Here is a 72,089-nt window from a genome sequence, read left to right on the forward strand (position 1 = left end):
AAGCCCATGTCCAATCAACTTAATAAAAGAAAGCTCTTCCCATATAATTTGGGCAGCTTCTTACTTCTCTGAGCCAGTGAATGTGCCGCCCAACTTGACTTTAACGCATCACCCTCTGACTTCGCGCTCAATCCTCTGACATCGTGTTAGGAGGCATCATTCCTTTAGGCGCTTGGCAGAGGGATTTTATTTTTACTTTGTCTAAACTTGAGGGTTGAACCACTCTGCCAATGTGGAGACCAATGAATTAAAGGAGAACAAAAATTATCTCAGCCTAATTTAACTTGTAGATGCTTTTGGATGAAAAGATTTATGCGACCCTGCTACTTTACTAATAATAGTCTGACCAGCAATCAATATAGGTGGAGAAACTCTAGTACCCACTTTAAAAAGCTATTAAACCAAGACCCCCATCGAAGCAAGATTTGAAAAGATGCGTCCACATTTGGGAAAGAGGAAGAGGGGTGAAAATATTCACTGTTTTTCAATCTTAACAGAGAGAATATTCGTTAGCAGATTTGAGTAGTTTTCCAGAATTGTAGAGCAGTGGTGGTGGTAGAAAATGTCATCAACTCTCAGCAACAATACTATCCATACACCTTCAGATCATAGTATACAAGACCCAGCTTGAAACACAGTTAATTAATTTGCAGATTTAATCAATACAGCAGTTGATTGGAGTCGGTGAATCATAGCAAGTGCAGTCTCAAAAGCAAACTGGGCAGATTTGTACAGCTACAGCCAGATGTATATGAAGAAGAACAGCTAGAACAGGAGAAGGACGACAACGAAGAAGAACAATCTGAAAATGGACAAATGCTCTCGGGAGAGCATGTTAGTTCATTGCAGTTGACACACAAGGATGTATTCCTAAACGTAAGAAATCAAAAATAGACATCATGTATGCCAAGCAGTATAAACGAGAACCCATTTTCGCCTATACCCATCCCACTGCAATTAAATATACATGTAGATATATAACACGTTTCAACTATTACACATTGTGTAACCAAAGACAACTCAAACACAAAGCAAAATGAAAAACACAGAATTGAATGGCAAACGCAAAGCATGCTTACCTGAGAAGGAAGAAGCACTGTGTAATCTTTCCTCTCTGGTTTTCATGACCCCAGAATCTACTCATCTCTCTATTTGTAACTCACGCACACTGACATCCACAGAGACCAATAAAAAAAATCAACCGTGGATTCAGGGATATTGAAGATTCATAAATTTAATGATGTCACTGTTTACTCAGGAGAATGAGCGAGGGTGCAAGGACAATAAAAGATTTAAAAATAATGATGATAGAGAATTCTAGGCAAATATTCAACACTGTCAGTTCTCAGTGTAAGACCAAATGCATCGTGTCCTCATTTTATCCTAAAATGTGCTATCATATGCCAACACAACAGTTCATGATTTGTACTCAGGCCACAAAGGAAGAGATTTTGGTTAGATTTTCTGCACCCTCCCTAACACAGCCATTAAAATTGACAAGACAAAACAAAATCATGAAATTAAAGACTGCAAAATACCCATCAACGAGATGAAATTCTGCACCCTCCCTGACACAGCCATTAAAACTGACAAGACAAAACAAAATCATGAAATTAAAGACTGCAAAATACCCATCAACGAGATGAAATGTCAGCATTTCATCACAAGATGGTGGAAACCCTACTGTTTGCAGTACTCACCAATTAGAATGTGACAACAAAGCAGTTCTGAAAAATAATTTAACTTTGAAAAAAAGCAAAACATAGCAAAATAGGTCGTGGGGAAAAAATAAAGTTCTTCCATTGGTCAACATTAGTGGAAAAATAACAGCAACCCGGTTGCTTTAGTATCCTGCCGAACTAAAAAAAATAATTATATGACAATTGCTGCTAGTATTAAAATCTAATTTTAAAAAATCTTTCATTCAGTCAATCTCTTTCCCATGTCAGATTTACCGATTCTTTAGAACAAAGTTTTAATTATGATAAAGCATTTCTATTATATTACCGACAAAGAATAAAGCAGTAAACAGCCCACAAACGTTCTGTCTGATATGACCTAAGAGCACCCTACGCTTGATGATCTGCTCCCTGATTTGATTATATAGCCAATCAACTCCTGTAGATTCCAAATTTTAGTGCCACTAAAATTTATCCTAAAGTCTGCAGATTAAATCATCTGATACGAGCTTCAATGGCGACGGAATCCACGGCCCAGTTGCTCAAGAAAATCAGATCTCATTTGCTGGAGCTTGCTGGATCGAAACCCGCCACACCCTCGACAACTTCTTTCCCCACATTAGACGAAATCGTAGCGAATTCTGGAACAGGGCCTTTTCGATGCCAAAAATGCCGGGCGTCCCTGCTACGCGGCCCAAACTCTCAAATCTGTGTTGCTTGTGGAACAGAGAGAGAAGGTGTCGCTTCATCTTTCCAGATTTCATTTGCTTCTACTTTGGCGTACGAGCTGCTTATGAATTCCTTTCAGCCCCAGGATTCGGTGAGTCTTTTTGGTTTTTGTTTCCCACATAAAGTCAAGCCTTTTCGATTTTAAAATTCACCGGGAGTACTGTGAAAGACAAATTTATTTTCGATTAGGTTTTTTTATTTCCTTTTGATTTGGCAGATTCTTTCTTTTTCTTCTTGTCCAAGCGGTCGAGATCTAAGTGATAAACGTGCTGATTCTCATTGAAGATATTTTAAATTCAAATCTCTAAATTGGATTTCTAAGTAATGCTTATCGGTTTTCTGCTATTTAGTTTCAGCAAATTTTTTTGAGTTATCTAAATCTAGTGTTCTTCCGGAGCTGTGTATCATATAAAGGAACTAAATAAAAGAGGAATTTTATATTGGTTTTAAATGTAAGGAGCTAAGTATCATATAAAATAACTAACTATAATAGGAATTTCTACGTTGCTATTTTAATGTAATGTTTGTAATATAGTTCAGCTCATATGCTTCATTAAACTATATTTGTAGACTATGAGAAAATAAATTAAAAAACGATCTCCTTTCCAGGGTATCGTTGGTTGTCTTGACTGACACCGGGTCTCGTGCAGTTGCTCGTTTTTTTTAGATGTATACTGCTTATTTCTTTTTGACCTTTGGTCAGTATTAAATTCTTGTTTTCATTTTACTAATTTTTTCAGTTAAGATTTCAAAATAGAAATGAAAAGGAAGAAAAAACGAAATTTTGCCATTAAGCGGCTAATTTGGGGTTGGTTGAACTTTTAAGTCTTAAACGACAGCTGTTGCACTATTTAATGAGAAGATCTAGAGTTTTGTATTGTCCCTATTAAAAAATAAGCAGGAAACGGGTGCATGCATCCTTGGTGTTAGGGGTATGTCTTCCGCAGTTAGCCTCGTATCCTTGTCCATTGAGGTACACCAAACCAATTTTGGTGGGTGTGTTTTTATATGTAGTCTACCTATTGTCAATAGGTTGTCAAGTCTCTTGGAGTTTGGAAGTCATATTTACTCAAATTATAACACTTGTGATATTTCCTGAGGTCAAATACCTCACAAAACCCATTTTAACTCTTTATGATGTTAGATGGAGTTATAACTTGGGCCTCTACTTTGGAAATTCATAGTATCTATTATAATGGACACTTTACTTAGGTTGTTGAGCAGTATTTTACCCAGTTTCGACAGACGTTCCCAGGTGCTTAGATGCAGTATAGTACCCAAATTCGACACTTATCACCTTTCCTTGAGCTTGAATCCAGTATATTACCCATCTGTAATTCTTTATCATCTCTCTTGGGATTTGAACTTGGGCCCTATACTTTGGAAGTGCATTAGTATCAGCATTTATTATGTGTCTTGAGTTTGAACTTGGGCCTATGCTTTGAAAGCTCAACAGTGAATCACTTTCCTCAGTGTTTAGATGCAGCATTATACTTAAATTTAACGCTTGTCATGATTTCTGGAGTGTCAATTTGGTATTTAACTCTTTTCTAATACTTTGTCATCTCTCATTGGATTTGAACTTGGGCCTAGCCTATGCTTTGGAAGCATTAATATCGATATTTATCAAGTCTTTTGTTGAACTTGGTCCTCTGCTTTGATAGCTCATTTACTTCAACCACTTGGACTCATCTCATTGAACCTTTTTTGTTTGGATAATGTCATTTATTATTAGCTATACTGTCTAAGGTTTGAATCCCATGTCTGATACATATCTCATGTGTTGATTGCAAGGTTGCATGGGTACTGGTACCCACACCCCTGGTACTCGTACCCACGTACCCAAGTACCGGGTACACGTATCCCACGTACCGGGTACTCGGTGGAGAGCATCATAGCTAAGGACCTTGATTAAGATTCTGATTTTTTTTTTTGGTTTTTTGTTTTTGTATTAGCTTGTTGTTTATCAAACTTAATTCAATACCAAATCAGTTTGAAACTTTGATACTCATTAACAATAAACTTTATCACTGTTCAAGTCAAAAGTTTATCATTTGCAATATGTCATTGTCATACGGTTTAGGATCTTCTTGTTCATGTTTAAAGTCTGCCTTCTTTGTTATGCATCTAAGCATTTATCATGTGTTATTATTTCAAACATATAGCAAATCTGAAACTGAAAACAGTACATTACATTTGCAAACTTTATCACTGTTCTTGTTTTGAAAAACCATTGTCATGACTCATAAAATCAGATTTTTTATAAATATAAAAGTGTAATTTTTAAATAAGTTTGACATACCCAAGTACCTCCGTCCCCTATTATGAAAAATACTTTAAACATTCAGCAATAGTATATATATATATATATATATTTGACTTATGGCTTATATTTTCAAATTTCTTGTTTTGAATGCTCAATATCATGACTCATGACAGATATTTTGATTTTTATAATTTCTATAAAATATAAATTAATATGGAAAAAATTAGGCTTACACACGTACCCCTGTCCCCTATTTTGAAAAATATGCGTACCTGTACCTGCTCCCGTACCCGTTCCCGTTCCCGTACCCACGTACCCATGCAACCTTGGTTGATTGGCTTTTATGAAAACAAGTTTCATATAGAATGCCAACTTTTGGATTTAAATCAGGAAAACATGTCCTAGCACTAGCAACTCCTATATGTGCTTCAAAATGCCAATAGGAACTAGTTTTGATTCACTTTATTGATTTTCGTAAGCTGCATGCTAGCACCTTCTTTTTATTTCTCATTTATCAAACTGGAGGGGACATTGATCAAGCATAAATTTATGAACTATTTGCTCCAACTATATTATGGTAAAAATTCCTATAAAAAAGCTGTAAAGTATACTGTGCACAAAAAACCCAAGATTTGAAGTAAAGAAGCTTGAGGATATGGGCTGCACCAAATACCATTATCAATTTTTATCTTTGATTGAATAATGTGGGTTTTGCAGGGGCCTATGACCAAGAATAAGCAGAAAATAACATAGGTTTTGTGATAATAAAATCCTTCTCTACAAAGAGCATATCATATCCCAAAAAAGGTAGGATTACTCAGTTGGACACAGCCGACATGAAAATGAAAATTACCAATTAAAAAATTTGCAAACTAATAGTCCAGCATTCGCCAATCTCCTTCTTCATCCTCCATTGTCACTTGGATTTCAGGCACCAGAAATACCTGCTGGGAAGTCCTTCTGACACCAGATGGGAACAACAATGGCATGAGTAAATGGCTGGAGATTTCAAGCACCACTCTTTAGGATATTATGGAGATTTTATCTATAAAGTGCTAAATCTGGCAAATTGAACCATATCAGCCTGCTGTTTGGCAGCAGTAAAGGAAAAATCTAAACATTAAAGCTTCTCCACTGGCTTTTTTCACATAGGCATTGGCCCACTTGCTTCTGATTCTCCCTCACCTGATCTGTACTCTCCACTATGAGAAATTTTTCCTTGGATGAATACCATTGGCAGTTCTCCTTAAATTGTACTTTTTGTACTCTTATCTGCTACTTCAATGAAATTCTCCAAAATGAAGGTTCCAATTCTTTGATTTCCATTATAGAGGCATTCTGGCCTAAAATGTCTGTAACCAAATTCATTGTCTTTGAATCCTGTGTACAAAATGAGTATTTCATCCTTCTGCCTGAGATGGCCCTACTGCAGGGGAAATCCACAGTAAAAGATATAAAAGAGATCCAAGAATAAAGTTAGCACTTGTGCAAACATCTGTGCCAGCCAAATAAATCTAAATGGAAGGGCTATAATCAGATAGAATGCTATAATCTTCTACAGGAGTCCTAGATAGGGCTGTGTGCCACTACCCACTCACTGGTACTTTGAAATGGAAAGAAAGGTGGCAATCTCTTCTGTTACTAACTATAAGTAACTGGCATGTGTAAAATAAAAAATCTTCGGGTGGTGAGCAGAAGACAGTACATGAAGCACCTCCAAATTCAAAGAAGTCTCTATGTCTCTGATGTTGATGTTTAACACTGTAATATTGGTGAAAGAGGTTCATTAGTCTAAACATGTAAACTAAGAATCAAACCGATTCACATCAACATACCAGAATAACTCCATTAGCCCAACTTCAGACCTATTGGAAAGACCTTGCTCAATGTGTTGAATTGAATTATTCTTTGTTTGTGTTTTGAATCCTTGATACAATTGGATAAGATAGAATGAGGAAACACAAGAACTAGGTATACAGATGTAAATTTGACAATAATCAACATAAATAGTAAGTTAAAGGATAGATATGCAAATTATGAGAACAAATCTTGAAATAGAAATCAGAAAAGAACCTGCCATTGAGATCTGGGCCTGAAGGTGTGGGACTATATGGCTGGATGACCTAGTGCTGAAGTCATCTAATGTAGATATCATAAACGGATAAGGATGTCGCACATATCTCCCTAACACTTTGTTGGAAAATTGTCAAACTACGTGGCTCAGCCACAACATATAGTGTTTTCTGTTCCATCAAAGTCTTGAACTCGTTGACTTTACACTTTTTGAATCTACGCTCTACTAGATCTGAATTCCTGCACACAAGGAGAGAGTAAATGGTGTGTATAGGAGCTTGCCTAAGTCAAGCCCTGAGTAGGAATTAACCTCCTCTACAATGATGATGTATAAAAGAGAGCTTACCCCTAGAGGGTGGAGGCTAAATCTGAAGCAAAATGCTGATTTGACAATGCTATACCTTTGCTAGGAATTCTCCTTGCCCTGAATTCTTCATAAAAGGTTGATGTTGCTAGGAGGGAGCTCACACATGTCTTCCCTTAAAACACATAAACTTGATCATGGATGCCATGTTGAATGCTTGACCTCTTGTTGCCTTGAAAATGGCTAAATGCTTGCCTAATTGCTTGAAATCGTAAGGTGTGATTGTTCAAATGAGGCATTGAGGCTTGTTTTTATACATAGTCTCAGGAAACATGCTGAAATTTTTGAAGAAGGCTGACATTTTGAGCATTTTCCTGCTCAACACTTTCCAATTGCTTGAAATCGTAAGGTGTGATTGTTCAAATGAGGCAGTGAGGCTTGCTTTTATACATAGTCTCAGGAAACATGCTGAAATTTTTGAAGAAGGCTGACATTTTGAGCATTTTCCTGCTCAACACTTTCCAATTGTTCAAGGGTTCAAACTTGGGTCCCTTTTGGTTGGACTATGGTGCTAGGCATAGGGCTGGAACAAGGTCAGAAAGCAAGGTGCTGAACTTCCAAGATAAGGCACTATTTTGAGCAGAGTCAATTAGTTTTAGGAACGTTTTAGAATCAGCATAGTGAGCCCCAAATGAGTTTGAAATTATATGGAGATACAATTTACAACACTACAATTACCATTTGAAACAACAAATTTCGTATCATTATTCTCTAGATTTGAGAAAAAATGCATATATGCAAAACTCAGATTTAATGACTCAGATCATAATTAACTCGGGAAAAATCTTTGATGTCCCCTAATTTGCCCTGAAATCACAATTGCAATAAATCAGGGTCAGCATTACATCTCACCAATTAGTTATCTTTATAATAATGTGCCCCAGGAGGGAACCTTGCAATCTTTAAGCAGCATACACAAATTTACACCTATATATATGTGTGTGTTCCATTAGGGCTAGATAAACCACATCATTTTCATAGATTATAATAACAGCACACAAACATATTAGGGTTTGGAGTAAGAGAAATGATGGTTCTGCTCGAAACCATTTCCACATCAAGTCCTAGAGGGATGTTTACTACATTCCTCTTACTTGACGGCTTGCACTTGCTTTCCCCATCTTGTGGAGTTGGGCTGAGGTTGTAAGTGGATTTCTTGGCCCTTCTATTAAGTGTCCTCTGGTCCTACGAGTCATTATGGTCAACTTTAGGATGGTCTACTTACTTAGCCCTTTCAAACCCCTTTTGTACTAAAACCATTAACATGATTAATTACTTCTACAGAGCAATATTTGTGGGTATCATCCCCACTGTGGATTTTCCTTTTACTGGATTTCCACGCAGAAATCATGGTGTTATGAGTTATTGGATGTTTACTTTGCGGCTTTGTAGTTTATTTCTTATTGCTATTATCTCTTGGTTGTGCAATCAGCGTAATGTGTTTGAAAAGTTCAGAACACTGATTCACTCCCCTTCTCAGTGTTCCTCAATCCTAACAATTGGTATCAGAGCTTTGTGCCTCAGAGAAAGTCTGATTGCTTTAGGAAGGTCCTAATGGGTGAACTAGGCAGAAGTGTTCAGAAACAACTCTTGATTGCTCTTGAGGATATTGAAAAGTCAAATACAGAGAACATGGAGTTGAAGGAAAAGCTTAAGGAAGCCAATGGATTTATTCAAACTCTCAAAGATCAGCTGAACAAATCCAGATCCAAGAGAAAGGAACTTCTTGATCAAATACAAATGAAAGGAAGTACTGATGATTTACCTAATGAAAAATTTGATTAGTATGAGCAACTGGTGAAGGAAAGAGACAATTCAAAGCATGAAATGAAGATCATGGTCCTAAGAATGTCCAAGGAAATTGAAGATAGAAAAAAGATTTAAGAAAATCATGAAAGATCGATGAAGGAGAAATCTGATGAATGCTAGAAGTTGAACTTTCAGATTAGTCAGATGCAACTTGATCTTGATGAGACCAAGCATAATGAGCTGGAACTTGAAAGAGTAAATGAGATGATAAGGAGCGAGCTTATTGCAGCTAATGAATTCAAAGAAAGATTTAAAACCAGTTCAGTAAAGCTTGATGAGCAATTGGAAAGACAAAGACTAGTTAGAGATACACATGGATTAGGCTATGAAAAGGGTGTTCTAAATCTGCTGAGGGGAACGGAAATCAGACTGAGAAACTCAAGGAGACCCCTATAATGCATTCCACAGGACAATGATTTAGTGGAAGATGTTTCACTTGCAGCAAAGTTGGTCACGGGGAAAACCAATGCGGAAACAATACCAGAACACCACCGTTTACTGGCTATTGTTTTACATTTTATCAATATAGGCATAAATCAAATGAAAAAAAAAAAAATCTATGAACAAGGAGAAGACTCTTTGTTTCAAATGCAACAATTTTGGTCACATAGCAAAGTAATGCAAATTGAAGATTAATTTAGTCAATCAGAAGTAGGGCAATCCAAATTTTATAGGTTACAAATGAAATAAATTTGGTCATATAGCTAGAAACTGTACTTTTAACAATTCTAGAACAAGAAAGAATGGATCAATCGAGAAGAATGACGCAAGAAATGACGGTAAAGGAAAAATAATTAATGTTAATGTAGTTAGGAAGGAAATGAATAAGACACGGGTAAGGAAAGATCAAATTGATGCTACAGATCAAATCACACCAGCCATGGTACTACTGGCAAAGTTTTCTGTCCTGACGAGTTTTTACGACTTTTACTGGTACCAATTCTCTGAATTTTTGTAAAAACTGGTCAAGCACTTATTGAATTTTTGTTAAAAACTCTGTCGTATTTTTATAACAGCACTTTAAGGCAAAAAACAACCCAAATTAATTTCATTTCTCATTTCTTCACTTTTATTTTGCTCTGAGGGGAAAATAATCTTCTAAACACTTCTATACTATACACTTGCAAACTGATTTCTATCGATTTGAAGCATGTAAGTCAGATTTGTGGTGGTTTTTGAAGAGGATTACGTCTATGATTTGGATAGGCAGGCTATGGAGGAGGGTGGTGGACTTAGTTTCACAGTGGATAACATTGAGTTGAATTGTAGTCATTGCTAGTGCTAGGAGAAGTCTGAGAAAGAGCTAAATCCAGGATGGAGGACGAGCCATTGACTAAGTCAGACATACTGAGCAAGGACACAAAGTCATGCCCATTACAGACTTCTAGGACTAAATTCTCTACTTCTACCTCTGGGCTCTTGCATGTGTAGGAATAGCAATAGAATTGTTTTGGAAATGAGAAGTTTGAGAGTGAATGTTTCACAATTGTATTATGGTTTGAATTTGTTCTCAATATGAGGTAACATAAGTATTTTTGGAAGTATTGATAATCTTTATAAGTCTATTTTGGGCTTAGGTTTCTGTTATTAGGCTGAGCAGCTCATCTTAGTTGGTTAAGAACAGCTTAAAGCATAGTCTGGGTTCTTCCCAGGTTTGCTTCAGGTACTGCAGTATGGATTTTGATTCATTTGGGCCCGTTGTAGAGCGAACCAGATGAAATTGGGTGTATTGCATAGGTCCCTGCTTGGATGCACAAGGGACCTGGACTGGAAATGAACTGGATCTGGATGTGGGGGGTTTTCCAGATTGAACCAGTAACTTCTTAAAAAAAAAGCCACATCTTGAAGTTCATATTGACAAAATAAGAGATCGAGGATTTTTTGTTGTTTAATTTGCCATTTTTTCTAATTTCAAATTTTTAACTTAAATAGTGTGGAGATTAAGATGATGAATCATGCCAACATGTCAATCACATGGTTGCAAAAATATGGTTTGAGCCGTAATCCTGAGTCATGCGAGCCTTTTTGTTTGCATTCCATTCAAACCCTTTAAAAGGGCATGCAAGCTAGAATATATTTTTAAGAAAACTATCCTTCAACTGGAAGCTTTCCCTACATTCATGACCATGGTTTGTAATGCAAGTTTTAAATTCTGCAAGCTTCGCCATTTGTACTTATCCTGGGTTATTAAACCTCTCTGTCATCATCAGTGTCATCTCGGAGCATCAACTTGTCAGTTTTCTGATTGTTGATGTCTCATTAAAGATCTGCAAAAGATTTCTGCTACAATATGTATCATAACTGCATTCATAAAAGCACAATTATATTTAAAGTTGTAAGATAAATTGGACTGCTTACACCCTCTAAAAATGAAAAGTAAATGGTAGTAATGGAGGAAAAACTTCTTGTATTGAGAATTTATTGATATTGAGAGGTGCTTTGTTGACTTCATTTATCAAAATAGACAAAGACATAGTAACAACCATATATTTTTTAGGAAAAACTTATAAAGTGTATATTTGCTTAAAAATGTTCAACAAGTGCAGTGTTGTTGTATTAACTAGTTTAGTCCTCAAAAGTTTGTGGAGTAGCTATTTTACAGTTTTGGCCCAATGATAATGGCTTAATTTATTTCATTGCATTCAAATTCATTCTGATGAGGTTCTAGTGATGCAATTGATCTTAAGATTTTGCTTCTGATGAGATTTTACTGGAGATTTTGATTAATATGACCAGTGTTCAAATCAGTCATGTCGATGTCAATTAGATATTATTGATCGTTGAAACTATGGAGTTCAGAAGTCATTTGTCAATGGTTTACTCTTAACTAGAAGAAGGTTGCTAGCACTATCTTTTTGAACACTATCAATGTGATTTGGTTTAGGTCAACAGAGAAGAAGTCTCCTGCATATTAAGGTTGAATGCTAAACAATATCTAAATTTTGATGAATGGTTCGCGAAGTTGCTTATGCTACCATTTTATACAACCAAGATAATTGTGGTTGGAGAGGTCATTTCATAACATAAAATATCTCTGGAATTTACAGTTCTGTCTAATTAAATGCTTGTTTGGATGCTTTAAAAGTAGAACAGATGGAATTCGTTTAAACTGAAGAGGAGAGAACATAAGCAACATATTATGATTGTTGGTCATAGTGAGATTGAAGCAGACTAGTTAGAGATTTTCATGCATATCCAGTCCTGATAGATTCAATAAAATTATTCTTAGGCAAGTGGTAGAAATTTGATAAAGCAGGAATTTCTATGATATTTTGACTAAAATATTTTCTAGTTAACGAGCTTGTTCTTTGCATTTTTTATTATTTTTTTTGATGGATAATAATAAATTTTCATTGATTCAAAAAAGTTCATTACAATTTGAAAGCCATCCTGTGGCACACCCGAACTCCCAGAAACAAAAGACCTCACAAAGGCAGATTGACAATCAGACATTAACCCATCACCCAACCTGACTGTATGCAAGAACAAAGACAACGCAAAACATAGCCCATACTAGGGAAAAATGGGCACGCATGGAACCAGGGGCTGTCCCCTACCTGAACCAACGAGTGGCTTCATCCCTTGAAAAGTTCAGGATAGCAGGCTCGATTCATACTGCCATACAATGGCAATGAACAACAGCAACAGGAGTGCCCACAAAATCACCCTTACCCTGTCCAACACTAGGGCCAGAGCTTGAACCAGGCTACTCACTAGCAGGAATCACAACAGTGCCTTGCACTCCATACTGCTTCTTCCTCCCTTGTAGCTGGCAATGTGGGAGAGGGCGTCCAGTCTCATCCCTGGGAGTTGTGGATTTGACCGGAGTCAACTTCCTGCAGCCCTTCTCAGCCACCTTCACTACTCCGTGTGAGTCCCTGATGTCCAAGAATGTTACCAAATTCTTCCACCCACTGCAAAGCTGTGCCATGTGGGTCTCCGACTTGCAAGTAGAAGTCCAGACCACGAGTGGCTGCATAACACCATCCCCTCCACCAATCCATCTCCACATGCCTTGGTTCATGCGGAGGCCAACACCCACTTTAGCCTGCGACATGATGTCCTCCATCCTGCCTACCTATTTGGGTTTGAGGCAAGCGTGGGCCACGCGCCAAACATTTTCCTGAGAAGCACTCGCCATGAGAGCCAAACCCAGAAAAAGGGAAGATATGTCCAGGTTTGTTTCTGGTCTGAGCTCTTTGTTGAGGAACTTGTCCCTGAAAATCTCTACTATTACCTCCCAGAATTTGATATCATCAAACTTGAAAATGTGTCTCATGCGGATGATTGAAACCGGGCCCTTGAAAGATGGGGCTTGGCCTGTCGTCTGGAGCGATAAATTGGCCTCCATCTTTCGGCTTCAGACAACATGCATGTTGCAACCTTTGCCTCAGTGCACAACCTGAGATAATGAACTTGAAATGCAAAGAATGAAGAGGAGGCTTGGCTTCATCCGCTTCTTAAAGGAAAGGTTATCCTTCTTGACTGAGCCGAGCGTGGGAGATGACCTCGCTAGCTCATCCATCTCTCAAAAATCTGCTCGTATTTACAAGTGTTTGAGTCATGATGATACTGCCTTTTTTGGAATTGGGACCGACCTTGCCATGCCCTGCTATTCCACTAAAAGCTCACCTCACCCCATCTTTCAGGTGATGGGAGTTGTCAATCATATGACGTTGGAATAGTTGGAAAGATCCAGGTGCAATAAGTACCTGAGATCTTCAAAAAGCTCAAATTTGTTCTCCGATGACTCGTTTGCTCCTATGTTCGATAGCTTATTTGCCAGTGAATTCGCTTCTTGAAAGGCATGAGAAACCTTGAAGTGTTCAAATTCCTCTAGATGTACTCTGATCCATCTTATTCAGATACTGTGTGTCCATGTTTCCTTCTACAATTCCATTCACCATGAGTTGGGAATCCCCTACTAGGTGAAGTTTCTGAACCCCCAGCTTTTTGGCAAGGAGAACCGACCTCACTATAGCTAGGTATACAACTTCATTGCTTGACCATGTTGGAAGGCTCTCAACCCCAATTGCCAATATTGTTCCATCTTCTTTACTACTTGCAAATCTTGCACCTGATTGCCTTGGGTTGTCATTGGAGGCATCATTGAATTTGACCTTGGTCCTACCCTTTTTAGGTGGTTGCCAAGTTGCCTTTGCCCTACCACCACGGAGAGGATCAACCCTTTTAGGCCCATTAACAGGCCTGAATTTCACAAGAGGCCAATGCTTTTGGATAGAGGAATCAAATTGGTTAAAAGGGACTTTCTGTGTGTTCAACTGAGATGCTTTGTTTGATACCAATTCTGAAACTGCTTTCTCTAATCTTTAGGCCTAATCTAGCGAAGGGCTTTCCTTTGTCCTGGAAGATCCTGTTGTTGTGCTCCTTTGATATTTTCCACACAGTTGCGGATGGCAGGATGTGCCATATGTCTAAAAATGATGCTGCTGCTTGTGAAATATACCAGGAGTACAACCAACTTTTCAGAGATTTTGGGAATGGGCCGCTCCAACCAAATATGCTCAAACCAAATCTCCATGCTTCTTGAGCAACTTCACAAGAGAGGAAAAGATGATCTAGGGTTTCCCCAGCCTTCTGGCATAGCACACATTTGAAAGGCACCGCAAAGCCCAACCTCTTGAGTCTGTCCCCAGTCAAGACTCTACCATTCTCTTCCAACCAAGTAAAGGCTCCAACCTTCAACAAGTAGGTTTTGTGCCAATAGACTTGTTGTTCCCACTCCATCGTGCTGAACTTGTCTTCCAACAGTTTGTAGCCAATCTTGACCGAATATTGATCACTCTTAGCCCCGCACCATTTGATCTCATCGGGTTCCGTTGATCCAATAACTGGTCTGTTCTTTAGGATGTCATTGAGGGTACTTCTATCTTGTTATCAGAGATTCAACGTTGACTTTGCCTTCCATCTCATGTTTTCTCCTTTGAAATAGTTCCTATATAAAAAGTCCCCAATCTTGTTACCCCACTGCGGGGTTGTGACCAACACGATGTTCCCAGGCACTCCTTCCCGGGCCAAAGATGGCTTGCTGTCCCAGGAATCTTGCCAAAAGTTTGCCATCGAACCATTTCCAACTTGCCAAGTCAGGTGATTTGTGATTAGGCTATGGCAACTAACTAGAAAGTTTCAAAATGCTGAACCTTTAGGGGAGTTTTCAATGGTTAAAATTCTTTCTCTTGAGACATCATCCAAGTACTTAGCTTGCATATTTCTGGCCCAACATTACTCTGGCGCTTGGTACATTTGTCAGACCAATTTTGCACCCATAGCTTCGTTTATTAGTTTCCAGTCGCGCAGACTGGCCTCGCCTTTGCATTTCGGCCTGCACACTTTGTCCCAGGCCAACAAAGGGACTTTGTCCTGATTTTGTGATCCGTACCACAAGAGTTTATGCATCTTCTACTGACTGCTCTTGAACACTTTGGTAGGTATCTTGAAACAAGACATGGAGTAAAGTGGTAGAGCCGATATCACCGTTTTTAGCACGAGAATCCTACATGCCAATGTGAGCCACTTGCTTTTCCATCCTGCCATCTTAGAATCATATTTGTCTATGAGGTCGTTCCAAAGATCTGCCTTATCAGCACCCGCAAAGAGTGGGACACCAAGGAATTTAGTAGGAAGACGCCCAATCTAGACACCAAACACTGACAATTTCCTTTTGAGAGTCATTTTTGGTATTGAAGAAGAATATCTCAGATTTTTGCAAGTTAACGCATTGGCTTGTGGCAATGCTATATGAGTCTAGAACCCGCTTCATGAATCTTGCTTCACACATTCTTGCGACCCCGAACAAAAAAGTGTCGTCCGCAAATTGGGAGTGTGAGGTGGGTTCTACACCCTTGGCTATCTCAATTCCCTACCACCTCCCCAACATTCGCAACTTGGAAATCATCCTATCTGAATTTCCACAAGCATAATAAGAAGGGGGAAAGGGGGTTGCCCTGGCGCAAGCCTCTCAAGGCTTTAAAAAAACCTTGTGGGTTACCGTTGACTAAAATGGATGCCTTGTAGGAAAACATGCTCCCAATTAACGTGGTCCATTGTTCTGCAAGTCCGAACTTTGCTACGACTTTGAGCAAGAAACCTTTGTCGACCCTATAATTCAGCAGCATTCTTCTGTGCTTCCCAACCTTGGTTGAGTCGATGGCTTTGCGAGCCACAATGATCCCGTTCACTATGTTGCGATTGGGTGGAAATCAGTTTGTCCAAAACTTTCCTGAGTCTATTAGCTGCCACCTTCATAATGATTTTGTACACTGTATTGCATAGTGAGATTGGCCTAACTGCTCAAAGGACACCGATTTCTTCTATTTTGGGATCAAGGCTACCAAGGTGTTGTTGAAATCCTGTAAAACGAAAGCTTTTGATCTTGACTCTTCCACAACTTTTAGGTCTTCTTTCAACACATCCCAGAACTGTTGATAGAAGAAAGCCTGGAACTCATCTAGTCCTGGAGCATTATCTCCACTCATGCCAAAGACGACAACTTTTAGTTCACTTAGAGAGACTGATTTGTTGAGCATCAGGTTATCTTCTCTCCTAACCAATTTTGGGATTACTCCTAAGAAGTCTTCTTGCGCACGAATCCATCTTGTATCATTCTTGTGCCCACAGCTCAGAGAAGAAGGCAACACCTTGGTTTATCGGATTCCCATCCTCTGACAATGTTTGGTCCCCAAGTTGAATTGACAAAATCCCATTGATGGTATGCCTAACCTTGACTGCACTGTGGAAATACTTAGTGTTTCTATCTCCTTCCCTTAACCAATTCTCCCTTAATTATTGTTTCCAATATATTTCTTCCCTCTGTAGGATTTCCCCATATCTCCCAGGAAGGTCCTTTTCTATGAGGTAGTCAACTTCATCCATGCCATCAACTAGAACCTTGTTGTTCAAAGCCTCCAAATGACTTTCCAATGTGGCCTTCTTCAGAGATGTTCCCGAAATGGAGTCTATTCTAGGCTTCAAGATTTCTCTTAATTAAGGTCAGCTTCTTAACGAATTGGTAGGAGAGGTTAACATATACCTTTGGGACAGAATTCAACCACTGGGAGACCACTTCGTAGAAGCCCTGCTGCTCCCGCAGCCACATTTTCTCCATCTTGAAATGGCACCGTAAAGGGACCCCGTCTTTTTGGATCACCAAAGATACTGGAAAATGATCTGAGCCTGAAATGCCCAGCCCTTCTGCCTCAAACACAATGGGAGAGTGTCTTAATTACCTGCTTGGAAGAATGTGTCCAATTTCTCTGCAATGTTTGAAAATCCCAACCTCCTGTTTGTCCAGGTGAAGGGGCTACCTTTGGCTTTGACTTCCCACAATCCATTTGCATTCACAAACTCCAGGAAATCTAGCTGAGTTCTGTTTGGGATTCCTGGGCCACCCCTCTTTTCTGAATGGGAGAGGGTTGCATTGAAATCTTCTGCTAAGATTACTTACTGAGGATCCAATCCCACCAAGGTCCAGGAAATATCATCCCAGACCCCCTTTTTATCCTCCGTCACACATTCACCAGAAAGCTTATAAAGCTGATAACTAAAGGATTTATTTTCGCCAATTGCCAGTAGCGTATGCATGAAATTGCCTCCACTTTGACCAATCTGGGGTTCCATGGAATTCCCAGTTCACTAGAGGGCCCCATACACATCAGAAAAGAAGCCAGACCACTTTTGTCTAACTTTAAACACTCTTGCCATGCGTTCCGAAGCCATCTTAGTTTCTTGAATGCAAATAACATCAGGGTTCGCTTGTTCAAAATCTCTTTTGATCTTTTGTCAGGGGCATTGCAGCCCCTGACATTCCAGGTTAGGAGTCATGGCTGCCCAGGAGAGACCAAGCCCTCTTGGATTGAAGCTTGGATTGCCCCCTTATGTTGCCAGCGTCCTCCAACAGCTGTTGGATTGATTTCCTGCCCCTGGATTGCTGACCCCCCAGGGGTTTGCTTTTGAAGATTTGGTTTTGGATTGTGTGATGGTTCTGACCTCTGTTATATCGACTTCTTCCTCCAATTCAAAGGGGTCGTCAAAGGATGCAAGGGCTTCCTCGGATTCACTTATAAGTTCTGCTCCGCTAATGAGATTCCTCGGTGACGTTTCATTTCTTGTGAGCCCATTTGGGTCCTCCTTGATGAGATTAGTTGGAGTCGGATCTTCCTTCCTGAAACAACTCTCTTCGCACTCTTTGTTTTTGGAGTTTTCCTAAAAATTCAATGTCCTGCTAGTTGGATCCTGCACTGGTTCCTCATCTGAAAAGGTGGATGATGCAACAATGATGCTGTTCAGGTTCGGCCTTGATCTTGGAGGGGATTTTAATGGATCCAGCATTTCTACCCTAAGGATGCTGAACATTCATCCCTAGCAGTGAAGTGCGAGTTGTCCTCATTGGAAATGGGAAGGTCGACTTGAATCCTTGGACTTGAAAGTGGATTTGGTGGATCTGACTGCTGAACCAGGGGTAGATCCCATGCTTCAGGCATCTTCCCTGTCTGGCATTCTTCTGAAACTCTAACCAGCTGATCTTCCAAAGCCTGATCCGCTATGCCTTTGCCTTTCAAGGTGACCATACAGCCAGTTTCTTGATGACCCCATTCCTTTCAGGAATCACACTTCTCCAAGATTTCTTCTACTTTCAGTTCCTGCCATGCCTTACGCTGTTCTGATTTTGATCTCTTTCAAGAGCAAGGGGTGAGGTTTCCATAAGATGCAGATCCGTGCATACATGCTGAAGTCCTCTTTTGCCATAGCTTCATCCGATTTGATGAAGGATCCGAGCTTATCACTAATCTCCTTGAAGATGTCTTCTCTGTAGTATTCATGGTGCAACTTATACAGACTGATCCATATTGGAACCTCCTCCTCAAGTGAGGCTTGCTTGGGATTGAAATTTGGTTCCTAGTCCTTGATATAGAAGCCCACTCCGTTCATCAAATAAGGTCCGTTATACAAGATCCTCGCTTTTTCCTGTTCGAAGCCTGCCGTTACTAAGAAGAAATCGTTTGGTAGGGTTTTGATACTGAAATGAGATCCCCATTCCTCATCAATCCACTTCGTCAACTTTGAGAATGCCGTCCAACCCTTGCCCACTTCATGAAGAAAACCCTCGCATGTAGCAGGCTGACTGAACCCATCCATGCCTCAGGGTCGATGTGAATGTCGATCACCTTGTTATCTGTGGTAGCTGGCATGTCTTTTGTGGTGGGAGATCTGGGTCGCCGCCTCTTTTTTTTCACTTTCTTGAATCTGCCCGAGATTCTGTTGAAGATCCTGGAAAAACCGTAGTTGTTAGGTCTTGCCACATGCTGCTTGTCCTGCGCTCTTCCTTGGCTGCCCACTTGGAATCTGCGAACCTCCGACCTCTGACTCGAGGTGGCAGCCAAGGGGTCCTGTTGTTCCTGATCTCACCTTTCCCGTGACCCGCTCTGCCTTCCCACCGACTATGCTCTGCCGTTCACTCCTGCTCCCGCGTTTTTGCTTTAATTTAATTTTTCAGTTGCTCTTAATTTTAAATAATAATTATCAATTTTTGTTGTTAGCAGAAGAAGCTAATGTTTACTGGAATTTAATCTTGCAAGACTAAGGTGAATAAAAACATTTTTCAGAACTTGTTTTGATGTATGACAGAATATTTTTTGTAGTCTGCTTGTGATTATGAGAACACACTAAATGCAGAGATAAAAGTATTTTAAGCTATACAATTGGCATCTTAACTGATATGGGTACTTAAGAAATATTGGAACTCCTGATTGTTGGGCAGGAGATACATTTTGGAGAGATTGATGCATTTCAAAATGCATATGCAACTTGGATGAGCCATAGATAAACTCCTCACTCCATACCTAAAAGTCTCTTAAGACATATTTCGACTACACCAGGATACACTGTAGTCTTTGAAACACAGTGAACTGTTTCATTACTCTCTAATAATATTTCTGTGATACATAATTGTAAATTGCTCTTTTATTTGAAATTCACTATCATTTGAATTTAAAAATTGTACATTTTAGCTGTCAATCCCAAAGATGGTTAAGGAAAGCTCAGTTCGAGGTCTTGTTAATTTTTTTGTATTTATGTGCATAAACAAAGATATTGGATTCTGAAGCAGTTGCACTTTAGGGCAATGCTTGTGCAACATTTAATTAATTTAGGATCTGATTCTTCTTGCAAGTGAGATGTATGAATGGGAGATAAGGGTCGATGTAGTGAATTTAGTGAGAAATATGTAATGGTTAGCAATATACCTCAGGTATAACTGTATTTTTTCAACAGGATAAATGTTAGCTGAGCATATTTTCGGATCAAAGTAATTTCGTAAAGTTGGCAGGAGGTGGCTACTGCAAAGGGTAATCAACATACTGAAGCAGAAAACTTGCAAACTCAGCAGACAGAAACATTGGATGGACTTATTGCATGTGATATATTGAATTTGGTATTGAAATGGCCCGGGGATGAGACAAAACCCAAGGAGCAGGCAAGTGTGTTACAAACTGCAAATGCTAGTGCCACTCGTGGAATGGACTTTGATTTAGAAGATTTCTTTGTTCAATCAAAATCACATAATGTTGCTGGTCTCCCCAAAGAAGTTTCCACATCAACACATCACATAGAAGATGTGAAGTGGCATGCTCCTGCTGATTCCATGCCACAGGTAAGTTTGAGTGAGATAAACATTGATCTTTTCGATGCACAGCAAGGGAGGCGGACTCCCACACATTTTGAAAGTACTAATTCAACTCTTGACAATTCTGAATCAAAGAATCAAAATGTTTTTGCATCAACCGATCTCATAGAAGATGTAAAGTGCTATGCATCTGCTGATTCCATGCCACAAGTAAATTTGAGTGAGAGTAACATGGACCTTTTCAGCACACAGCCAGGGTGGCAGTCTCAGACACACATTAAAGATGATGATATCTTTGGTGATTTGAAGAGTGCCAATTCAACAAACTATAAATCTGAATCAAAGAATCAAGTTTTTACATCAACACATAACATAGAAGAATATCACGCTCCTGCTGATCCATTGCCACAAATAAATTTGGGTGAAACTAACATAGACATTTTTGGCTCACAGACAAGGAGGCAGCAAACACATACTGGGTATGAAGATCCATTTGGTAATTTTAGAAGTACAAATTCAATACTTGACAATTCTGGATTAGAGGATGAAGTTGTCACATCAGCACATCACATAGGAGATGTGAAGTGGCATCCTCTAGTTGATTCCATGCCACGAGTAAGTTTGAATGAGAGTAGCGTAAATGTTTTCAGTTTGGATCCAGGGAAGCAGCAGACTGAAACCCATACTAGAGATGATGATACCTTTGGTGATTTTGAAAGTGCCGATTCAACGCATGGTAATTTTGAATCAAAGAATCTAGATGTTTCTGCAGTTTCGTTCAATGATTATCCTTTCAATTTAATGGAAGAAACAAAGGCATTGGACTGGAACAGAACCAGCCATTCTGCTTTTCATGGCCAAGATTTATTTGTAAACCCAGGGAATAATATGGAACATGTCACACCCATGCAAGGTAACTGGTTTCAAGATGATCCTTGGTCAGCCATTATAACTGAGGAAAAAATTATAGAGAGTTCAAATAATCTGAAGGAAAGTGCTGATTTACAGCCAGACTGGCCAGAAACAAATATTTTGGCAGACACTCAAGATCCATTTGCTGGTTACATTTGGGAGCAGCGTGATACTTCACATTTTAATGAATCAGCTACAGAAAACAGTAGAAATTATACATCAGGTGAAAATGGAGGAGCGGAACATAATGTCCTTTTCACAACAGATCTAGCCTCCCAGGCTTTGGAGTTAGACAAGGAAACTACAAGTATAAATGGCATCTTAACTGAAATCAATAGATTCAACAGGTGCACCACTATTCTTGAATTTTCTGTTGTTCTTGTCATTCTGCATATTTACTTTGCTTGCAGAGCTCTTATCTTGCTTGCATTTTCATAAGATGTATATTTTGCTTTTAATCATCACCACTGCAGTCAGATTGCTTGTATTTTCATATGATGTAGTCATACATCTAAGATGCTTTGAGAAGATCACTGTATGTGTTCTGTAGTGGCTGTTTGAACCGTAATCTTGTTATCCAACTTAAAATTTTCATAACATTCTTTGACTAACAATGGTGCACACATGAAACTATTTTGTAGTTTGGTAGAACTTAGATATCAGATGTATTATTACAATGTAAGACAGGAGACCACCCAAACTTTGTTTGTTCTCTAGAATCTACGAATGAGGAGAGATTTTCATATGGTCATGCTTTCTCTATTGATTGTTCAGATTATCCAGCTACATAGCTTTAAAACAAGCTTGGAGATGTGAGTCCGCTGTGAAAATAGGAGAAATATGAATTAGTGCTGAGAGGAAATTTATAAAATAGTTCGTGGGCACCATTTGAGCATTTATTGACTTGGCATTCATTGGGTGGTGTTTTGATATTCTTGGAAATTTTATGTTCTCATTTAACTAGATGTATTTGGTCAGTCAATCCTTATAATCTGTTAGGTCTCTTATTTGAGGCATTTTTCTATTCCTGCTGATGCTTATAATAGCAGGGCCATAATTTTGATAAAATGTAGATATAAATATCCTCTGAAATAATATTATTCCCAAATTCATCTGAGCAGTAACTTAAAAGAAATAGTTTCCTTTGTAGACTGAATAACCTTTGCATCTGATGACTATCAGAAGTCTGCTTTTGTTATCAATGTATTCTGCAATAGCTGCAAGTTTTCCATAGGGATGCGGGTAAAATTGGTCTGCTATGAAATTTAAAAAGTTAGACTTAAGGAATGAAACCGATTTGATGGGAGCCAGATATGTGCAATGTCTGGATGGTCTATGACTCTATACCAACAAGGCACTGCAACATATACTCAAAACCAAAGTACAATAAAAAACTCAGCAAGTTGCATGACAACTTCTGAGCGTAAATGCCTCGGAATGTACTTGCCCAATTTCCATTTGTGTCTTTGAACAAATTTTCAACATTTTTCCTTGTTATGCAATAATTAAATTAGTTTTTATGCTTTTTAATACTTTAGCATTTTGCATGATAATCAAGATTATTTTATGGAATTTTTTATTTTTCTAATGAGCTCCAAGTCTATGTTAAAATGCTGGCATGCCAAGTTGAGGTTCTTTAACTATTTTTAATCGTAATTCAGGAACTATATGATATTTAATGATTTCTCCCTTCGAGAGATCCTTGTAGCCTTTTAACAAATTTAGTTTCTGGATTTGACCATGTATGATTTATTTTGCATTAACATTTCAGATCACACTGTGATTCATCATCAGGATACTAGAGAGCTAGATGAGAAAAATGTTTAGTTGCAGTGATCCATTATCAGGATAATAAAGAGCTGGAGGAGAAAATGATTAATTTTGTGTTGGTCTGCAACTATCTGCCTATTTTTCTCCTCTTGTTATGTTGATGGATAACATTGATTAAAAATCTATCTTACACAGTTGAATCCAGAAACTAAATTTGTTAAAAGAAAAATATAGGTGTTTTTCTTCATGTATGGCTTGCCAAAACATTTTAGATTCCAAGAGCATTGGTTGTTTACAGAAACACTTTTTATGTAATCTGCAGGGTAGAGTCAAGGGAAGCTAATCATCAAGCCAAACCCATCTCCAATTCTCTTGAGATGGAGGGCATATTGGTCGCTATGCCTAAAGGATCTTCAAATGATGACTGGGGACATCTTATAAAATCCTTGCTTTCTGAAATGCACGATCTTTCATTCATGCTTGCAGATCATCTTGTGATACCTGATAGAGATGGGAAGCATTCATTATGTCTGTGATTGTTCTATTGTAAATTACATTGTAATTTCTTTTCTTTTGTATTGTTTAAATTTTAAACTTATGCATTGCATTTAGGAACTGATATGGCATTTGAATTGATATGTATTGTGGGGCTGTAGTCTTGAGTAGTTGTTCCTATCATACGGGTTAGCTCTAACAGAGTTGGGTTTGATTTGTGTGTACGTTAAATAGGTTCATTGGATTGCTGTATGATTCACATGGTGATCTCAATAAATATTTTTTTAAAGAAATTTCAGTACATTTTTCTTTGTAAGAAAATAATTAGTTTTAAATGCGTAAAGTTCAGCTCTGTTCACCAACGTAATATGATAAATTTTGACTGGTAAGACGATCTTAGATCTAAGAAAAAATGATAAGTATTAGTATGAAACCTCTTTTGCCATCAAATGCATTTATTTATTCTCAGTGGAGCCCATGAACTAGACAAGGATGAATGTAATTGGTCACTCTGTAGTATTGGCTGTTGAAGCACATGAACACATCCATATTTATAACATTTGGGTGTAGATATCACAAATCAAATCTAATATTATGACTAATCATCACATTATAGGCGTATTTGACATATAGAGACATGACTATGCCTTTATGGCCCTCTTGGAGAACAGATTTGTCACTACTATCGTCTTCAAGTTGACCTTGTCCACTCAAGAAGCAGTGGCAACTGCACTTACAGTTGGATAGATTGGAGATCGATCACTATCAAACTGCACCTTCTGCATTTGAGAGGGGCACACCCCTCATATGATTGGGGTATTTGTATTTCTGTGCACTTTCACCAGAAAGTACAGAAAGGAGACAAAATAACACTAAAGGAGATAATAGTATAAATCTCAACTGTAGAAATACAAATACCAACAGAGATTCACAAATTAATATTGATGCAATTATGACAAAATAAGAATAAATAACCTTGTCATACTAAAAGATAAGCTATTATATTACATCCATATCAAGATATCAGGAAATAAATGCATTTTGCCAAACCATTTACATATATGAGAGACTGTTGGACTCCATCAATACATAAAGAAATCACCAATTTGACACATGAAAAACAGTAATAACAATTCATGAATGCATCTAAGACATACAACGAAATGCATTCTTAATTATCCCTTTTAAAATAAAGGAGTTAAAAAAACTCTGTTGTACAAAATGAAAAATGAAAAATCTGTTTTGAAATTTCTCCACAATATCCCCATTGTAGAAAAGGTTCTCTACTGCCACCCCCCCCAATGCCAATGTCTTGTACTTATAGGAGGCTTTAGAAGATATCCACTTAGTAACTCCAAAATGAAAAATCTGTTTTGAAATTTCTCCACAATATCCCCATTGCAGAAAAGGTTCTCTACTGCCACCCCCCCCCCCCCCCCCCCCCCCCCCCCCCACAATGTCAATGTCTTGTACTTATAGGAGGCTTTAGAAGATATCCACTTAGTAACTCCTCTTTTGGGTTAGTGACTAATTAAGTTAGATTTTGGTAGCTGATGTATTTTCCAACCAACTCTAAACTTTTTCAAAATGAAATCCAAAACCTCAAAAATTTTGCTCCCCTCGCCTTTTTCTTTTTCCAATGCCAATGTCTTGTAATTATAGGTTGTAGAAAAAAACCACCTAGTGATCCACTTTTCGGGTTAGTAACCAAGTTTAAGTGGGTAGTTATCGATGTATTTTCCAACCAACTTTATCAAAATGAAACCCAATGTCTTAACTATAATAGGAGGAAGAGTTAAGATCTTAACTAAAGCCCAAACCACCACCTTTTTGGTTACAAAGGGTGACACAGTCATTTTTACAAAAAGACAATTTAAGAAAGTGAATAATTGAACTAGTAGGGATGGTGCTGATTTTTTGTCCAATCTAAGAATCATTTAAGCACTGTCTACGTGAAATGTGGGCCTCAAATTCTTACACACACTTCAACATGGTCATTACTTGCGAGATCATCTTGAAATAAACATTGTATTGTTTATCCAAAAAGTCTAACAGAGTGATCCATTGCCTTTTAACTAGAAGGATTATGCCTTTACCCTCAGAACAAGAAACAGGCAACCAAACCTTTAGAACAAAAGATTTATGTAGCTAAATGAAAGTGCAATTAATCTTGATGAGAGATGCAATTGTTAATCTAAGAAATGAAGAAGCATAGTATGCTAAAGTGCAATTAATTTAGATGAGAGATGCAATTGTTAATCTAAGAAATGAAGAAGCATAGTATGCTAAAGTGCAATTAATTTAGATGAGAGATGCAATTGTTAATCTAAGAAATGAAGAAGCATAGTATGCTAAATGGATGCATATTTAAACTCTAAATAATTTTACAATGAAAGAAATTAAGCTATGCAAATGTGAGCAAAGTGAGTAAGAATTTCAGCATTAGTTCGACGCAAATTTCAAAATTCATTCTCTGTAATGAGGAATGAAGAGCTTTTTTTATAGAACTCAAGAGGTGATTGCCGGTCAAGATTAATCAAAATTGACGGTCAAGATTGAAAAGGAGAGCTAGTCAGAAAGGAAACTTCCTCACGAAAAGGGAGTTAACTGGTTGCCTTTGAGTGATAAAAAGAATTAACTGATTCCTTTTTGAGTGATAAAATGAGTTAACTGGTTCTTTTTTGAGTGATAAAAGGAGTTGATTGACTGCCTTTTGAGTGATAAAAGGAGTTGACTACCTGCCTTTTGAGTGATAAAAGGAGCTGACTGATTGCCTTTTGAGTGATAAAAGGAGTTAATCCCTTTTTGAGAATATTTAAATTAATAAAATAGAACATGTCTTCATAAATGAATAACTTTAATTAATTGAATAATTAAATTCAATAATTAAAAAGCGAAGCTATCTTATTAAATCAAATGTATTTAATTCCTTTGTACATTAGCTAAAGAGGTAATTTTAATTTAATTAAAGTAGAATACTTATAATTAAATTAAATTAAATCAATAGATTTATGTAGCTAATTTGAGTCGATACTTATGAATTAAATAAATAATGCGATTAATGCAGATTAGAGTTTTTTGCATTTGACACTTAGGTCAAGTAACGATTATCAGAATTAGAATTGCCTAGTAAAATAGGACTTGGGAATAATTGAATAAACCAAAGTTGGTTAATATGACAATGTGCCAATTTTGGGGTAGTACATTTCCCCCTCTTTGAATGAATGTGTAAGCAACATGTTTGATTCAAAGAAATCAAAAGTATAGATCAAGAAATGAGATTGGTTCTGAAATTGATGATACAGAGACCAATTGATTAGGTTTTAAAGGTTATCTCCATAACGAAACTTAACATTAAGGGATCTAGATAGAATGCCTAGATATCAAGATTGATAGTATAAAGACTGTCAAATTTTATAGAATTATTCTTAGAACGAGACTCAACTCTCAGGAATCGGAGTTTAGACTGTTCCGATACCTGTCCATTAAAAGATTACAAGATTAAAGATGATTTATAGAATTATCCCCAGAATGAGGCTTAATCTTTAGAAAAAGTTAGGATTATCTCTAGATCGAAGTTTAATCCTTAGCAAGAATTTGGAATTATCTCCAGAACAAAGCTTAATCCCCTAGAGTTCAGATAGAACACCTGAATACTGGTCCATAAAAGATAGTAAGATCCAATCATGAGTCATAGAATCATCTTCAGAAAGAGGCTTGATCCTCAAGAGTCGGGGTTTAGATTGTCCCAATACTTGTCTATCAAACTCTGACTAGAAATGTTATGTGATCAACTGATCAAAAAATGAGATAGATAACATAGACGCTAGATAGAAGGGAGCAAGATGCCTCGAGTGATGAGGACATAAGATTCAGATTGAGTTGAAATTTAGATTCAATGATGTAATCATCCTGCCCCCTCGGGAGAGAAATCAAAAGATGACATACCAGAAATGTGATGTAGCGCAATATGTTAAAAGATACTGAAGAAATTTGAGGTTCAGAAGAACATAAAAGAGATCATAATGATTAGAAGAAAGATAGAAGAGATCAAAACAATATGAAGAAATATAGAAGAGATCAGAGTGATTTGAAGGAATATAGAAGAGATTAGAATGATCAAAAGAAATATAGAAGAGATCAGAATGATCAAAAGGAATATTGAAGCCAATTTGAAGTGATTTTGAGGTCTAAAAGACCAAATTTGACCAAAGTTTGACTAGAGTTGACATTTTTCTAAATTTTATTGAAAAATTTGAAGAAAATGTGATTTGAAAAGATTCCAAGATTCACAAAGTATCAGAAAAATTGACTACACAAGCGTTCGTTCACGTTGGTCCCAAAATTTTAAAATACAATTTTAAGCTGTTTAAGTGTGTTAGATTTCAAATTCGATCTTGAAAATGGATTCAGAGTAGTCAAATTAGCCAAGAGGGTGATTAATCGATCATTTGTGCAGTCGTGAAGAAACATGATACTTTGAAAAAGTCAAAAATTCCTCATCATGAAGGAAGTAACTAAATCTACAATTGAACCTTTTGTCTATACAATGCAATCCTATGCTAGATGCATTCTTAAACTAGATGCAACCCTAGGTCCGGTTACCAAGCTTCAATAATTATCATTACTGAGTATATAGTGAATCCTAGACGTCATACAATACCCACTGACATTGCAATCATAGGAATATGAATAGGACATTTGTTCTAGTTTTGTTGGGATTAAATGTAAGCATTCGAGGGACAAGAAGCCAAAATGACTAGCACATTTGTCCCTTTTAATGTAGCCAGTTAACATAAGCATTAAAGCATAAATGCTAGGATGACCAGAATGTTTCTTGCGTGTAGACACACCAGACACACGAGAGATCCTTCTTATGCTAAGTAATTAGTAAGTTTTCTGTCCGCAATAACCCTTGTGTCCGTAACTTGAGACAGAAGTTGCCATATATACTCGCAGTGACCCGTACGTTCACTTAGCAAGATGAGTATCAATATTTATTGTAGCATAAAGAGTTCACTCCAACAAGCAAGGAGAAGAACCAACCTCATTGATTTATCCATAAAAAGAGTTGAGGTACACATGGCCATCCAATACAAGATGGAGGCTCTTATAGTGGACACCCATTTATATGTATGCCTCAGATCATTGGAACTAAACTACAAACAAAAAATAAAGAAAAGATCATGCCCCTAGTCCTTGCTTCTCTAGTAAAAAATGACATCATTGAGTTGCTCGAGGAGACATGATAAAGCAAAAGCAAAACAAACAAAGAAAAACTCAATACATCTAAAACAAATTCATCTTTTTTAGTTTAGTTTTCATGTTATAAGATTGATGTCAAGTGTCAATGTTTAGAACATATATGAAAGAAATCTCTTTAGTAGGAGGATGACAGTAGATAGACACAGTTAGAACGACTGATGATTGAAGTCAAAGAGAATTTTTCAATAAGAAGAACCTTGATAGTAAATTGAGCGACAATAGATAGACACAGTTAGGACAACTGGTGATTGACGCGAGAGAGATCTCGTAAGAGGAATCTTTAAGTGACACTAGCGACAGTAGACAAGCACAGTTAGAACAATTGGTGACTGATGCGAGAGATGTTTCGTGAGAGAAATCTCTAAGTGACACTTGTGACAGTAGATAGACACAGTTAGAACAACTGGTGATTGATGCGAGACATATCTTCCATGAGAGGAATCTCTAAGTGACATTAGCGACAATAGACAAACGTAGTTAGAACAATTGGTGACTGACGCAAGAGATGTTCTATGAGAGGAATCTCTAAGTGACACTAGCGACAGTAGACAGGCACAGTTAGAACAACTGGTGACTGACGCGAGAGATGTTCTGTGAGAGGAATCTCTAAGTGACACTTGCGAGAAGAGACAAGCACAGTTAGAACAACTGGTGACTGACGTGAGAGATCTCTTCCATGAGAGGAATCTCTAAGTGACACTAGCAACAGTAGACAGATGTAGTTAGAACAACTAGTGGCTGACGCGAGAGACTCCTATGACATTGCAGGGTTTTCACCCAAGTTATGACAAGATTCAATCCATGGATACATGAGTGAGAGCAACAAATGAAAGTAGGAAAGCAACTGTATAAGAGCCGAAAGATGTGCTGTAAGATATAACATTGGGAACAAGAGGCGCCTGTTTACCAGGTTTTCACCTTCTTGGCATAAATTCTATTTTTGCTACCATGATGCCTGTTTCCAAGTTTCCATCAATGGCACTTTTTTTGTTTTTAATTTTTTTGTATTTTTCTCTTTTTGATTTTTTTGTATTTTTGAATTTTTAAAATGTTTTAGGTATTACCAAGGCGCCTATTGCTAGGTTTTCACCAAGATGATTTTTTTAGGACTTTTTGCAATTTTTAGATTTTTTTAAGGACATTTAAGTATATACAGAGAGCTTTTGAGATCAGATTAGCTGTAGAACCGCTTCAGGTGGAGAGTGTTGATGGGCTCCTTGAGCACTTCTCCCTCGGTTGTAGAAAGTTGGTAATCACCATATCGAAACACTGCAATGACTATGTAGGGACTAAGCCAATTAGGTTCGAACTCCCCCTTTTGTACTTGTTGCTGATTCTTAGGGTTTTCTCTTAGAACGAGATCACTTAGTTGGAAGTCATGTGGCTTAACTTTCTTATTGTAACTTATAGACATACACTGTTGATAAGCTTGGAGATGATTGCATGCCACTTGCCGATGTTCATCTAACAGTGCTAGCTCTTGAAGCCAAAATATTCTATAGTCTTCATCAGTGATGAGGCCTTTCATGGAGATTCTCAAAGTAGGAATCTCGACCTCAATGGGAAACACATCATCCACTCTATATACTAAAGAAAAGGGCGTTGTACCTGTTGTAGTTTGGTACTTGTTCTGTAAGCCCATAAAGTCGGATTAATCCGAAGGTGCCAGTCCCTTCCAGGTTTACTAACTGTGCGATGCAAAATCTTAAGGATCACCTTGTTGGATGCTTCTGCTTGACCATTACCCTGGGGGTAATAAATAGAAGACCAATGTTGCATGATTCTAAACCTTTTACATAACTCCTTAAGATCCTTGTTTTTAAATTGTCCTCCATTGTCAGTAATAATGGAGGAAGGTACACCATACCTGCATATGATGTAATTCATAATGAACAAAGCTACACTTTTTCCATTTGCTATGGAAAGAGGGACTGCCTCTACCCACGTAGTGAAGTAGTCTATAGCAGTAATGATAAACTTATGTCCATTTGAAGAAGATGGGTGAATTTGACCCACGAGATCAAAGGCCCATTGTTGAAATGGCCATAGTGTAACAAATGGAATTAGATCTCTAGCTAGAGCATGAATTAGATTCCCATGGAACTGACATTATTTGCAGGACTTAGCATATCTAATTGCCTCTTGCTCCATATTCGGCCAATAGTAACCAGCTCTAATAAGTTTATGAGCTAGTGTCAAGCCATTTGAGTGAGTCCACAAATGCCCTCATGTACATCTACTAATGCGTGTTTGGACTGATTCGGTTCTAGACACCTAAGGAGTATTCCGTCAAGACCTCTCCTAAACAAGTTGTTAGCAATAATAACATACTGTGAAGCATTACAGCTAAGGTGACGCCTTTCATTCTGGGTTAGATTTTCCAAAATGGTTTGGTCACGTAAGTAAGAGTATATGTGGTGGTAGCAAGATGAGTTGTGTCCTACAATAGAACAGATCATCCTAGATTTGGGAGAGTCATAGGCAGGGTAGAGTAACGTTTCCACTAGGAACTCATGTCAAAGATAATTTTCTGGCATCTGTAACAAGGAAGCAAGAGTATCCATGGCATTAGACGATTTGTTGTCTACCCAAGGAATCTATTGAAAAGTGATGTGAGCAAAGTATTTCTTCAAGTTATCCACCATGCGTTTATAAGGGATCAATTTCTCATCCTTTGTCTATTATAAATCATTGACCTGGGTGATAATAAGTTGTGAATCACCAAAGATGTTTAATTGATCCACTCTCCATTCAACTACAATCTTCATGCCATTAATGAGAGATTCATACTCTACGATATTATTTGTACAAGGAAAAAAAATCTTTTATGGCTTAGGCAGTGAGTACCTCTGTGGTGTGACGAACAAGAGTCCAACACTTGATCCCTGTTGTGTGAATGAACCATCGAAGAACATCATCCAAGTTTGATGTGTAATTGTTAGAATTGATTCATCTGGAAAGTCAAGGTTGAGTGGAAGAGTACTCTCCATTGGTGCTTCTACTAACTAATCAGCAATTTCTTGTCCTTTGATAGCCTTTCATTCAACATACTGAATGTCAAACTCGCTTAGTATCATGACCCACTTAGCCAATCGTCCTGCTAAAGTTTCTTTACTGAGCAAGTACTTTAGTGGATCAATTTTAGCAATAAGTGACGTAGTATGAGCAAGCATGTAGTGTCTCAAATTTTGAGAAGTGAAGACAACTACCAAGCAAGCTTTCTTAATGATACTATAATTCATTTCATAAGAAATCCGCGTGCGAATCAGATAGTAGATAGCTCTTTCTTTGTTATCATTGTCTTCTTGTGCTAGCAAGATACATAGAGATGATTATGTTGTTGAAATATACAAGATAAGAGGCTTCCCATGAATAGGAGGCATCAAGATTGGTGGATTGGTAAGGTATTGATTTATTTGTGTTAAGCTCTGCTTACAATCTTGACTCCAGTTATATTTCACATTTTTATGTAGCATCTTGGTAAAAGGTTGTGACCTATCTACCAGCTATGAGATGAATCCGTGAATGGATTTAAGTCTACCTTGTAATCCCCTCATCTGACTAATATTACGAGGTGGAGGCATGTCCATGATTGCTTGAACTTTCTTTGGATCAACCTCAATTCCTTTTGTAGACACAATGTAGCCAAGTAGTTTCCCAGATGTCACACCAAATGCACACTTCTTGGGGTTAAGTCTTAGACAAAATTATTCCATGTGATCTAGGATAGGTCCCAAATCTTGAAGACGAGTATTGCGTTTTGTGCTCTTAACTAAGGTATCATCGACATAATCCTCCATTTTTATATGCATCATGTCATGAAAAATTGTAGTAAATGCGCTCTGATATGTAGCACCAGCATTTTTGAAGCCAAATGGAATCACATTCCAGTAGAAAGTTCCCCATGCACAAGTGAAAGCAGTCTTTTCCCGATCTTTCGGTGCAATTTTGATTTGATTATAACCAAAAATTCTATCCATGAGCGAGTACATTTCATATCTTGTTGTCATAGCCACTATCATATCAATGTTAGGGAGTAGAAAGTCATCCTTTGGACATGCTAAGTTTAGATCTCAAAAATCTGTACAGACTCTTATAGATTTGTCATGCTTGGAGACCAGAACAATGTTTGATATCCATTCAGCATAATCATTAGCTCAGTCGAAACCAGCTTTCAAAAGCTTTTCTAGTTCAGCTTTCAAAAGCTTTTCTAGTTCAGCTTTGACAAGCAATGCAACATGATGTGGCATTTTTCTAAGTTTTTGTTTGACTGGTTTAGCTCCTGGTGTAATGGACAAGTGATGCATTATGAGATCAAGATCTAATCCCAACATGTCTGAATATGTCCATGCAAAGTTTATCTTTTTCTCTTTGAAGAAGGCAATGAATTCTTCCTTTTCCTGTAGAGACATCAAATGTGTAAGATGTATCGTGTGAGGATGTTCTGTTCCCAAGTTGACTGACTGTGTTGGTTCTATCAACATTGATGATCTTTCCTAAAAATGACTAGGAAGTGTATCAAATATCTCATCCATAGGCACCTCAGATAGGTTTTCACCCTTGGATACGTCTTTTGTTTTTACCTTTTTAAGTTCTAACATTGCCACAATGTGGTTTTGATGCAGGAGCATCTTGCATGGGAAAATTATTTATTAAAAAAAAAAAAAAATTGGAGGAGAGAGAAAGTGATGAAAATTAGAGGAAATAAATAAATAAATAAAAATGGAAAAAAGGAAAAAAGAGGAATTTCTATTTTTGAGGTGCAGAGGTGGCAAAAATAGAAAAATAAAATAAAAATGGTTGTCATTCCATTTATCAAAGTGTGTAGCATCTTAGAAGTTTGTGGAAAGTTCCTTAAATCATGCATTTAATATTTGTTGTGATCCACAAAAGAAATGTAATTTTCTAATTGGGCCACATGTTGGTGCTTAGTTGTAATTGTAGAAGGTTGTGGATAAGTCATGCATTGGATGGTAAGTGCCTATTTAAGCAAGGCATATGAGCATTTCTAATCAAGCTTGAGAAGTAGAAGCTTTGGAAGGTGAAAGCTTCAAGGTGTGAAAGCTGTGGAAGGTGAAAGCTTTGGAAGGTCAAGCTTCAAGGTGAAAGCTGGAAGGTGTGAAGGCTTCAAGGTGTGAAAGCTCTAAAGGTGTAGCTCTTCAAGTATAAGTTCTTGGGTGGAAGCTTTGGAGGAGAAAGCTCTTCGTTGGGAAGTTCTTCTTGGTGAAGCTCATGGTGTGAAGACTCTTATTTGGGATTTCTCTTATGTTAAAGAATTTGTAAACTTCTTTTTGAAGAAGTCATATCCATGATATCATCTTGAGGATGTTGTAAGGATTTTCAAGTATAATAAAATTTTCTTGGGAAGCATTTTATCTCTTTTGCCTCCATTTTGTTGCATTTTGTTTATGAGTTGGTAGGGTGGTGTGGCCCTTCATCAAGTGGTATCAGAACAATGCTTCATCAAGTGGTATCAGAGCATACCTTCATCAAGTGGTATCAGAGTGTGGCCTTTCATCAAGTGGTATTAGAGCAGGAGTTCCTGAGTGTACAAGCAGATTGTCGAAGTGTGAGGCAGTTTGTACTAGGACCTTGGTTGGGTGAAGTTTATTAGAGTGGGAGTTCCTGAGTGTACAAGCAGATCGTCAAAGTGTGAGGTAGTTTGTACCAGGACTTTGGTTGGGTGAAATTTATTAGACTGGGAGTTCTTGAGCGTGTAGACAGATCACTGAAGCTGAGGCAGTTTGCACTGGGTCCTTGGGAGGACATGTAGATTGATCGATGGATGCAGAGATGGAAGACTGAACTTGTTGAGGCATGATCATAGAGAGCTTGTGGATTGCAGATCCGTTGTCCTAGACTTGTGATGTGGTTCCTGATTGTTCATGTGAGGTGACAGGTTGCGATCTGACTTGCAAATAATTTGGTTGTCACAAGGGGCGTGGGAAGGATTTGTTGCAGAGGGTTTACGAAGATCTTGGGAGATGGCCCTAAGAGGATTGGACCCTAAGATGATTGCAAAAATCCATGATATAGTGGAGAGGAATTTTTCTAAGATGTTTGCTCGGTTGGATGCTAGATTGGTTGATCAAGCTAATAAGGTCAAGGTGGAAGAGGTTGGTTTTGCTGATCAGTTTGTGGAGCGTGATGTAGAATCTATAGATAAACTAGAGGTTGCTGCTGAAGATATTCATAACCTTGTTGATGTTGCTACAGAGATTGGTTTTCATGATCAATTGGTTGAGTCTGACATGGAGACTGCAAAGCATTTGGTCGTGGATGATCTAGTTGATGTTGGTGGTGACTTGTATGTTGCAGAGCAGTTGGTCATGGATGATCCGATTGTTGTTGGAGGTGAGTTATGTATTGCAGAGCATCTTGTTGTGAGCAATGAGATTGCTGGTTTGACATGTATTGATGGAGATCTACATGTTGGTGCTGATATGGAGTTTGTTGTTGCTGATGTAAGGTTTGTTGCTACTGGTGTGGATTCACTAGTTGCTAATGTGAATGAAGTTTTGTTGATTAAGCATTATGTGCAGTTTGTTCCTGTTGGTGAGCATGCTAATTGGATGGTTGAGATTCTGGTGTTTGATAGAGTAATGCAGATATGGAAGATTTGCATGGTGGTTTTCTTGTCCCTATTGAGGTGGAAGCCTTTGGTGAAGATGAAGATGGTTGTAGATCTTTCTTTTTTGATGTCAAAGTGTGGGACACACTTTTCTATCTACCGGGGGAGTCTGATGCAGGAGCATCTTGCATGGGAAAATTATTTATTTTATAAAAATAAAAATAAAAAAAATTGGAAGAGAGAGAAAGTGATGAAAATTAGAGGAAATAATTAAATAAATAAGAAAAAAAGGAAAAAAGAGGAATTTCTATTTTCGAGGTGCAAAGGTGGCAAAAAAAAAAAAAAAAAAAAATGCTTGTCATTCCATTTATCAAAGTGTGTAGCATCTTAGAAGTTTGTGGAAAGTTACTTAAATCATGCATTTAATATTTGTTGTGATCCACAAAAGAAATGTAATTTTATAATTGGGCCACATGGTGGTGCTTAGTTGTAATTTTAGAAGGTTGTGGATAAGTCATGCATTGGGTGGTAAGTGCCTATTTAAGCAAGGCATATGAGCATTTCTAATCAAGCTCGAGAAGTAGAAGCTTTGGAAGGTGAAAGCTTCAAGGTGTGAAAGCTATGGAAGGTGAATCTTGGAAAGGTGAAAGCTTTGGAAGGTCAAGCTTCAAGGTGAAAGCTAGAAGGTGTGAAGGCTTCAAGGTGTGAAAGCTCTAAAGGTGTAGCTCTTCAAGTAGAAGTTGTTGGGTGGAAGCTTTGGAGGAGAAAGCTCTTAGTTGGGAAGTTCTTCTTGGTGAAGCTTGTGGTGTGAAGACTCTTATTTGGGATTTCTCTTATGTTGAAGAATTTGTAAACTTCTTTTTGAAGAAGTCATATCTATGATATCATCTTGAGGATGTTGTAAGGATTTTCAAGTATAATAAAATTTTCTTGGGAAGCATTTTATCTCTCTTGCCTCCATTTTGTTGCATTTTGTTTATGAGTTGGTAGGGTGGTGTGGCCCTTCATCAAGTGGTATCAAAGCAGTCTTCATCAAGTGGTATCAAAGCAATACTTCATCAAGTGGTATCAGAGCATACCTTCATCAAGTGGTATCAAAGTGTGGCCTTTCATCAGGTTTTCACCATCAGACCTTTTATTTCTTTTCTTTTTGATTTTATGATTGAGATATTTGATGTCAGCTTCAGTCATGTTGACACTTTGTTCGCTGGTAGAAGATGTTACAAGTTCGATAGTGTTTAAGTAAAAGATAAGAGCATAGTCATTCTGGAATGTAGGGACTTTGCTAGATGCATTAGAATTCCAATCTATGAGCTCAGGATAGGTGAGTGAAAGAGAAGTGGCGGGTTCAATAGCATTCATAGTATAATCATCAAATGCTTGGACAAGTAATTTGAGACCTAGAGTTGCTTCGTCGGTAAGTGTGTTCGAATATCTCTGAGTTCTAACATCATTAATCGAAGACTTGATGACACTAGTTGGATAAGACTCATCCGACCTAACCCTAGATGCTTCACCTACTTGAAGGAAGTTTTCATAGACATGAACTTGATCTATATCTTTGTCTGTAGTTGCCTTTGAGAGAGAGTTGAATTCATATTCCTTAGAGTCTGTGCTATATGGTGACAGACTGTAAAATTCTCCAACAGCGATAGGGACAAACTCTCCTTCATCATCTGGATTTTTACAAAGATACTCAATGTGCAAAGCATGAATAGACTCTTTTGGTTCTTGTTGGGTATTATGTGAATTATTAGTATCATCAGAAGAATCACCATCACCATCCATGGTGCTGACACGTGGTACAAAACCATCAGGTTCAACAAAGAATTTAGCAAGATCATTAGGAATGGGATAAGGATAAGGATCCTCATCATCAACATCATCTTCATGATCATCAGACTCAACTTGTGACTCATTTTTAGATGAATTTTCAGGTTCTGGCACAAATTTGTTGATCCCTAGATGGAAGGGAATCTTCTTGAAGCCTAGACCAGATGTATCTCAGTTCCTCCTAGCTATCACTTTGACCGGATCAATTAAACCAATTTTATTGCATCCAATAGGACCAGTTCTCTTGTAGCCAAAGCATTTCATGAGTTTAAGACCTGCACCATACTTCTCTTGAGTAATTTCATGAGACTGTTCTGTGAGGTCAACTGGAGTTTCTTCTTCATAGATCCATGCAGCAATAGCTCTGTTTTCACTTTCCTCCTCAAGAGGGACAATAGCTTTGACAAATGTACCATTATACTTGGTTTGAGTTTTCAACACAAAAGGTCTCTTCACTTTAGAGGGTCTCCCATAATGATGGGGAGATTCAGGAGGAGATGTTAATGACATAATAGGTTCCATTTGATATTCACCCATTCCAATTTCTTTTAGCTTTAGTGACTGCTCAATTTTCTTTAGCTTGTTGTCCTGATAATCTGTAGACTCTCTATTAGCAGGTACAAAGTTTGCAATAGATTTCAACATGTTATAGGTATAACTAGTACTTGCAGGTATAGTGACTTCAGAGCCATGAAATGGGAATTTTACACATTGATGATAAGTGGAAGGTACATCTTGCATCTCATGTATCCATGGTCTTCCTAGCAGAATATTGTAAGATAAGGGAATCTCTAGGACTTGACAAGTGACATCCCTTTTGATAGGACCAACTCGGAGAGGTAACACAACAAGACCCAAATATTTTCGATCAAATTTGTCATATGCTTTGATAGTTATCTTGTATCGAGGGTCAACAGACTCTTCAGAACATTCTAATTGTTTGAGCAAAGCAACAAAGACAATATTAAAACTAGCTCCATTATCGATAAGCACACACCAGACATGTTTTTGGGTTATCATAACCTCAATGTGTAGAGGTTGATTATGTGGGTGATTCAGTGAACTGTCATCTTCCTCAGAGAAAGCCATATAGTAAGGTGAAGTTAGATGACCTACCATAGATTGGAACCTCTCAATATCAAGATCTTGAGGGATGCTTGCCTCAATGAGGTCTTTGTCGAGAATCTGCCTATCAACAGGCAAGATTTTGAGTAGTTCAAAGATTGTGATTTGAGCATTTGTTTTCTGTAATTGATCAAGTATATTGTAACTAGCAAGTTTTGTTCCTTTGCTGGATGGACCAGCAAGAGGTTTATCTTTGTGTTGTTCTATCTCAGGAGCAGAAGGCACGAGGCCTTTGAGTACTAACTTGGTGCGAGAATGCGTAACAACATTGGCACAAGTTTGTGATGACTCACTGTCAAATATGTTGGAAGTAGGACCCCTTAGGAAAAATGGTGTCTTAGGTTTAGTTTTTTCTTGTTTACCCTTGATTGTGATAACATCACAATACTCAACACCTACTGGTTCAACCATATGGACTATCTTATCATCATTGTTAGATTATGTATAGTTGACCTTGTTGTTAGGCTTTGGTTGCAAGTTTTTCTCCTTTTTCATATTGAGGGAATGACTCCTTGAAAGCCTTGTGATTTGAGTTCTTGTTATGTCCATCCACCACAATGTCACCATTATCGATTAGATCTTGGATTTTGTGACACAAGTTGATACAATTACTAGTTTTGTGACCTTTGCTTTGGTGGTATTCACAAAATGAATTTTCATTCCACCATGGTGGTTGTGGTTGCGGATCATAAGGACGAGAATTGGCCAATGGAAAAATGAGTTTGTTTTATAACAAGGTCTTGTAAACCACGTCCAAAGGTTCACCAAGAGGTGTAAAATCTCATTTAGGGTGTGTAGCCCATGAGTTCCTTGGTTTGTTCTTAGATGTCTTATTGTTAGGAGGAGTTTTCTTAACATTCTTGGATGCTCTCAGATTATCTATAAGATTGAACATTGCCTTTGTAGGTTGAGTAATGTTATCAATAAATCTGTCATGTACAACTTCTCAATTTTTGTTCACATATCTAGCCTTGTCTTTATTAGAGGTTGACCCTTGTTTAGTTTCCTTTTGAAGGGTTATTTCACCCTTTTTGACCATGAATTCCTCTATCCAGATAGCTTGTGTGACCATGTCTTCGAAGGTACGTGGACCTTGAAGTTGAACTATATACCCAAAATCAGGTAGGAGTTTATCCACAAAGATGTCAAGTTTCTTTGTTTCTAGGATTTTGAGTGAGTATTTGGTGTAAAGTTGTCTCCATCTCTAAAGGAATGTGAGGAAAGGTTCCCCAATTCTCTGTTTGAGGTTGCACAGGTCTCAAATGTTAACCGAGTGTTGTATTTTGTGAGAGTAATGTTGGACAAACAAGTTAGCAATTTCATCGAATGTTTTGATACCTATAGGCAACTGTGAGAACCACTCCATAGCCTGACCACCTAGACTTCTTGGAAATAGACGCATGAGATATGTCTGATTATGCATAAATTCCATAGACAAGGCACAAAATTCCTGCAAATGATCTTGGGGATCAGTGGTTCCAAAGTATTTATCATACTTAGGTAACTCAACCCATCTTGGAAAAGGAGGCATGCCTACACTCTTGTCAAAAGGAAATGGACAAAGAGTATCTAAGGTGTATGTTTTTGTAGGTTTGTTTTTATCAAACATCATTGAGCTAACTGGTCTTGCATGATTTTCAGATGCTTTTGCAATTTGGAAGTCTTAGTTTCTTCTTCATGTGTAACAATAGTTTCAACATTAAAGTGATGAGGTAGCTTAGCTCCCTCTTGGGCAAGTTTGAGAAAGTATTTCTCTTTCTCTTCGTTAAGCAAGATTTCCATGACCTTTTGGAAATTTTTGTCTATATGACATTTCTCAAGATGTTCAAGGAATATTTCTACCTCTTCTTCATTCTCATCAGTAAAAAGAGGTTCCTTATATCGTTCATCCCTATTTTGATCTTGGTCTCTACTTTGTTCCCCATGTTTGGTTTCTTTATCAACCATTATAGGAATGTGACAAGTTTCAATGTATTCTGATTGAAAAGGTTGTTTGAATAAAAATTTAGTTGTGTTGTTTGGAGATGTTTGATCTTTGCTAGTTTTAGGATCCTCTTGATATAAGGGGTTCCTGGTTTCTTACAAGTTTATAGAGAACGATCTCTGAATAGGAGATGATTTGATAGGTGAGGGAGATCGTGAAGATTCCTCACTAGATGAACTAGAGATAGACCGTGTATGGATTGAAGAGTGACCTCTACCATGATTAATACCCCTAGGTCTACCTCATCTAGGTCTTTGGGGATAAAACAAGTTGTCACTTCTTGTTGCCACAGTCATAGACAAGGACAAAAAGAAAAAGCTTAAACAATGACCACACTAGAACATAGTCTCAAAAACAAAGCAAGATAAGGGTACTATATACTAAGGCATGAGTCATCTAAGTAATGGCTAGAACAACCAAATATTATGACTATTGTGACATGGAATATGACAAGCACCACAAACCAAAGACAAAGTGAACAAGAGACAATACTAGTTTATGTGTAGGTAGCAAGTCATTAACTAAGAAAGAAGCCCCTATTTGACATTGTTTGCAGATAGAAAAGAGGTAAAATGTTGCAGATAACAGACTAGATTTAGAGCGCAGGTAGCTCTGATAGACAAGATACTAAATTTTGAAGCAACTTTTGCAAGTTTCAGACTATTCTGGATAGATTGTTGGTTGTTTTGATAGATTTCAGATAGGTAGTAAGACTGTTTTCAATTTTTGGACAACATTTTGGTTGTTTTGAACAAGACAGTTGGTTTTTAGATAAACATGCGAAGCAAGCATTAGTTTCAAACAACCCAACCGAGGACAAAGCAACTCAGAGGGGTGGGGGAGTCTTGATGTTTAGTTTGTTTGATAGGTTTGGACAATATTTAAAGACTCAATAAAAAACATGCATTTATCCCTAAAACAAAAAATTGGTAGAGAAGGCAAAACCTTTGTCCCACAACTTATGTGCATGTGCGCACCTCACACAACTATGTCACCCCCTAGAGGGCACCCATGTTTTTGGTGTATTCAAAGGGCTCAATAACATATACGTTGAATGAACACCCTTGTGGTAGGGGTCAAGCATGTATACCACCTTCCAATGCCCAGTTGCATGCCTATGGTGAGTTCTATAAGAGAGATTCTTCCCCCTCCTTGCACAAAGATTATGCCTCCTTTTAGAGGTAAACTAGGTAGCAACTAACTAAGAAGTTTTTACTTGGCTTCCATTCATACTAATCCCTCGAGATCATCCCAAAATAAACATTGTATTATTTATCTGAAAAGTCTAACAGAGCAACCTGTTGCCTTCTAGCTAGAAGGATTATGCCTTTACTCTCAGAACGAGAAACAGGCAACTAGACCTCTAGAACAAAGGATTTATGCAGCTAAATGAAAGTGCAATTAATCTAGATGAGAGATGCAATTGTCAATCTAAGAAATAAAAAAAATAGTATGCTGAATGGATGCATATTTAAAATCTAAATGATATTACAATGAATTAAATAAAGGTATGCAAATGTGAGCAAATTGAGTAAGAATTTCAGCATAAGTTTGATAAAAATTCCAAAACTCATCCTCTGTAATGAGGAATGGAGAGCTTCTTTTATAGAATCCAAGAGGTGATCAATGATCGAGATTAATCAGAATGGACGGTCAAGATTGGAGAGGAGAGCCAGTCATAAAGGAAACTTCCTCATGAAAAAGGAGTTAATTGGTTGCCTTTGAGTGATAAAAGGAGTTAACTGGTTCCTTTTTGAGGGATAAAAGGAGTTAACTAATTCCTTTTTGAGTGATAAAAGGAGTTGACTAACTGCCTTTTGAGTGATAAAAGGAGCTGACTGACTACCTTTTGAGTGATACAAGGAATCAATTGATTGCTTTTTGAGTGATAAAAGGAGCTGATTGACTGCCTTTTGAGTGATAAAAGGAGTTAATCTCTTTTTGAGAATATTTAATTTTATAAAAGAGAATATTTCTTCATAAATGGATAGCTTTAATTAATTAAATAATTAAATTCAATAATTAAAAAGAGGAGTTATCTTATTAAATTAAATGTATTTAATTCCTTTGTACATTAGCTAAAGAGGCAATTTTTATTTAATTAAAGTAGAATACTTATAATTAAATTAAATTAAATCAATAGGTTTATGTAGCTAATTTGAGTCAATAATTAGGAATTAAATAAATAATGTGATTAATGCAGATTAGGGTTTTTTGCATTTGACACTTAGGCCATGTAGCGATTATCAGAATTAGAATTGCCTAGTAAAATAGGACTTAGGAATAATTGAATAAACCAAAGTTGATTAATATGGAAATGTGACAATTTTGGGGTATTGCACCAACAAATTAACCTTCAAGGAATCATATATCAACCACCTCTGGATCAGCTAAACATCCTTCGTTGGAAACTTGCATAATTTTGTGAACTATCTTTGGGAAAATCAAACATCATAAGCTTTCTTTCCCATTTACTGCAATTTCTTAGAATGCCTTTGGCACATTGTAATATGATCATGGTATACCTTCATTACATAGTTGGACCACACTCATCACTTCCCAAAGTATGCAAATTAGAGTCATACATGCAATGTCATCTAGCATGTTGCTTCATTTCTTTATTTCATAAAAGAACATCCCAACACATATTTGCCTTTCTAAAATGTATGCTTTAGGTATGAACCCTCCTACTCACTAGAAAACCATGAGAATTATAATGATCCACTTGGGAATTCAAGATAAATAACCTAACATGATTCAATGTTTACTAAGCTATTTAAAAAAAAGTTTAAATAACATCAAAGTAACAATGTGGAATCAATATACACATATACATCAAGTACACAAGCAATTACAAATACAATTTTTCATTCCTCAAGGGTTCTTTCACATTGAATCACATTTACGAGGTTTATAATAATTAGTTTAAGTGTTTAGTACATGTTCATGAATCATAGGGAAATAATAGATACATTATCTCATAAAAAAAATGCATACACACAACTAATACCATGAAAATACATCCAATGAATAACATCCACTGCACATATTGCAGGGCATGCGAGAATAGATACAAGCACATTGGAATACAAGATACATGATAACGCACATACATCAACTAAATAGAAGTCTGAGATAAGAATAAGAATGATAATGATACAATTGCATCCATGAACATCCAACAGCTGTCAAATTGAGGGGGACCCAAATGGTAGGAAGACACTATCTCTCAATTGCATGTCATATAGTTAGACTTCCACTCCCACTGTGTAGGAAAGATAATGAATGATCCATATATGAATATCAATCATAAAACATTTCTAGGCAAGGAATCCTAATAGCCAAATCTACCTCAAGGGTAACACATACTACTCAAGAAGAAAAGATAATCAAAATGAAATGAATACTCAATCCAATACTAACATCACATACCAAGACAACATACATATACCAAGTATATAATGAGTATCAAAATCATGAGATAAAGTTAACAAAAGATATCCACCTCAAGACAAAAGCCACATATCAAAAGTACAACCACCATGAATCACCAATCACCATCAATGAAAATAAACAACATTAAATACATCCAACCATAAGTATAATACCAATAACTACACCACCAGAGGCAAAAAAAAATCTACAGAGGAGACTCAAGCTACATATTAGGGAGTGTTATCACATGGTTAAACTACTTGAGTTATTTGAGACTAGTCTCTTATTAGACTCTAGACCCTCAAGCATTGAGTTATCCTGGATTGGTCACTCTAGACCTCAGAACTTCAATGTGACACATGCGGAACAAAAATATTCTCTCATGAAGATGAGGAACAATCAATCATACTTCTCACTAGGGGTATCATATCATTCCCATCCTTAGCCCATACAAATGCTCAAGGCATGGGTGAGACGATATCTCCAACTTATCTTTTCAGTGTGTTTCCCAAATATAAACTACTAGATTATCACTTATTACATAACTTACAATGAGTTACCCTAGTAGCCACTTCGGGCTCTGACCCCCATTGCAAGCCACTCCCATAAACATACACCTAGAGTACCTTCCCAAAACTCACAAACCATAATTGTGTCTCATACCACAAAAGTAATATTGATTGAATTTGGTTCTTTAATAGGTAACTCGAAAATAACATTTTCTCTCAAAACCAAGCTCTTCATAAAATAAATCTCATTTTGAACCATAAAAAACCTTTGGTGCACATCCTAATCTAGCCAACTAAACAACCCACAAAGAAAACCATCATGAACATAAACGTCACAATACTATAAAAAATATATGAGCAAACACATAGTTTTCACCTATATGATTTAATTCCATTAGTTTCTCTTTTTTAGTTTGAGTCATAATGATGTGTTTAGAAATAAAGTAAGAATGAATGTTAATATGAATTTGTAAGATTTTGGTATAACTCTGATACCATGTAAGAATTTGGTATAGCTTTGATACCATGTAAGAATTTGCCTAAGGCAATAATTCAACATCAAGATCAAGAAGCTCAATAGATAGCACAAGAGAGACTAATGATGATCAAATGAGAATCTCAATAATGATCAAAATGATAATGGATATCAGATGATTGGATATCAGATAATTGGATATGAGATGAATACACAGTAGAAGTGCCTTACCATGTAAGAATTTGCCTAAGGCAATAATTCAACACTAAGATCAAGAAGCTCAATAGATAGCATGAGACAGACTAATGATGATCAAATAAGAATCTCAATAATGATCAAATGAGAATCTCAATAATGATCAAAAGATAATGGATATCTGATGATTTGATATCAGATGATTGGATAATTGGATGAATACATCATAGAGGTGCCTTGTATATAAAGGCAACTAGAATGACTAGGAGTCAATAAAAAGATAAACATCACAACTAAGCACATGTCCACCAAGAGTGGATTATCCACCATTGAGCACAGGAGTTTGTGCGATGATGAGAGGATAAGTTTACATAGGTGTATCTCATAAAGAGATGTTGTAGATACCATGTGCTCTAATAAGTTGCTAACTCCCGTGTTGTGAACAAGACAACTCATATGACTATGCATATTCCTATGTGTCTACATGACAACTAATATAAAAATGCATTATCTTAAGTAAACTTAAATAAAGTGTAATAATAATTAATTATTTACACTAACAAAATTGTTATGCTAATACACTTATTTAAATCAATAAGTATTTAAATGTCAAATCTCTTTGTGCATATAAAATATTATGCAATATAATCATGTTATTAATTTAAATACAATTTAATTAATAACATAAATGTATATTATTAGATTAAATATTAATATCAATTTCATTTTGACTTCTATTTAAGTCCAATATTTATATTTACTTTTCCTTTAGTTCATAATGCAACTAGAGAAAACTCAAACTTGAAATTATAATTTTAATTAAGCTATCTATAATTTCTCCCATAATATTAAATATTCATAACTAGATGATTATATAGTGAACTTCACTATAACTTCTCTTAATTAAATGTAACAAAATCACAATTATATATTAATTAATTTGTAACTTCACTTGCATCAATAAATATATAATAAGTTATATCCCACTAAGAGTTTTAAAATTAATTGATATTAAAAATTCACTTATAAGAAAAAAATAGTATTTATTTATTTAATTTTAAAATAAATTAATATATTTTAAATTTTTTTTTCGAAATTAATAATTACTTTCAATTCAAAAAAAAAAATCTAATTTTTTTTTAATACTTTTATAAAATAAAATAAACATAAAATTAGTATTTTCATGCATTTAATATCTCAAATCATGCAAGCATAATATACTTAGTTTTCTATCTTTAGTATATTTTTTTTCACATGCATGTATAAGTTTAGTTACAACATGTTTTCCTCTCAATTAATCTTTTTCTTTTCCAATAAATTTTGCAATCAAATTATTTTAGATATAAGGAAAATATTTATTTATTTATTTAGAAAATTCATGATAATCCATGGTTCTAATAACAAATTTAAAGTTGAAACCCTAGCTATTCAATTTGTTGTTTTCTTCCAATTTTCTATAATTGAATTTTCTCTATATTAGAAAAGGTTTTAAAAGAATATAATCATAATATTTTTCTAGATTTTTAACAATTTTTCTCATTCAAGCTTTCTTGATCAATAAGTTTTCTTTTTTAAAATCTACAACAAAATTCTTTATCCAAAATTTAATACAATAAATTAATAAGCATTATGCAAACACCCAAGAAGACACAAAGTAGACACATCATTTAATAAAGTTCTACAATGAGTTTTTAAACCCTACCTCAAAACAACAGCTAAAATCTGAGATAATATGAGAATGCATGCAAATCCAAACCCTCCAAAACTTTCAACAATTCTTTTGCTCTAATTCCAATTTTTCTCCTCAAAACCTGTGTCCCTCAAATGAACTACAAACTCTCTAATAAAGAATAACAACCCTAACTAGGGTTTCTAATCTCTAATTACTAAAATCCATAAATAATAATTACTTTAATTATTTGATCCTTTCATACACACTTAAATAACTTTTTAATTAAATTATTTTTTTATTTTCCTTTTTCTCTACTTTATTAGTTAGTGCAAGCACTATTTAAAGTAGACTTTATTATTTAAGTTAATAATAATTAAAGCTCATTGTTTAAATGTAATTCTAATTTAATTATTATTAATTAAATAATTATAATAAAACAATATTGAATCTTTTAATTCTTTTTTTAATCCAACTTCATAAATTAAACTTTTAAACTGAAGCACATATTTGATTTATTAAATATCATTATATTTTATTTTCTCTTTAATCTGAATTAGACTTCCAAATTAAGTCTTTTAAATTTAAGCACATATTTAATTAGTTTTTAATTAATTAAATATTTTTCATATTTTCATGTTTTCTTTTTAATCAAATAATATTTAATAATTCTCAATATTATATGATTAATTAAAATATTATAATTAAATTATTTACCAAATAAATCAAATTGCCAAATCCATATAAAAGCAACATTACCAAATTGACCAAAACTCAAAATTAGACAATATAGACAAAGATAAACTTATGGGTTTGAAAAGGGCGAAAAGTTAGATACATGTTCTCCTTCTCAGGACAAGTAATTAGGCTATGACTAGGATTGGACCTGAACATTATCTTCATATTCGTACCATTGAGTTATTGAGATAGGGCAGACTAATCCTAACAATTCAGGGAAGTCGATGTTCAGTACTTGCATCTTGCATAAAAGATGAGCATGTACATGTGTATACACACACACACACACATATACACATATACACATATTTACACTAAACAAACAATGACATGGAGTGGTACACCGTGTAGATCTTGATTAGCAGGTGATTATGGTTCCCTCCCTTAACCATATTAGACACATTAGACATAAAAGTAAAATAGACATACACACCATACACATGCAAGTATGAGGTAAGTACCAATAGTAAATCCTAAATATAAATAACATCATATTTTAACAGTTTAGAAAGTATACACAGTTGTGGATGGGTTGGACAACTCTTCTCAGAATGATCTTTCTTTGGTGGGGGATTTTGTTGTTGTCTCTGTTGACTCAATTTCTTTCCCTATGACGATGACTCAAAATGATGCTGATGTCCCTTCTTCTACTGTTGAAACTATTGACTCGAATGCTGTCCCTTTGGTGGCTCTATCTTAGATTGGTGTTGCTGTCCCTTTTTTCTGCTACTATTTAGAACATAGTTGTTGGTGTTGCTTCAACTATTTTATCTCTTACTGCAAGGGTGTTGGGGGGTGATTGTGGGGCTGATTTCTCTAATTGGAAGAAGGTTACTGGTAAGGTGGAGGATGGATGGACATTAGTAAAAGGGAAAAAAAAGTCAAGTCCTCCTCTCCTTCGTTTGATATGTGTTTATGTTCTCATTAGACAAGACCAAAATGAAAATTCTGATAGTCTATTTTGAATGAGGTTTTGGGTCCTTTCAAAACCTATTGCTCACCTGCTCTTTTAGAGGTTGTTTCTTTTTGTTAGGCTCTCCTAGTCTTCTTGGCCTATTGTTTCTTATGGTTCAAGACTTAATGTCTATTTCTTTTAATAAACTGATGGGTTTTAGGCATCTATTAAAACCTATTTTACTTAATCAAAAACATCATATTTTAACATGAATATCACATCATCATGAAGACATAGTAAAAATCTTTCTAAAACACACCATATAACATCATCATAAAATTAATTTCATTAATTAACTAAGAGTAATTAAAACATCTTCATTGCAAGTTGGAAATTTTTACAACATGCCATAATCAATTACTCAACATATCAAAGTATTGCATTTCATATATCAATTAAAGAATAACACATCTATAGAAGAGTCATATAGAAATTTAACAACTAAATCTATAATGATAAAAAATGAGGGGTATTACAAGAATGAAATTCATTATCATCCCCATTATCTCATAACAAACTATAACAATCACCAATTCTAATGAATGTTTTTGCCTTGTCATATTAAAAAAAAAGCTTTTAGAATTGTCATTAGGAGATCCCCATAAGATGAAGCTAAGAGGGAACTAGTGATTATTTCATCTATAAAATTTACCCAAGATAATCTTTGCCAAATCTCACATTACTTCTGTAATGTTCTCTAATTTTCTATGCAATCTCTTGAATGACATAAGTTATGATTTTAACTTCATGTCTACTTAGGCCCTTTTCTCTTTGTGCACTGTGGCTCACAAACTTGTCACTTTGTGTTTAAAGTTTTCAATTTTCCATTTTCCTAAGAATTTTCTTGAAAATTTGATCTTCAACTATCTTACTGTCCAACCATTATACACTTGGATCTTTGTTCCCTTAGAACTTTGCATCTTTTTGATCTTTTAGTGCTTTTATACTTAATTTTATTCACTACACACTGTGCAAAACATTTCTTAGAAAATATTACCTTCACCATATGTAAGAGATGAGTTTTGGGTTCAATCATATTCCACGAGGCCTTGTTTGGTTGGGGAAGATGAATTTTGCTAAAAACCTTATTATCTCATAACAAGGTTTTTGAAAAATGGGTTTTGTGTTTTGGAAAGATAGTTGGACCATTTGGTTGACAAGGAAGATGAATATACAATCCATATTCTGTGTTTGGTTACCAATTTAAAAATTAGAATTGGAATGAAATATGATTGGAAATATCATTTTCTTGCATTTGGTTGTTCATTTTCAAATTGGAGTTGGAATTTGATGTAGGTTTTTTTTGATCTTATTTTATTATGAAACACAAGTATTATAAATAGATACCAACATTCAAATAATATCATGACTATTTTCTAGCAAAGTACAAAGCACAAGTGTTCCAAATTTGTTCAAATTATGAATGTAATTAATAATTTAATGTAACATATGTAGCATGAGATAGAATATGGAAAAACAATATCAATGAATTGATGGGGAAGAACAATATCCATGATCTGAATGGTGGTGTGAAAACACATCATTAATTACGAAAACATAGGAAAATTAACGATCTACGCCCTTATGCTCCACATTTGGTGAGAAACCCTCTCATATGCTTCTCAATCTTCCCATTACTATCTATATTGTTAGATGGTCAATCCTACATATACAAACTAAACATAATCAAAAAAGTAAAACCTGCTTATTTTTGAATGGAATACACCAAGGAGTAGCATCAAAACTATTAACTGTTTACAAACATGAACAATAAAAAATAATCAGATAGCTCATTTTTTTATTAGCATGTGTAGTCTCGCAATATCAACAAATCATGATCAATCAGAAAAACACAAAAGAACGACACTTTGTCAATACCACTGATAATCTTGTCGGGAAGCACATACATAGGAAATCAAATAGGGACAAAAAGAAAAGAAATAAAAAAAATTCAAGCTAATTAGGAATATACATAAAACATGGGACATAATCATGAAGTGTACAATCATCTACCAAAAAAACACAAAAAACAATATTTCTCAATAATTTTGATAATCCTATCAGCAAGAACATACGTAGGAAATCAAATAGGGACAAAAATACAAGAAATAAAAACATATCCAAGAAAATTGAGACTATAGATATAACATGGGACAAAATCATGAACTGTACAATCATCTACCAAAACACACTTCTATCAGAATATTCTCTCAAGTTCTACAATTGAGAATTCATCATTTACCACTCCTTGGTGTATTCCATGTAAGTATAGTTCAACTATAGCTTTAATTAACAATGAAATGAACAACTATACCAAACATTTACGAGGTCATAAACTATGTATAGATCAAGTATGTGTTGGTAATATAAGAGGAGTAACTGAGAGGGGAAGGTTTAATTAGTTACCACTAAAACAATTCCAAATCCCTTAGATGTCAATACAAACTTCTTATTAACTCAATTCCTTGCACAACTCAGTTAGAACTAGATATTCACTCTGACTCAGTTAACAAAGCAATGTTGAGATATTAATGTGTACAGGGTAAACTTTAAGAAAGCCGTCTCCAAAAAAGATATAAAATATTGGCGAATCTTTCATTATTTTGAAAAAAAATATTTATTTCTATTGGCGAATCTCTCAATTTTTCATTCTAAATATGATTAATATTGACGATTATTTTTGAATCATAATTTTTTCTATTAAATATTGATGAATCTCAATAATAATAGGAAATTCCTTAATACCATGGAATATTACAAATCAAAATTGAACATTTTTTAACCTTGTGGAATATTATGAGGATTGTTACATATACTATAAATCAATAGTAAAGACTAAATATTGGTGATATATCCCTAAAGTAACTAATAATTATGATAATTATTGGTCAGTTCAATTTAATTTCTCCACTACTATATTATATTTTAGTGACTCAAATCTAATCTTGTAACAAATATTGTGGTAAATATTTGAATTAAAAATTTTCAATAAAATAAATTATTGAGCGATTTTAAATATTCTAGAACTAAATTTTATAAAACTATGGTGATTTAAGTTGTATCAAATCTTAAATTATTAGCCAAATTACTAGCCAAAAAATTCTAAATTAGCCAATTTACGAATATTAGCCACTAAAAAATACCTTGATTGTGTGTTAACCTTTAGTAACTTAGTTGCGAAAAGATAAAGCAAGAAGAAAATAACATGAACACATAAGGCACCAAGATTTAACGTGGAAACCCAATTTGGAAAAACCACCAATGCAACTAGTTATGAATTTTCACTCTTTTGAAGTGAGCCCTATTAGGAGCCAACCCCTTTAAAAGTTACAAAACACACTATTAGTTAAAGGATTTGAATCATCTTGTTAGGAGTGGCCTTGTTAGATATCTTTAGGACACTTCAATCTAGAAATGACACCTTGTTAGAGGATTTACAAAATGTCTATTAAGTCAACTCTATTAAGATATTTCTTCACTACTACAATTGTTAGAGAGTAACAATGATTGAGCTGATTAATGATGCAACTGATTAGTAGATTTAGATTATTATTCTAGCTTATCCTCTGGATCCTTCCTAATCATAATATTCTTTGCAACTCCTTGGATGTTCTTCCCTTAATCAGATATTTTTCTTTATTCACATCTTATCTTCTTCCACAACTTCATATTTCAAAACCCAATGTTAAGTTGGATTGAATACCCTTACAAATAAATAATTAACATCCACTAATTCAACTTGCATCAACAAAATAATAAACAAAACTATTATGTTGCAGGATGACTGACACTGAAACTGGGGCACTCGATTACCACAAAGTTCCTTGGTAATCGACCTAGCTTGATTTACACTAAACCCCTTTTGTAACTAACCTAACTTGGTTTACACATGAATCCTTTAATGATCGACCTAGCTCAGTCACTACTAGGAATGCTATGATAGAATGTAACATTTGTGTAGCATCAATGACAATATACAATTGAGTAATTATTATCAACAATCTCCCTCTTTGGTATTGATGGAAACACATGTCATAAGCAAAAGAAACTTAGAGCAATATTTTATAATATCCTTAGTTTCAATTTGATTCTTCATCCATGAGAACTCCCTATGAGATTCTCCCTATAACATCTTATCTTCAGACTCCATTTGATCAAGTTCTCCCTCTTGTTGATATACAAGGTTCTTCCTCCGATTCATGAAATCAATCTCCCTAAATTCTTTTGATATGAACATGGCATATTCAATCCCTCCCTCTTTGACATCAAATGGAAAATAATTTATACAATGAATTTATAATGTACATGATATACTGATTCATTTGCAATGAGCTCTGACTTCTTTGCATCAACTTGATAGAATTTCAATGTAGTTAGGTTGATGCATCACTAATCTGTACTCTAGTGAGCATCAGATATGGGAAAGACCCCTAGCTTCCCTATGAGATACAAAAATGCTTCCTTAGGTAATGGTTTGGTAAATATATAAGCAACTTTCTCCTTTGTGTTCACATATTCCAATCTAACCTCTTTATCTTGAACTAATTCTCTTAGAAAATGATACTTGATTGCAATATGCTTTGTCTTAGAGTGCATCAATGGATTTTTTGATATGTTGATTGCACTTGTGTTATCACAGTAGATAACCATTGGGTCCTTTATTTATTCCTTTATTCCTGACAATAGTTGCTGCAATGACATATTCTGCCTCTGCTATAGACTGATAGATACAATTTTGCTTCTTCATGGTCCATGGTATTAGCCTCTTTCCAAGAAATAATGCTCCCCCACTGGTGCTTTTTTTGTCAACAACGCTTCCAACTCCATCTACATCAATAAAGACTTTCATATCAAGATTTCCTCTTTTCCTATATCATAGACCACAATCTTGAGTGCCTTTTAGATATCTCATAATTCTTTTGACTACCATTATATGATTTTATTTGGGATTTGTAGAAAACGTTGCAACTATACCAACTACTAATGCAATATCAGATCTTGTGTGAACAACATATTGAAGTTTCCCAATCATAGACTTGTAGGTAGTCTGGTTTACTTCTTTTGAATCATCATCCTTAGACAATTTGTGTCCAATACACATAGGTGTTCCAACTGGTTTGGAATCTTCCATTCCAAAGGTCCTCAATATCTCCTTTATATATTTTGACTGAGTGAGATAAATGCCATCCTTCATTTGATGAATTTGTAAACCAACAAATAATTTTATCTCTCCAAACATTAACATTTCAAATTATTTTCTCATTTCTTTAGAGAATGATTTACATAAGTTATCATGATCCATAAATAGTATATCATCCACAAATATTTCTGTTAACAATATATTATTTTGTGGTCCTTTAATATGTAGCCTACTATTATCATTGATTCTCTAAAATCTAATCTTTACCAGGTACCCATGTAGCCTTTCATACCATGCTCTAGGAGCTTGTTTCAAACTATACAAATCATTTTGTAACTTATAGACCATGTCTCTTTTATTTGGATCAATGAAGCCTTCAGGCTGATCAATGTAAACTTCTTCCTCTAGAATTCCATTCAAGAAAGCCGATCTTACATCCATTTGATACACTTTGAATCCTTTAAATGAAACATATGCAAGAAGTGTTATGATCCCTTCAAGTCTAGCAATAGGAGAAAATATTTCTTCATAGTCTATACCTTCTTCTTGAGGATATCCTTTACACACTAACCTTGCCTTATTCCTTGATACTTCACCATTTTCATTCAATTTGTTTCTAAACACCCACTTTGTACCAATTGTATTTTTGTCCTTGGGTCTAGGAACAAGATTCCAGTTCATTCATTGCCTCTATCAAACTTTCATTATTCATAGCATCTTTACAGTTCTAGGTTCAAATTCAGTAAGCAAACATGTACCTTTTAGTTTATTCCTTATCATTACACCTTTTGTCTAATCTCCAATTATTTTTTCAAGTGTATGATGCCTTCTGACATATCTAGAAAGTAAAGGTTCCTTACTTCTAGATTCTAGACTTATTTCACTTGGTTCACCATGCAAGTCCCACTATCTGAGACTCAGTTTCTTTTGATTGTGACTTAGATTCCTTCTCTACTAGCTACAATTCAGTTTGTATTGACTGTTGCTTGGTTTTATTCGGTTACAACTTGGGTTGCACTCTAGACATAGGTGACATGTGTGGTGTTGAATGGTGGAGAGATGTTATCTGCTATCTTCCAATCACATTTTCTTTTACCTTTGGTAATGTATCAGGCTCAAAGTAGACAAAATTTCTATAGTCTTCAGGTTCCTCACTACTTTGTTCTTCACTTGTTTATGCAAACTCATCAATTTCTAGATGTACACTTTCTATAACCTTTTGAGTAGAAAGATTCAAATATTTATATGCTTTGATCTTGTTGGAGTACCCTAGGAATATGCCTTCATCACTTTTTACATCAAACTTTTGCTTCCTTGTATCTTTTAGGATATAACATTTTCTTCCTTGCCTCTTTTAAGATATAACATTTGCTTCCAAATATTTTGAAATAATAGACATTAGTTTTATCTCTATACCATAATTCATAAGGTGTTTGATTTGTACCTTTCTTCAGTTAAACTCAGTTCAAGCTATGAACTATTGTGCTGATTGCTTCCTTATAGTATTTGGATGCAACATTTTTCTTTATCATCAGTGTTCTTGTACAATCCATGATGGATCTATTTCTTCTTTCTTCTATGCCATTCTGTTGAGGTGTACTAGGTACATATACCTATCTTTTGATTCCTCTTTCATTGGAAAATTAATTAAATTTATTAGAGATGAATTCTCCTTCTTTGTTTGACCTTAGAAATTTTAAATTCATTCCTATTTCTTTTTCAACTCTAGCCAAATACCACTTGAACTTTTAAAAAGCTTTAGATTTATCTTTTAAGAACATTATTGTCATCATCCTAAAATAATCATCAATAAAAAAAATGAAATATTTATCTCCACCATATCTTTCTATGCCTATTGGTCCACAAAGATCTGTATGAACTAGTTCTAAGACTTCTTTAGTATTGTAATTCTGACTTTTGAAGCTACTTTTACTCATCTTTCCAATATTACACTATTTGTATATGACCATTTTAGGTTTCTTCAGATTTGGAATACCTCTTACTCTTCTATTCTTGCTTATAGTAACCAGATTATCAAAGTTTACATAACACATTCTTTTATGCCATAGCCAACTTTCCTCTACTTTTGCCAAAAACCATGAAATTTTAGTGTGATCTATATAGAATAGACTACCTTTTGTCACATTGCTAGTTCCAACTAGGATTCCTTTACCATCTAGCAGTTTGGCCTTCCCATTCATGAATTCTACCTTGTATCCAATGTTGTTCAGCTGTGCCACACTTAGAAGATTGTGTCTCAGTCCTTCAACCTAGTAAGCATTATCACATTTGAGTTCATCAGTCAATGCAATGCATCCTTTTATCTTCACATAACATGGTTCATTATTTCCAAATTTAACACTTCCACATCATAGTGCTCCAAGTGTTCAAACTTAGTTTTATCATCAATTTTGTGATGAGAACAACCACTATCTATTATCCATGTGTCATTTTTGCTAACGTGAGAAATAAGTGTCATCTTTTTATTATCCTCATTATCTAACTCATATTTAATAGCAATATATACCATTTCATCTTCATCATCATTGTTAGAGTCTTTAGCAATATAGCAAGATTTATTATCTTTATCTTTGTAGTCTTTGTAGCTTTTGAAATCTTTCTTTCCTTTGAACTTGCTAAATTTTCTGTCATCTTTGTTATCTCTGTTTGGACACCTTGCAACAATGTGACCAACTTATTCACAAGAGAAAAAAATTAATAGAATTTTTTTCATTATATTTACCTTTGCCTTTTGGTAACCTTCTTGCAAGTAGGGATTCAATAGCTTCAAAATCATCATCTTATTCTTCTTCTTCACTATCAGAATGTTTGCCTTTTAAGTTTCCTCCCTTTTTACCAAGAGTTAGTTTTGCTTTGAATGTTGATTCTATGTTGCAAGATCCAAAAAGATAGTTATCAAAGTTATCCAACTCAAAAGATGTTAACCTTCCCACTAGTGCATCCAAAACTATATCATTTTTGGGATCACATCTCATCTTTTGAATAGATGGAACTCTAATTGCATAAATAGGAAGAAGAGTTCTTAATACCTTGCTGAATACTGTCACATCATCTATTATTCCTCCTGTAGCTCTAATTGCACTCACACTTTCTTTGATTCTTTCACTTTATTTAGAAATGTTTTCATCTTATCTCATTCACATTTGATCAAATTGGCCTCTTAGACTTTCTGCTTTGGTTCTTTTCACATTGTCATCTCCTCCATAGATATTTTCTAGTTTTTTTCACATATCAAAGGTAGTTGGATAGTCTTTGACTTCATCAAATTCAAAATAGTTGAGAGAGGTAGAAATGTTAATAATCATTGTGTTGTGATTCTTTTTATCTACCATTTGATCCACATTCAAAGGATTAAGAGGTGCCACATTACGGTTCTCCAAGAAGTGTAGGCCTATATCTCCAATGGTTCCCAAATGTAGCTTCTTGAGCTCCTTCCATGCTTTGAAGTTTTCTCTGCTCAACTTAGGAATCTCTCTTTTGTAAGACATCTTGATATTTGTCTTAGGTCCTTGAAACCTTTTCTGCAAGCATCAACAACTCCAATACCAATTTTTTGAAATATAAGAGGAGTAATTGAAAGTGGAGGGGTGAATCAGTTATCACTAAAATAATTTCAAATCCCTTAGATGTCAATACACACTTCTTATTAACTCAAATCCTTGCACAACTCGGTTAGAACTAGATACTCACTGTAACTTAGTTAACAAAGCAATCTTGAGATATTAATGTGTGTTAACCTTTAGTAACTTAGTTGCAGAAAGATAAAGCAATAAGAACATAACATGAACACACGGGACACCAAGATTTAATGTGGAAACCCAATTTGAGAAAACTACCAATGCAACTAGTTACAACTTTTCACTCTTCCGAAGTGAGCCCTATTAGGAGCCAACCTCATTAAAGATTACAAAACATGTTTTTAGGTGTGACCTTGTTAAAGGATTTGAATCACCCTATTAGGAGTGGCCTTTTTAGAGGTCTTTAAGACACTTCAATCTAGAAATGCCACCTTGTTAGAGGATTAACAAAATGATTGTTAAGTCAACTATGTTAAGAGATTTCTCCATTGCTACAATTGTTAGAGAGTAAAAATGATTGACCTGATTAATGAAGCAACTGATTTTTAGATTTAGATCACTATTCTAGATTATCCTTTGGAGCCTTCATGATTAGAATATTCTTTGTAGTTCCTTAGATGTTCTGCCCTTAATCAGATATCCTTCTTTATTTGTATCTTATTTTCTTCCACAACTTGACCTTTCATATATATATATATATATATATATATATATATATATATATATATATATATATATATATGAAACTGTCATGTCCCCTATTCAAATAATTTAAAAAAAAAAAACTTTGTTAAGGCAGGCAGGCTCCAAAAAGGTGAAATTTCAGAAAAAGAGGCTAATCTTTGGAAACCAATGGAATAATAAATAAAATTTATTATTAAATTATATTTTATTAACCCCTCTTGGACGTGAGTTAGGGTTATGCCCTCTTTAAAAGGAGTTTGGAGGCATTTTGGGCTCATTCTACATCTTGATTCTTGCTAATTTTCTTGTTGTTCTTCAGAGGCTGCCAAACCTGTGGAGAAGGAGACCCAAGAACGGGAGTTTGCAGGTTTCTAGGAAGGCTAAGGACGGGAGTTTGAAGCCATTCCATGTGCATGCTCATACAGAGTTTTCCTTTGTGCTGAATAGTGCCGATTTGGGTGTTTTCGGGGTTGTTTTTGGTTTGAGTTTGGGTTTTCAGTTGAGTGTTTCATATCAGTTTGGTTTGCTACTGTATTTCAGACTTTATGATGTTAAAATAGAGCTGAATATATGTATTGGGTTGTGATTAAACTTCTGAGATAGTTTATGAGTGTTTTGTGGTGTTTCTGGGCATTTTTGTGTTAATTTCGGGAGCCCGATTGAGCATAGTATTGCCCTACATTTGTGAGCTGCTGTGTAAAGGCTATACAAATCTAGAAATGTCATTTTGTAGGCTGTTATGCTGCTGAAATTTATATAAAAATGTCCATTTTCAGATTTATTAATAATTTGTGAAGTTGTGAAGTTTTTGGCACTAATTTGGACATACCCGATTTGGGTTTTATTGGGAAATTGGCAGATCTTTGTAATATTGGTTGTTTGATTTTAAAGTTCTGATTTGAGGCTAGAAATATCATAAAAAAATCAGTAAAGGGACATTACAAAAACCCAATGCCAAGTCAGCTTGAATACCCTTACTAATAAAAAATTAACATCCACTTAGTTAGCTTGCATAAAAATAAAAATAAACAAAACTGTTTTGTTGCAGGTTGGTTGACATTGAAACTTGGCACTCGCTTACAATTGAGTTCCTTGGTATTTGACTTGACTCGGTTTACATTGAAACCCTTTGGTAATTAACCTGACTTGGTTTACACAAGAACCCTTCAATGACCAACCTAGCTCGATTACCACTAGCAGTGCTATGATAGAATGTAACATTTATGTAACATCAATGACAATATACAATTGAATAATTGTTTTCAACAACATGTATAGATCCATACCAATCTTGGCTTTGATCTATACATAGTTCATCTACACATAATAGTTTATGATGTCATAAAATATGTATAGATCAATGCTTTCATGTCATTACCTTTGATTGCCTATATATATCATAGTTAAAGCTCTAATAATCTATACCAATAGAAATGAAATGTACAACTATATCAATAGTTTATGAGGTCATAAACTATGTATAAATTAAATATGTATAGATTCATGCAATATCATTAAATAGAGGCAAATCATAAAGTAGAATTACTTCAGATGCCAATCGTGCCAATACCAATGAAATGAACAACTAAACTATGTAATAATTTGTTGCCAGTCTACTGAGAAAAATAGTCAATATGTGCTCAATAATGAATTCTAGTTTAGTGCTGTAAGAGATCAATGCAATACCATTAAAAAAATCCAACATATAAACTAAAATTAATTTAGATGCCAATCATGCCAATGCCAATGAAATGAACAACTAAACTATGTATTGATTAATGCCAATCATGCCAATGAAATGAACAACTAAACTATGGATAGATCAAATATGTATAGATCCATGCAATACCATTAAACATAGCCAACTCATAAACTATAATTACTTTAGATGCCAATCATGCCAATGCTAATGAATTGAACAGCTAAACTATGTAATAATTTGTTATCAATATGCTTAGAAAAATAGTCAATATGTCCTCAGTAATGAGTTCTAGTTTAGTGCTATGAGAGACCAATGCAATACCATTAAAAAGAGCCAACTCAAAAATTGGAATTACTCCAAATGCCAATTATGTCAATACCAATGAAATGTGTTGGTGTTTTTTGGACTACAAGGTACTCTAAACCCAATATTAGGGTGCACAAGATTAAAAAAAGCTCAAGGATTAGCTAGGTCCTATACTCAATACGATTAATCTCAACTCTAAATGAACTTCAACAGAGTACACTAGACTTTCTACACTTTAGGCTCCGCAAGGCCAAGGTGACTGCACCTCAGGGATATGAATGTAATGGGTTATTGGATTTTCTCTTCACACACTTGCTCATTTATACTTCTTTCAAACTTATCCCTTATAGTAGATAATGGTTAGAAATTCTTCTTGGATTCTTAATGAACTTTCTTATTAAAATAGATAATTATAACCAAAGGAAGGCTATTACAAACAAGGGTTGACTAACTCTTCTGTTCTCTAGTACATAAAATGGAAATTTGATTTTTGATTGATATATGTATTTCACAACTATAAGAACCATCAAATTGCAACTAAAATCAATTTATCAATGCCTTATCCATTGTTATATCAAAAAATAACCTTAGACCTATTTAACTGACTTGCAATTAAAATGTCAATAGTAAAATATGAACTTCATTCTTATCATATCCTTTCGATATATCCAAACCTTATCACTTACTAAAATAAATTACTTAATTCTTTGAATCAAAGAAATCAATAAGAGATATAAAATTTATCCAAATTGTATTAAATTGAAAGAAAATTATTCATTTCAATCTCAAGATCACAAATACACCAGAAAGGAGACAAACCTCAGAAACATAGATATGTAGACTTTCCTTTTGTATTAGCTTCCTTTGAAAATAAATACAATACTGATATGGACTCAAGGTATAACTCAGAAATTGATAACCACACCATTTATATTTAGTATATCTTCAAGTTTACAAGACTGAATGCATTCATACAATTAACAAACTTGGATAGACTGTAAAAATTACATAGACTAGAAAATCCTATAGAGTTCTGACCCTACATCCTAGAAATCCTTATAAAGGATTACAACAAGCTAAAGATGGGAGGGAACCTATCAAAATCTAACTGAAAGAGAAAACCACACAAAGATCACAAGGTTTTATTGCATTTAACACCCTTTGTATCAAAATCAAGATATCATCCACAATATTGGTATAACAATATCTACTACAAGAGTTTTACATTCAATTCTGCTCGTCCTTGGTTTCCTTGATAGTAAAAAAATTTAACTGCCTCTGCTATGAGGGTCCTCATTTCTCCAATTAGATATTAGGACACATACTTTTTCTTGATGGCCTACCCAACATATCAGATTTGATCTAAATTTTCTATTGGTGCACACCAGCTGAAGATTGGATCCCCATCATGTCACAAAGCTTGAGCATCAATGCTCATTTTTCCTGGTTGTTCAGTGCTGACTTGTACCTATAATATTTCTGCCAGCTTAGAAGAAGGGTCAACAATTTATTCAACTTTGCATACTTGGCACCTTTCTTGAAAATCATTTGTTGAGGGCCTTTTTTCGTTATTCCATCTGAGGAAGATAAAGTCAACCCTATTTAGGTCAAGCTAGGGTTTATGATCCTACGATAAACCCTTTATCACACCATCTTATCTTTCTCCAAGACCTCATATGATCAATGCTTGTACTATCCTTGGCATAACATCTTACCCTATTTTCCTTCATCTGACGATCTTATAATCATGGCCAACTATGCCTTGTCATAGCTTCAACAATTATCCTTTTATTCCTTATGATGTAACAAAACAAATTTGGCAAAACATCATGGATCCATTTTCCATTTCTTACGACCATATGACATAGTCATTGAACTAACTTTGTAGCATTAGGAGTCATCTGAGCTATTACATGACATGTTACCACACAATAGTGGCTATCTTTCTTTGCCATAGCCTTGAGAGCTTGAATTTTCACCTTTATGATATCACACTGAAGGCATGTCATCATAACCTTATTATTTCCATCTCTTGACTACATGATCAAGGCATTGTCGTGGCATCTCAACATTGTAACATGCCAACTTCACCTCATCTTATAATCTTACGATTGTCTCATCCTCATATAGTCACAGATCTCCAACTCTACCTTTACAATCTGATGACAGAGAGAATGTCATTACATCAGAGCTTCATTTTACCCTAGCATTACTTGCCCCTATGATCTTACAATCACATGACCATATGATCACATGAACCTATGATGAACCATAATATCTTGTCGTTGAAACTAAGCACCTACAATTCTGCGATACACTTCATATCATCTTAGCACATATGATCCATCTTCCTAATATTACAACAATGTTGTAACATTGTGACTCAACATTCTGACATTTTTGATTACATGACTGATCATAACATCTCAGGCCCTTTTCCTTTACTTTTTGATCTTACAACTATCGTAAGATTGGAACTCCATTCCTCGACTGAGTGATATCAAATGAATGCATATTTCTTCTTATGATCAACACTCCTTTGAAATGTGAAATTTGGCATGCCAAGTGATCTTGCAAAGCTATGATGCTACGAACTAGCCTTAATCACTCCTTCTCTATAGTTTAGCCCTAAGCATCATTTCGGATCGTGATCATGTCGCAAGCATGATCTTAACTATTTTTCAACCTCTCATGAATCTTTCTTCATTGACCACACTAACCCACAATGTTGTGTATTCATTGTAACTATCATTGTACCTTCACAACTGTTTGTGCCTTTATTAGTCTGACTACTATGACCATGCGAAATAGCCCATTCTCAGCTATTCACAACTTCATTACCTTTTTTCCTTAACTACTAAGTTGTTCTATGATGTTGCACTCACATCCTTTTCTTTGCTCACTACTTCACTGTGGTTTGGATCCTAACCATCTTCATGCCTACGATGTTGTGCCAAACTCTTGTACTTGACATTTTCTCCATTGCTCGCAATTTCATAACTTGATCTCTTAACTACTTAATTGGACCCACAAAGATAAAAAACCACTAAAAGCTAACCACCTTGACCATTCTTGCAAGCTCACAACTTTATCTTTGGTTTAGCTTTAACTTTCTATGATGTTGCGACTGCACCAATTTTGACTACTTGATTAATCCTTTTCGCTTCATCGCAACTTACTGTTGATTGCATTTTTGAATGAGATATCGAATGAATTTACATTTTATTTATCAATCAGATATCATAACTCATTTGAAACCTCACCCCACCAATTTTGTCAAATTTTCATCCTTCTTGGAATATGGTATATTTTAGCTTTTGATTTATCTATCTCTACTAGGCACCCTAGACCCATTATGCCATATGGCAGATCACTACATTCTCATCGCCTAAACCCATGGTTATCCATTAACACCTATGATCACATGATCTACTTCATTTTTCATCATCTCTACTCAAACCTAGGGTCAACCTTAATTCCATGCGATCTTGTGCAAAAGGTATAACTTAACAGCTATGCAACTAATTTCATCTTCGTAACTTAAAACACCATCATTTTAGACCCTCGAAAACATGTGATGTGCATTTATCTGACTACTAGATGACCTTTGTGGCTTCACAACTTGATGTTATCTTTGATTGAATTGACCCACAATCATGTGATCAACCATATATCTTTCCTTGGTCACCACTTCACAACTTAAGAGCTTAGCTCAACCTTAATCCTTACGACCATGCAAGAAGGCAATCACAACATCATCACCTTAACCTTAGGTTGTCCTTAACTTAGTGAGAACTTGCGATGACTATGAAATTTAACTACTTCTAAAAACATCATTGACCTTGGGCCTATTAATACATGTGTCTGCTTCTCACTTTCTCATTTTAGCTAAAGCTCGAGCATTTTCAAAATGTTAGGATATGCCAGATGTTGATCTATTAAGATCTGGTGATAGTTATAAAATTGGAAACCTTTGGCATAGTCAACACCCTCAACCAATCATATACCACTATTTTGTGAAACTTCTTTGACACATCACACATTTTGCAACCCACATACTAGATCTGGTCCCACAAGTCTATGCAGCAACATGCCATTTCCCCACTTTTATTAAACTCTAAGCATCTTCAAAATCTAGGAAAATGCCAACCACAAATCACCCACCTGATCAACAACTCTAGAACATGCAAAATTACATAGATTGGAACTGAAAAGAAAGAGAGGCCCAAAAGGGCAGATGTTAGCTAGTCGCACCTTCACAACTTGAAATCTTTAACTCAACATGAATCATGCAAGTACATGAGAAATCCTTATCCATACAAAACCTCCAAACCATGGTTAACAATAATCCTCTATGATCAGAATGCTTCATAGCTTCATAAGGCTTGAACCTTGTCCTTGAGATCTTACGAACTACAACTTGTCATAGCATCAAAGAACATAACATGCCATGTGTCTTAAAGCACATGCAAATGCATCTGGACCCACATTGTCTTATCACTTTTACCTTATGATCTTACAATCGTCACCTTTATCGTGCCATTGAACAACTTCTAATTTTCTCTTATGATCTTACAATCATAAGGATTTTGTATTTTCATAGCCTTGTTGAAAAATATTTACAAAGTCACAGCCACCCTTCTATTGTAATATCATAACTAAACATAATACCTTTGCACCCTTTTGTCCTTACTACCCTATGATCACCTTATCCTCGTTTGGTCATGGGCCTCCATTTCTGCCTTCACAATTGCATGATACACTATGTGTCATATCATTAGAACTCAAACTAACCTTGGTATTTAATACCCCTACGATCTTATGGAACACACCATTCTGTATGATTGAGAGTCCTTATTTCTTCTTTTATGATCTCTCGATTGCTAGCTTGTCGCAACATCGTGACTTGACTTCAAACACTTCCTACCAACATTTGAGACAATATGATAAGGAGGAAATTGTATGATTAGACATCTCAACTTGAACTTCTATGATGTTACAAACACACAACATATCATAAGATCAAGGAACTCAGACTTTACTATTGTGACCATCTGAAAACTTTAACATCATAAGATCAGGAGAGGGCTACTTCAACCTTACAACTAGATGCTTAAACCTAACATTGTACGATCATAACATTTCAAGAGCATATGATTTCCCACTCTTGGAACAAAACCTAGCGTAAGGGCAAGGATGATCATGGACTTCAATGGATTTTTTCATGGCAAGGGTAAAGACATGACCATAGGATAGAAAAACAATTCCCTTAAGGAAATATTTTCAACACTTGGCTAGGGAAACATAACCAAGTTAGGGTTTCTCCTAGAAATTTGAAATAAATGAAACACAAACCCTAACCAAACAAAAAAATTCAAGAATTTTCATGAGGGATTTTCAAATTTTAGGTATAGTGAAAATGAGGGCTATCAAAATGAACAACTAAACTATGGATAAATCAAGTATGTATAGATCCATGCAATACCATTAAACATAGCCAACTCATAAACTAGAATTACTTCAGATGCCAATCATGCCAATGCCAATGAAATGAACAACTAAACTATGTAATAGTTTGTTACTAGCCTTCTTAGCAAAATAGTCAATATGTGCCCAATAATGAGTTCTAGTTTAGTGTTGTGAGAGATCAATGCAATACCATTAAACATAGCCAACTCATAAACCTGAATTACTTTAGATGCCAATCATGCCAATGCTAATGAAATTAACAACTCAACTATGTATCGATCAAAGCCAATAATGCCAATGAAATGAACAATTAAACTATGTAACAATCAATGTATGAGATAAACTATGTATAGAAAATGAAGTAACACCCAAAGTAATGGTCAATGGATGAGATCAAAGTAACAATTAAAGTAAATCAAGTAACACTAAAAGTAGTAGTCACTAGCTGAAATAGATAAATTGTACCAAATGTCATATTAATCCAATCCACTCTCTTTGCCTTATCCATCAAGAACCCTTTGGATCCTTCATGTTGAAGAATGAAGGTGTTGCGTGCTTTCAAGAAAATACCTTGGCTCAATTTAGGGATGACTTTGAGAGCAGTATATGTGACACTCAAAACATTATCCTCTTCAGATTTATCCATTTTTACAATTTGAGGCTTATCAAGGCCATATTTAAGTTCCTTCTTAGTTTTTCATATCACATCCAATGATGCAAGAAAAGTTGTCTTCTTCCTCTTTCCCCTCCTTGATGATTATGGTGGAGGAGTCCCTCTACCACTTGCACATAATTGATTGGAATGATATTGTAAGAATTTTCCTTAGGGAAAAATTCACCCAAGAACTAAGAACTCAAACACAAGCACAACTGTATAACAGAAAGGAGTATGATCAGAATATTGATATATTCAATTCAATATGCATGAAAGTACACTAGGAGTGCCTATATATAAAGGCCTCTGAGATGTATCTAGAATTCCTAAGAATCAGCTACATGATAAGTCATGCAACTAGGCACATTTCCACCAAATATGGGTTATCCTCCATTAAGCATAGAAGTAAGTGTGATGATGAGAGGATAAGCCTACAATGGTGTAACGCACAAATTTATGTGTGTTAAAGGAAATGCGAATAACTGTGTTGTCAACATGACAACTCAATGAATGATGCAAACTCTGGTGTTGTAGACACCATGTGCTGAAATAGAGTTACGTACTTTTGTGTTGTCAACATGACAACTCAAAAAGGTACAAAAATTCCTAAGTGTCTCACTAAATAAATAATAAAATAATGCAAAATAATAAAATAATGCAAAACAATAAAATAATGCATTAAACTAAGTAAACATAAGTAAGTCTAAATAGTAAATACATATTTACACCAACATGTACCTTGTTGCGTTGGACCTTTCACTGTGGCAATATAAGCATGTGAACTATACTAATGTCATGACCTTTCACTACAACTGTTGATAGAACCCCACATGTCTGAATTTGTTGAAACACTATCGCTGGTGTCACCATTAGTTTCCACTATGTATGAAGTATGGAGAGGATTAGAGAATAATTTGGCTGAACTTACCTCAAAGTGAACATCCTTCTCCACAAAGATCTCATGGGTTTCAGGATCCATAAGTTTGTATGTCTTAGCACCATCTTCATATTTGATGAAAGTATAGGGCCTAGGTGCTCGTGTCTTGCATCTCTTGGAAGATAGGTTTGCCCATGCTAGACAACTGAAGACTTTGAAGTGACTCACAATTGGTTTTTTGTCACACCATGCCTCAAAAGGTGTCTTTCCATCTAAGACATTATGAGGAGACCTATTAAGTATGTGAGTAGCACTACTAATGGCTTCAACTTCAAGTGTAGGATCAAGAGACTTGGTTTTTATCATGCAACTTGCCATGGATTGAAGAGTTTTAATCCTCATAGCTGCAACATCTATCTTGTGCGAGCTGAATGCTAGTGGATTCTGAAGATCAATCCCCTAAAGTTTGCAAAAGTCTTTGAGTCTTCTGTTCACATATCTGCTTTCATTGTCCATTCATAGAACCTTGATGGCTTTCCTTGACTTGTGTTCAACATGAGTCTTAAAGGCTTGAAGCTTATCAACCACTTCATTCTTATGATGAAGGAAGCAGACCCATGTGAAATGGGAAAAGTCATCAACAAAAGTAAGGATGTAGCGGCCTTGGCTGATTGATGTCACTGCAAAAGGACCTGCTAAAACCATCTGAACCAACTGAAGAACAACTAGTACCCTTGAAGAATTATCTTTATCACACTTCTCCTCAAGATGCATATCCACTAAATATTATGAAAACTCACCCTTAGAAAATTTGATGTTAGGTAGACCTTTGACCATGTGTTTGGAGCAAAGTTGCTGAAGATGGTGGAAGGCAAGATGACCAAACCACTCATGCCATAGTTTGATGTATGAATTATGTTGAGTCAACAAGGCTTGAGAAGTAGACTTAGACACAAAGTCAAAGAAGGAATAAAGCCTCTTGTCATGATTGACTTTCCCCACTACAACCAATGAATCATCTTTGAGACTGCACACCATCACTGAATCTAGAAGGAACTCAACCCTATTGCCATCTCCAAGGTGAGCGATTTGGTAAAATGAGAGGATATTAGAGCTAAGGTTTGGAACATAGAGAACATCTTTGAATTTCCCATTTTCATTTTCCACATGTCCTTTCCCTACAACTTCCATTTTAGTATCATCTCCCATGAAGATGTGTGGTACCTATGATTGTTTCAATGAAGAGAAGTCACCCTTTGAAGAACCCATATGATAGGAGGCATCTGAGTAAGGTATCCATTCTGAAGAAGAACTTGTGTTTGCCATAACTGCTTTCCCTTTTCCCTTCGAAGAGGTTAGAGTTGAATCCTTTGAAGTACCTAGCACTTGAATTTTGTTCTTCCTTAGTAGGTTTTCCAACTCATCGATTATCTTAGTCTTCCAATGATGCTCATCATGATTTGGCTTTTTGTAATATGCACAAAAATTTTTGTTCTTCTTTTCATTACTTCCCTTCTTGTTTGAAGAAGAATTGCCTTGTTGTGTCTCAAATTGTGATTTTTTCTTCCACTACTTCTTTTTGTTGTTGCTACAAATTTTCCCTCCTTGACTTGATTGGTTCTCATCACTACCCACCAATTCTTTGGTCTTTGATGTCATGAGAAGTCCCAAATCTATCAAGTGAGATTGTTCAACAATCAACATCTCTGCAAATGCATCAAATGTAGGCTTTTGGTAAGCACTTCCCACGGTCAACCTATGAGTATTATAACCCAAAATAAAGGAGGCATACTCTGAAGGTAGCTTCTTCAGCATGTGATGAATCAACTTGTCATCCTTCATGGGATTTCCACAATATTTAAGTAGTGACCTATAATCATTGAATTTTTTGATGTAATCTTGAATTGTGTCAAAGTTCTTTGGATCTAAGTGAAGTAGATCATCCTCAATTTGAAATCCATTTTCCTCATCCACCTTACCATACAATGATTCAAGTTTGTCCCATGCAAGTTGGATTCTATGAAACTGGCTCAAATACTAAGATCTCTATGTGTAGAACTCTTGATAATTCCTAAAGCTCGATTTTCTATAATTTTCCAATCAATGAGTTTGTTAGCATCAATGGGTTTTGGAATTGTACCATCAACATAAAGATTTAAACCTCTTGCCATTAATCTAATTCATACAATATCTTTCCATGTAGAATAATTGCATGAATTTAGAAGTGGACATTTAGGTGAACCCATGATGTGGAAAATAAAAAGAGCATAGAAGAGAGACACAAGAAAAAGTACACACCCCCCTTTTCACTCAATCAAAAGACCCCCCCAAAAAAGATGCTTTTGGCACTTTATATGTAGTGCATGTACAATAGGCCACTTGTCAAAATGTTCAAAGTGTACTTCTGATTTTGGTTTTTACAACTACCTTTTGATGCCAAAATCTAGAACTAAGCACTGTAGCTCATATGTACAACAATTCTGAAAAGTAATCAAAGCAATATAATGGAAAAAAAGCCCTAGTTCTGAATATGGGATTTTTGTCCACAAAACCCTAGAATCTAACTATATATCTAGAAAGTAGACAAAAAATAAAAAACTTTAAAAAAAAACAAAACCTGAAAAAGTGACCAGATGTGCCCATACAGAGCATTTGAAGTTGCAAAATGTAGGATTGAATAGGTATAATTGCCAAAAAATACAATTTTTGAAAAATGCTTGCACCAAAACTAGGAAAGAACACCACCACTAAATTTTTTAGAAAATTCTACCCAATTTTAAAGATAAATGCACCTAATTTGGAGTCCAGATGACCGAGTTATGGCCTCACAAAGTTAGGCTGCCAAATAAAAAATGCATCGGAAGAGGGGTCTGGGCAAGAAAATGCTACCTTAAATTTGACTGTCAAATAGTCATCATAGTAGTTATAAAATCCTTGGTTTTGATGGTCAGATGATCATCAAATTTTTTCCAATGAAATCAACAAAAAAAGCCCACTTAGGGTGATGTGGCAACTGACTAGATGTACCGTGTTGTATGGATGTTACATGTGTGCAGTACAAAATGCTATGCTATTTTATGACATGGTGAAACATGAACAATCCACATGTCACTAAGCTAGAGGGACAATGAGGGGTTGGCATGTCTGACATGGACTGACCTCGATCAGTGATGTGGAGTCCAGTGCTTGTTTTGTAGTGTGCCGCTTGGCAGAGTGCACTATCAATCCATCGTGGTGTGCATGGATGTGGCACCAACATATGTGTGTTGAGGTGTCTATAAAAATTGTCTGCATGGTAGCATTAGAGCAAAACACATGTCCTACTATCATTGTGGGAGCGGGGGCTTGCACTGCCGTGTGGCTATTTGTGGAAGGGCAAAAGACTGGTGCATCAGAGAATCTGTGCAGCTAGAAAGCATGTAGTTTGGTCCACCAAAAAATTATACAGGAAGCCCACTAGTAATAAAAGAATATTCTGCAAAATATTTTTTGCGCAGGGCCAGGGTGTCACTACTTGGTACCTATGCAAAAAAAATTTCTCTACAAGGCTACTGGCCTAATTTTTTTTCTAAAAAATGCTATCCAAAAATGTAGAGAATTAATTAAATTATAGATCTAAAAAAAAATTAATTAGATCCGCAAAATGACCATACCCATATTGCAAATCGAGGCCTTCAAGTGTCTATTTGCAAATTTTTTTGCGTCACGATTGACTTTGGCCTAGGGTAGATAGCTTTATAGCTGATTTTCATCAAATCCATGTTCTAGATGCAATGGTGAGGTCAAATCTTGCTCTAGACACTCCTAATTTCTACGGTACACCAGATTCAGGCTAAGGTGCTGAAGCAACAAGATGTCTCAAATGGCTATGTGAAGAGAAATTCTCCAAGCTCTGATTCCATGTAAAAATTTTTCTTAGGGAAAAATTCACCCAAGAACTAAGAATTCAAACACAAGCACAACTGTATACCAGAAAGAAGTATGATCAGAATATCGATGTATTCAATTCAATATGCATGAAAGTACACTAGGAGTGCTTGTATATATAAAGCCTCTGAGATGTAGCTAGAATGCCTAAGAATCAGCCAAATGATAAGTCATACAACCAGGCACATGTCCATTAGATATGGGTTATCCTCCATTAAGCACAAAAGTAAGTGCGATGATGAGAGGATAAGCCTACAATGGTGTAACACAAATTTATGTTGTAGAAAACATGTGCTAAAAAGGAAATGTGAATAACTGTGTTGTCAACATGACAACTCAGTGAATGATGCAAACTCCAATTTTGTGGACACCATGTGCTGAAATAGAGTTGCATACTTCTATGTTGTCAACATGACAACTCAAAAAGGTACACAAACTCCTAAGTGTCTCACAAAATAAATAATAAAATAATGTAAAATGATAAAATAATGCATTAACCTAAGTAAACTTAAGCAAGTGTAAATAGTAAATACATATTTACACCAATAGATATAACTCTTCATCCAAATCCAGTTGGTTGTCAAAAGGTGTACTACAATCGGTATCGTCTTCATCAAGTGGGTGGAATGCATCATTCGTAGGGTGCCCTTCTTCAGTATCAAGGGGTGTTGTAGCTACGTACCCTTCAGGAATGTTATTGCCAAAAATTACATCCAACTCACTAAAATATTGGAAGGGTGACCTCTTATACATTTTTTCATTTTTGAATTCTCTCCTCTACATGTAAGCATAGATAAATAGTTTAGGTTCTTAGTCTTTCATTATTAATCCTACCTTCAAAAGGTCATTCCACATAGAATCCTCAACATCCATAGTTTGAGTTAATTCATTCCAAGAAAACCCACTTGTATTTCTCCAGTCCTTCATTACAATATATCCTAATTTCCATGTTTTTAGCTTATTCTTAAAATTATCCCATGATAGATTCAAGTTCATCTCTACATTGAATGTCTTGTCTATGGTGGTCCACACTTGTCTTTTAAAACCACCTTCACCTTTTCATCCGAGATGAACTTGTTCAAGGAGCAAGTCTATAAACTTGTGTTCCATTTGTTTTGTCCACATTATCTTCTTTGAAGAAGAAGAAGATATGTCACTCACACTAAGGGGTCCATCAATCTCACTCAACCTAATGGGAGAATCCATTTGGCTCACACTAATGGTTCCATCTATGCTCA

At 35.6% G+C, this 72,089-nt stretch overlaps 1 protein-coding gene across 1 annotated transcript; it reads left to right on the forward strand.

The window, feature by feature from the left end:
* Positions 1 to 2,046: 2,046 nt before the first annotated feature.
* On the forward strand, positions 2,047 to 24,031 carry LOC149537768 (uncharacterized). The gene is made up of 3 exons (XM_089799158.1): positions 2,047 to 2,499; positions 20,265 to 21,820; positions 23,566 to 24,031. The coding sequence occupies exons 1-3, from the start codon at positions 2,194 to 2,196 to the stop codon at positions 23,777 to 23,779; spliced, it is 2,076 nt and encodes a 691-aa protein (XP_089655284.1). The 5' UTR covers positions 2,047 to 2,193; the 3' UTR covers positions 23,780 to 24,031.
* The last annotated feature ends 48,058 nt before the right edge of the window (positions 24,032 to 72,089 follow it).

The sequence above is a fragment of the Cupressus sempervirens genome, chromosome 9, assembly GCF_028749045.1.
Source record: "Cupressus sempervirens isolate cs-2001-9-10 chromosome 9, ASM2874904v1, whole genome shotgun sequence".
Lineage (NCBI taxonomy): Eukaryota > Viridiplantae > Streptophyta > Pinopsida > Cupressales > Cupressaceae > Cupressus > Cupressus sempervirens.

What these genes read in the sequence shown, in the direction of transcription:
- LOC149537768 (XM_089799158.1), top strand. Translation starts at nt 2,194, where the DNA reads ATGGCGACGGAATCCACGGCCCAGTTGCTCAAGAAAATCAGATCTCAT. An exon ending in CCTTTCAGCCCCAGGATTCG is followed by an intron (nt 2,500 to 20,264) that starts GTGAGTCTTTTT and finishes TAAAGTTGGCAG; the next exon opens with GAGGTGGCTACTGCAAAGGG. An exon ending in GAAATCAATAGATTCAACAG is followed by an intron (nt 21,821 to 23,565) that starts GTGCACCACTAT and finishes TGTAATCTGCAG; the next exon opens with GGTAGAGTCAAGGGAAGCTA.